Here is a 72,089-nt window from a genome sequence, read left to right on the forward strand (position 1 = left end):
AATGCATTTAAAATACCTTGTGCCCAGCAATTGGAAGTGCACTCATATTTTTCTTCAGCCAGCTTGTTTCATTGAAAACATCTCTTAAGAGTCATTTATCCTCTTTATATGACAAAACAGTTGCATGGGAAGAAATATCTTTGAGAAGCATCTTAGCAAGTGCCTTAATTGTTAAGTAAAAATAACTTTTTTTCTGACAAGGGAAGAAATACTTGCAAAACACCAATATGGGTTTTTTTTTAAGATTGTTGTTATATAAATATTACAAAATCATAAAGCAAACATTTTCAGTGAAAAGTATCTTTCATTTTTTCTCCTTTCTTTTTTTTTTTAGTTGATTAAAAAAGGGCAAAAAACCCCTTAGGAAGTCAAGGGTTAGCAAATATACTGGTACACTTACAGACTTCTTTTTTTTTTTAAAGTGACAAAGGCAAAGCAGAGGCTGTGCTGACCTTTATGAAAGAACAGGTCCATGGGGAAAGAAGGTTTCTTTCTGACAGACAGGAAGCTATCCAATTCAACCATTAAAGGTAGTGAAGGAAGATGTTTAAGTCATCTGTTATCCCAGTGAGTCAAATGCAACCTCAGGCTGTTGTTTCTCTAAGGCTAAAAGTGTGCTTACATAGATCATTTCGTTTACAAAAACTATAAAATACTCTAATACACTCAGTTTAATCAAATAAGCTACCTCTCTGTTAGTGTTTCAAGGTAATCTTTTAGTTTAAAATATTTATTGTTTTGCTTTCAGTATTTATTTTTCTCACTGTGCACATAATCCCAAATTTCACATTCTGATTATTACACTACGTAATTCTCCATGTCTTCTCTATATTACAAGGCTCTCTGTTAATCATTTGCTTATGTAAAATGCATAAGTTCCCAATGCATATCTGGATATCAAAAATAGTTACAGATAATCAATATTTACTAAAGCAAAGAGTGAAAATTAGAAGTCTCTAATAGGTATAGATGTAATCACAGTACAGACAATTGGACTAAAGCTCATTATGTAAACACAAATTATGGTTGACCTGTGAAATTAAGGAACCTCAGACTCAGCATGGTACATATTTATTTAGAGAAAAAGAAAATACATATCATGTAAAAAAGGCATCCTGACTTCAGTGATCAGAGAGGACATCCAGAGTAGTAGGTACCTGTTAGCAGCTTGTCTCTGTTGGTTTTCCTTAAAATAGATTGAATGGCTACACATTTTCTCTTTTGTTTCTTAAAACTTCTCTTATAAAGGCGGCCAAAACCATGGTTGAAAAATGTTATTATTAAAAAAGTATCATGGCTTCATTTGGGCAGTGCTCTCATTCAGTGGAATTTGAATGAAGCTCATGAAAAACTGTAGGGGGACAAAGAAGTATATAAGAAGATGCTAACTCCCAGTATGAGAGCTGAATCATTACAAAAATGAAATTGCAATGCCTCAAAACCCAGCACAGTGGATAATGAGCAGAATACAAAGGAGGGAACGTAGCCTGGCTCTCCCGTGCTGACCCTGTAACCTAGCTAAACAGTGCCTTCTGCTGTGAAACTGAAGTGAGAGTTAAAGTCCAGCTAAGCAATTTAAGTTAAAGCATTTTGGTACAGATTGTTCTGATGTCTGTATAACATCTCATGTGCCACACATCCTGGAACTGAGAGCTCATGTTGTGACTTCTCCATGCTGTCAGCCTTCCCCAGAAGTGAGGCTCCACAGAATGTGGATCTCCTGGCCGACCCCACGCTGCTCCTGGTCACCAGCAACTGGGGAGCTGCTACTGTGGGAGCCTTGGCACCAGCAGTCAGCCCCACAGCCAGAGAAAACAAATTAATCAGGTATCAAAGAGGAGCCAGAGGCTGAGAATGTGACAGCTGAATATTGCAGAGTGCTGTGAAGTGTTGGTGTTCTGATGGCTGGATACTGTCCCCAGGCAATGGCAACCCCAAAACAAGTTCTAAAATAAGACCTTTGTAGCCTTTGCCATGCACTTTGGGCTCCCTCCGGGAATTTTCACTGGAACAGGACAAACTTATTATGATCATTGTTATAACAAATGGGACTTCAGTATGTGCCAATGGTGCTGATACAACTGGAAGCTTTCCAAAATTATTGGGGTTTATCTGCATGGCGTGAAAGTATATCAAAACTGAATACAGGCAATAATGCTGAACACAAGTCAATTGAAAATTTGAAATGAACAATTAGATAAACTTGAAATTTTAAAATATCTCCATGGAATATGAAAAGAGTAAGGAAAACAAGCTTTTAACTAAAAGGATATAAGAAAATACAAGCTATTCTGGAATTTATAAACAATGCCTCGAGAGATTGCTTTAATATATTCAGGAATATGAGGACTAATAGGCAAAAAATATAAAAAATATAATTAAAACAGAAGCTGTCTTGAATTCATTGATGTACATATAATAAGTTTTATAAAAAAGCATGGTTTTAAATACATTTCGCAATAAATATTCCCTAGAAAACTCTAAAGTACACATGTATTGAATAACATCTTTGATAGGATGACATTTGTTAATGATTAGTGAAAACAATCTTAAGCTAAAAAGTCATCTTTATCAATGCACATAACAAAAGGAGATAGCTGGTAAAGATGTATAAAATTACTTCATCTCTTTGTTTGGAAATATGTTTCTCTGTTTTAGATGATTACTGCAAATGAAGAAAAATATTTCTCATGAAGTGAAAATAAATGATGGGTCAACTGAATCCTGATATAAAGCTCTCCTTTGAATTCTTGACTGTGGGACTGATGTCTGCAGGCTGAAATTATTGTTGCAGAGGTTTGAAAGTCAGGTGAATCCCAATTTTCCTGCAAAATTCAGCTCAGTTGTAATTACACTAAGTGCCAGATAACATATATATATACATGCATTTCTACATGCTTTTAAAAAATAATGTAGCATATCCTTTGTCTCAAGTGAACATTTACTTAACAAGAACACATAGTAATGTGAGCATGACACACTGATTTATCTGGCAGCATGAAATTGGTTTTATGCTACAGTATTTTATGTCTGTTGAATCAGAGAAAGTTGTAATAGCTCAAGGGATTTTCATTTTCCTGTTTTTATTCTTGAATATTAACTTCATATTTTAATTAAATTTTGTGCAAGATTTTTTTTACTTTTTTGAGAGTAGTTGAAAGGTGAAACTTGAAACATGAACAATAATTTTATGTTATTTTAGAGTATTTATTACTACTAATGTACTTATAAAAAAAAGAGAAATTATAAAAGTTAATTTGAATGAAAAACATTGGAAGAGGAAAGGAGAATAGTCTACAAACAGCATTTGTGGTAATAATTTGTTCAGAATGTGTTGTGCTTGCCTGAGAAAGGATTTGTCTATCTACTTAAAAATAACCTACTGAATCTGTTATTTTAACCTGAAAACTTTTGCATAATGAAAGGTAGTAGACCATGTAAAGGTCTGGTTTAGCAGAATTTTCATGTTCTTTTTCACAATTACATTTTGCATTTTGCTTACAACAAGTGGCTTAGGAACAAGGGCTTCTTTCACTTGTCAGAAGTGCATGTCCACAACTGTGTGCTGTTGATTTGGCATAAGTTTTAGCACATCTAAAACTTGCTAGAACACTACTGATTTAAAAAAAACCAAAAAAGCAAAAAAAAGTGTAAGTGGAAGTATGTAATTGCATCCCCAGACTAAAATTATGCCTCAGTGCCTTCTCCTTTCTGGAGCTTTTGTCCTGAAAGACAAAACAATTGCTGGCAACACCAGACATTGACCATTCCCTTTAGCACAGAGGATGTGAATGTGTATGCACACACACAGTTTTTCCCACCGGATCACGACTTCTGGCAGCAGCTAGGAAATTAAATGTAATCTCTTTCAGTTTCAATTTTGTCTTATCTCTTGTGCTTTGGAAAAGACTTTGGGTCACTGTCCCAACGGACTGTCCCAGTCCTTATCTCATGGGGAGATAGGAGGCAATTGCGCAGGATAAACCAGACTGTTTACTCAGCAGCACAGAGAGCTTTACCTGGAATTTCACCTTATGTGCGTGGAATAACTTTTCCCCCTTGCTCACCTCCTGAAGGTGATACTCTGCTAGATGCCCACAGCAAAGCATTTGAGAGTCTTACATAGCAGTGGGAGATGATGTGGAAGCGCAGTGGGAGATGATGTGGAAGCACAGTGGGAGCCTTGAGAGGGAAGCCAGCTGGGAGAGGCATCCTTGGGGAGATGAGGGTTTCCCAGGCCTCGCTGCCTCCCGAACTGTGCTAGCCTCTCCCTGCCATGAGTGTTCTTCTTGCCAGAGAGTGGAGGGAAAGGCAAGGGCTTACGGTGTTAGCATCCTTTGCAAAGCAGGAAAAGTCATGACTGGTACATAAACCCAGGCACCAGGAATCAGCCCATTGGAGTAGGGAAGGGCTTGTTTTCCTGTATCTCCAGATCTCTCCACAATTGAACATCCCATCAGCTTTGTTTGCTGTGATTTCCTTTTCCTTTTTATCTTTTTTTTTTTTGTCCAGCTGTTCCACTTTTTGAACCCATGATGTTTCTGAAGTCAAAATAACAAGTGTGAGATAAAATAGGTTTGTCTGTTCTAGAATATTCAAGGTGATGAAAGGTTTGGGATTTGTTTTCAAGTTGTTCATTATAGAAATTGGCTCTTGCGTTAGAGAACCATGTTGTTTCAGTGGTTTCAGTCTCCAGAGCCAGAGAAAACAGCTTGTTTTTCTTCTCTTCAAGCACAGTGGAACTCAATCACATCCTCCAAAACTGCAGATAACAGAAGGTGATATTTTGCAATGGAGTACTCATGTAAAAGACAAGTCCTAAAAATCTTTCAGCCCTCAGGAAAATTCATGTGTCATGTGAGGAGAATTTTTCAAATGTTAGGTTTTTATTGGCAAGTATTTGACATAGATGATCAGAATGGCACGGTTTTTTATAAATGTAAACATGAATTGTGAATAGTGGCCTGTCTGCCCTCCAGTGAGCTGGAAGGTGAAAAATTAAGGCCTTTTACTGTGACTATGGAAGATGCTTCTAGGTCCTGAATGGGAGAGAAAGCAAGTATGTGTCCCTTCTGAGCCTTTCAAAATGTATTAAATTTCCTAGATTTGTCTAGACTTTTGCTCTGTAAACCCCAAGATTCACACATTTTCAGGTTGGTCTGCTTGCAAGGAGCAAGCCTCATTTAGGGCACTCTTCTCTCCATACATTTAAAAATTACTCCCTGGTCAGAAGAGTGTTGGCAGCACAGGTCGCTTGCACAAAACTCAAGATGCCTTGTCCACACGCTGCTCACAGTCCTTTGTTTTGGTTCTATAAAAGAGGCTCCCACCAGCAGCACTGTTTAGCTACACAGCTACATTCTAAAGCAGCACAAGATACTGTTCCATGCTCTACAGCAGTTGTTTTATTCAATTGGGCTTCCAGTACATTTTCAGGCTCACAAGGTTGGGTATGAATACTTAACTGCTGCACACTGCAGAAAACGACAATGGATTTTTGCATGTTCATTTCTACAGTGTTGGTCTTCAGACCAGACAGTCTTTGCCTGAACATTCTCACCCTAATTCTAGCTCTCAGGAAAGAAAGGGCAGTTTCAGCACAAAATACACAGGGGTTATAGACCATGGCTGGCAGCACAGCCATTTCAGGAATGGGAACCATAGTTGTGAATATGTTACCTTTTATACTTCCCAGCAGCAAATTTGGTGATTGTTCTCAGAGACCTCCTGAGAAAGAAGTTGCTGTGTGACTTGCGATTTAGCTCCAATCTGCAGAAAGGCAGCTTTTAACTGCTTTTCTTTAGGCTTTTGTGCTTTTTGAAACTTTAACTGGAGGTGTTTCAGAAGTTGTCCTATATGGCATTCCTCTGACCTTGCCTCGGGTGCTGATTTTCCTTGAGTGTCTGTTGGAAATAAGGGGCTATGACTTCCAGCACATGCCTGTAGCTCTCTGAGGACTGGCCAGCTTTGTCATGGTACTTGACCGTGTAAGAGGCACTTGACTGTGCCTCTGATCAGCTCAGCTTCACCCATGTTGGCAGGCTGCTAGTGCCCTGGCTGGGCAAGGGGGGATTTTTTTTTCCCCCAGAGCTACCCCAGGAGGGGTGTGGCTGGACCCTGGGGTCAGGTCAGACAGTCTCGTGCTTCTGAAGCTGGAGTCCCACCTGTGTCTGGCCACAGGGCTTTGCTGTGCAAAGTGGGCCGTCAGACTGTAATTCCATACAGTCATACGATGGTTCAGGCTGGAAGGGACCTTAAAGTTCATCTGTTTCCAACCCTTCTGCCATGGGCACAGAACCCATGGAACCCATTTCCCAGATGGAGATGAGTTTGTTCTCATGATCAATCTTTTTCTGGTAACTGCTGCCAAAGAGTCTGTGATCTGGAGAATGCACTCATTTCTCTCAATCCATTTTCAGTAAAAAAACCCCAAACAGGATGGGAAACATATCCTGGCAAGGTTTCTGGCATATCTGGTTCCATGACTCAGCATTTCAGAAATAAATAGTCATTTAAGTCTTTTTTTTTTTTTTTTTCCCTTTGTAAGCAATACTGGTGTTTTTCTAGCAAATGGTTAACTGTCTTTTTTTTCTCTTGACTTTCAGTTGGGGCCAAGGAATTTGCATAAATATTACTATTTCTGGCATTTCTAGACTCATTTCAGTCTAGAGACTTTCGTGGTATTGTCAAGAACAAAGTGCTTTTAAAGAAATGCACAGCCAAAGACGATTGAAGGTCTGTGCACACAATGTGTAACAAATTTGCCAGCAATTAATTTATTAATAAAAGTCACAGTAAATAGAGGAATCCTCTTAGGATATACTACTGGAAATCCCATAGGTATTTCAATTTCTTGAACACTTTGCTATGTAAACAGAATTTTCATTAAAATGCATGTATTTTTGTGCTGGTAATTCAGTCTGAAAAGCAAACTGTTGGGTTTTTTCCTCCATTCCCACATGCCCTTGAAGTATTTTTGACAGAAATACCAGAAAGACAGTCATTCCACCAGTATCTGACTCTTAGTGCTGCAAGGCAGAGAATGGGGGTTGTTTATGATGACTTAATGGCAGCATTGGAGCAGATGCTCTCACACCTCCCAGCTAAGGGAGCAAGAAATTCCTGCCACTCACATGGTCCCTCTGATTAAGTGCTTCTTGCTGCTTTCCGGAAGCCATTTGCTGCCCTGCAGTGTTCTCTGATTCGCACACACTTGTGTGCATCTCCATTTAATTTGTCTCTCCCCCACTCAGCCTGCTGTGCACCATAATATGGAAGAGCAGACTTAACCTCACAGTCATCTGTTATGGCCCAGTATTTCATAGACAGAGGCCAAGACTGTTGCTGACTCTGATAATTTTAGTAACAATATACTATGGAAACATTACCTTATTTTTCAGCTTTAGATACATCTTGATTAGGAAAAAAACTTCCACATGTTGTGATTAGAATAGTCCTCAGCCTCTTTCAGCAGAAACAGGGTTAAATATTGAAGTGAAGGGACATACTTTTCATTTTCTATCATGGAAGTATGAGTGGTAACAGTGATGACTGTGTAGCTCAGGAGGTGAAAAATGACCAACCAGTGATGAGCAAACACTGGCAGAAAACATAAAAGCAGACACATAATTCACAGGCCAGACAGCAAGAGATAAGACACTGCATACGAATAAGAATATGTGGGTGTGAGAGCAAGCAAGTTCTGAAGAAGAGGATCTGACTGCTTCACTGCAAGTGCAATTATGCAGAAAGCTCTTCTGACTGCATTTCATCAGTAGATACTACCCAGTGGCATAAAACTGGTAAAAAATCCCCAAAAAGCTGTATAAAAATGACAGGCTTGCTTCCAGGCGAAATAAACAATCAGTTCAAAATACCAATATATAATATCTGCCTTACAAATAATTAGCTTTTTTCCTGTCTCTCAGAGTGTTTAATTTTGCCTCAGATTTAGACATTTTGTTCTGGTTTCAGCAGACCATTTGAACAAGACTATGCATACTGGATATCAATCACCTAGATATGTTGGCTGGCTGTACCCTAAACTAAGTAAAAATTGTGCTTCTTCCATTAATTAATATATTTTTTTATTAATATCTGTTTGAAAAAATCACTGAAAAACAAGCTACTGATATTTCTTGATTTTCATTTCCTTGTTAACGTATTGTTTTAAAGAACAGATTTTAAAATACATATTTATTATGGATTAAGAGTACCTGTTCTCTCAATGTCACAAACCCACAAACAAAGCATTTTATTTGCATGCCCCAAGCATTCAGTGAAGGACAATTCATGAGTAAAATGCATAAACATTTTTCATTGTTCATTGCTGAGCTCTGGATCACTTCACTAAGTTTGTGGAAGTGGCTGATTGCACTCTAGATTTTTAAAGCCAGACTGGATTTCCTGCTTATCTGTTTATTTAACTGCCTTTAATGATCCAGCACATATGGCCTGATGCAGTAATACTGGGTTACAAGCCATCTAGTTTTTTATGCTGGAGGAGGATTCAATTACTGTGACTGTTTCACTCAGCCATTATAAAACTTGGCTGGAGTTTTCCACTGTCTTTCAGAAGAAGGTGAACTCCTTCGGTGGAGGTTTCTCCGCGCTTTTGCAAGTTTCAGGATGACCCCATATGTATCTTTACTTCCACAGATTTCATTTGTGTATTTATGTACCAGTACAAATCAGTGCATACTCAAATGTACTTCTGTGAAGGTTTTAAAATTTTATTATTATTATTATTAATATTATTGTAATTATTATTATTACTATTATTGTAATTAATACTTCCCATCTGGTGGTACTTACATTGTCTGGATCTGATTTAACCAAATGACAAACAAACACATTCTTAAGTGACAAGCTCTCCATCCACAAGTCTCATGCTCAGTTTTCCAAATTATACATCTGAACTATTCAATTTTTAGTAGTGTGTCTAAATTTTGCTTTACAAAATTATTTGTAAAGCAGGCAAAAGTGACAGAATGAAATATAGTTTATAAAAATAGGAGTGTCCATCAGGATCTGCTATTCTTGCATTAAACAATAATGATCAAGCTCCTAACCTAATTTATTCTGATCATCTGGATTAATTTTAATATTGTAAAGCCTAAAATATTTGTCAAATTTTCACTTAGTTGTTTGTAATCTGTCCAATTTCCATTATGTTTTCAGGATGGGGCTTCATTAAATATCCTTAATATTTTGCTTTTGTATGATATTTCTGCAAAAAACAGATTGTCTCTTAAAGTAACAGAGTTGTAGTTCATATTCAAGTGGAAAACAGTGTGGGAAGTTAAATGGGAAGTGCATATCTGTTATGTGGCCAGACTACTGGGGTAAGGGACATTTATAGCTTCTTTTTCCTATGCTTGCATAGGCAATGTGAGAAGGTAAGCAATTTTATAAATAGACTTAGACTGATGTGATTAGGTGTAAGTAACTGCAGATGTATGTAGGAAGTGGACTTTGTGTGTGGGACCAGTTATCCAGTTAAATTTCTCTTTCTGACTGTGGAATATCCAGGCTGTAAGTGAGCAGGCATGCTTTGCATCTGCAGAAGGCTCTTTGAGAATCCAGGTCAGAATAAGTGAGTGAAATCCATAATGACACCAAACTATCAAGTAAGTGATATTGTATTCTCTGTCCTCTTTTTCTTCCTGAACATTTGGTTCAATCCACCCCAAAATAATTAAACACTGCCTTGGAAAGTATTATCAGCATTGGAATCATAATTCTATAATGAAATTACAGGATTCAGATTAGGAAACCTAGAAGTTTTTTAAAATTAAGAGGAAAGTTGATATGATGGAATAAACAAAAGCTGTTAAACTAATTGCGAACTGGAATATATGTTTGACAGTATGAAAATTACAAGTGAAGTACAATTAATGACTGGAATAGTAACAATCTGATTTTATTCACTATGCAAAGTTTAATTTCCTATCTTGTAAATAACAAACCTCATAAACAAGCCAGCAGCTAGATTGATAGAACTAATCAGTTTTTATAAATATGCTGGTGCTGGGTGACCAGTTTTAAACAACGAACATAGAAAATGAGTAGAATTGGAAATGAAAAGGATCCATCTTACTCATCCATAATATGGATGAAGAGTAAGTTTTTTTCTTTAGTAGGGTAAGAAAGCCTTGTGGAGGTCACTGTAGAGGAACTGCAATGCAATCAGCCTGGCAGTACTCCTGTGGCCAGTGCCATGATCTCTAATACTCCATCTGCAAAGCCTCTGATGCTGCTTCTTCAGCTGTGCACCGTTTTATCCAATGTGCCTCTGCACCCCATCAGCAGGGCTGCTGTGTCATAGTGTCCTTCTGGTGACTCACAATTGCCCTTGCAAAAATTGTTTCACAAGGAACAAATCCTAAGAGAAAAATGTTTGAGTTTTTATGCTGATTTGGGTTTTTTTTTACCCAAGCCAAATAGTCTCAGCTGTGGACTCCGGTCAGAGTGAAATTCCAGAAAGGAGCATTTGGAGTGGTTGCCTTTACAAGGCCATTATGGCAGTGGAATCATAGAATCATTAGGTTGAAAAAAGACCCTCAAGATCATGGAGTCTAACCATTAACCCAGCACTGCCAAATCCAGCACTAAACCATGTCCCTAAGTGCCACATCTACATGTCTTTTAAATACCTCCAGGGGTAATAATATCATTGCATGGCCAATTGAAATATCACCTGAAAAATTACCTCACAGACTGTTAACTCTACTAATCATTGATGTGTATTATAAAGAATATGGGTTTCTATGATTACGATTAAATTGATTTTTGCACATCAATATTCTGGTAGTCTCTGAAATCTCATATTTATTTCTAATTATATTTTTGATAAAGTGGTGGGGTATTTTTCTCTGCTTTGGAGTATTGATATGTTTTATGAGGAAATGCATCACCAGGATTTACCATGCTGGAGCCTTGAAGGACCAAGTATCATTTGTGGGACACACAATTATGTTATTACCAGAACAGATACCACTTACGTTTTCCACATACTCCTAAAAAGCTTTTCAACAAAACATATTGCCATTGAACAAGCAAGTGGCTCTAGCTTTTCTGACAGCTCTCCTTCTAGAATGCCATTATAAACTTAAGATATTATAGTACAAGCATTTAACCTAAAAACAACAAAGTGTTGCAAGAAAAGGGCTAAAAGCCCACCAAATACAACAAAAAAATCTCCATAGACTGATGCCATTCATTATCAAGGAAAGCTGTGAACTCTTAATCAATACTTCAAGTCATCTTACAGTATTTCATGGTGTTTCACCCATTCTATTTGGAACCCCTAATCCTGATCGTCACTATATATGAATTTCAGTCCAAGCCATCTTCACCAAAAGGCCATTTCATCATTTTACTCTATTAAATATAGTTTTTAAAAAGTGATACACTCCCTATAGCATATTTCCATGTAAACAAAGCCCTAACAAAGTGAGAGGGGGAGAACAAAAGCAGCTGGCAAGGTTCAGGATGCAGAGTTGATCTGCTTTCTGGTGCCTAAGGGCCTGACTGCACTCTTGAATAACTGATTTTGTGTATTCCTGAGCTAAATGTAGGGTCTGCCTACACTTAATGAACCTTAGAGTGCAATCAAAAAGACAAATATGATATGTCTGAAAATATGAAGATATTTTCTTCTTTGAAGACCTTTGGGGACTCTTGCAGTCTTTGGAGTCCTCTTCTCCATCTTGATAAAATCACTGTTTTATCCAGCTGTGTCTGCCACTGAAACTCTGTTCCAACCTAACACTGAAACCACAAAAGTCTGAGTAATCACCCTGTTTTGTTCTTTACATTGACCAGCATCTTTACTATGGCATCACTGAGAGAAAAGGCAACAATATTCCAAAGACACTAACATAGGTTGGTTTAACTTAATCTCTGGCTTCAGTCTACAATACTTTTCAGAAAAATATATTAATATGGGACTTTATTGTTCGGAGAGTAGCCTTGGTCAGGAGTTTGAAATGTCTGAAACAAGATAATTAAAGAATCCTTAAAAGTGTACTTCAGTGTTCTGAACTTCCTTCATATTTTAGAGCTTTTCTGAAAAAAATTCAGCATACCCTTCTGGAAAAGAGCTGAGAAACCAGTCACATTAAACTGTATTTTGTCTCTTGAAACTACTCCCCGGATGTAGCTGACACTGTACTCTGTTGGATTTTGCAACTTTGGCTCTGAAGCAGTGATCATCATCTATGGACCCATTTTCCAGAATTAATTTCAGCAAGGAAAAGAACAGTGTATTTGTATTGAAAAAGACCTATTACCTTCTTCCCTGTTCTACATCCTATAAATGCAAGTTCATTTCTACAGTACACTGTCTGCTTGCTCCATAAATTGTTGCTTAAAAATCTAGGGCTTTACATCTCAGAAAACTGCAGCAGAGCAACAATTTTTCCTCCCGCATTTGCCTGAGTCAAAAATTCTTCCTAACCAGCTGTGCACGTTGATATTCTGTTCTATTGCACTGTCTTCTGTTTCTGTTCTTTGCAAGGAGTGAGAGCTTTTGTACAAAACTTTTCCCATTAGTAACTATTTTCAGCTCTTACCTGTGTGGTCCCCAAAGACAGTGAAAATATGGACTCCATTTTTATCTACTTTTCGTACATATTTTTTTTAAGAAACACAGCACAAATGTGCTTTCATACTCAAAAAAAGTCTGTAATATGACACAAATATTATGACCTCAACTTTTTAAACAACTCACGTGTACATATTCCATTTTCTTCTGAATGCAGAAATACTTGCTTCTGCCAAACTACTCTTTCTTTGTGTAATGAGACACTGATGCTTTCATAGAGTAATTTATCCAGCTTTCTCTGATCATTCTCACGTGTTCATACATATATACTTGCCCGAAATGCTTTTAGTGGGGTTCATCATGTCTGGGGTCACACGTGTTGGCAATAAACTAAAATTTTACTGCTTCTGGAGACTTCCATCAGGTTTTGTAGTAATTTGCTGTGATCTTCCCCCTACAGGCATATAGAAGCACTATGAACATGGGTCTGCAAATGGTCTTTTTAATCAAATGGATTGATGGTTCACCAGTTTGAAGCTATAGATAGGTGTAAGTATGTTAATATAAGAACAACAGTAAAAATTGTGACATCTTTTGAAAATCTCTGAACAGCAATTTTTGTTAGACATATCTTTATTTACAAATAAAAATGATCTTTAAATCTTAAGGGATTAAACACCCGGAGTTTCTGCCTTTATTGATTTCAGCTTTAGTCATTCTGTCATATGCTTTGAAATACTGACCTGCAGCATTTGGAGAGTAGCTGTGTCACAGAAAGAACACTCACTGAGCCTGATTTCCCAGAATGGTTGTAGGCAAAACTCTTTCTTATTTGCAGAAATAGGTTTCATGACTGTGCGCACAAACTGTATCCTAATGTGGCCATAGAGGCAGCAATCATAGCAACAATCAGTACAGCACTACAGAAGCACTTGGAGAGCAAATGAATGTGTGCTAAGGTCTGACACTGACACCGTATGGACTTCAGGGGAAGTTTACTTGCAGCTTTACAGGCCGTGGACCAAATGTTTTAGACTTTGGAGGAGCATCCTTTGGGACCCCACTTCAGGTTTGATTTAATCTGAAAGAAATTTCACATGGTGTCAGAGACTGAAATATTATCATTTAAGACTTAAATATTTTCTTGAAGGACTTTTAAAACTGTATTACAAAAGCTGCAAAAAAGACTACTGCACCCTGAATGGGGCCCTGAGTGAGGCCTTACGCTGCTCGCTGATGAAGATAAGATAAAGTAACAACTCAGGGCTGGGGACATTCACAAAGCACAGGCTTAACACCTCCAAGATGAGGACCACAGCCCCAGGACTATCAACTGCCAGGCTCGAACAGACCCTCGAACCAAGGGGTGGAGGGAGGAGAGGCTCTGGGTATTTTGGAAAAGCCTCTGGTGAGAGGCGCAGTGACTCCCCATCCTCCATTGTGCAGAGCCCAGCTGAGGGGTCCTCACTGTGGTGAGGGGAAGCTTATCCACAGCACAGGGGCCCCCCAAAGGGGTCCCCAGACCGAGCACCAGAGCGCCAGAGATGATGCAACAGACCCTCAGTGTTGCAAGGGACGGTGTCAGGCTGGCCCCTGCAAAGGGAGACACGTGGGCATTCCCACTTGGCCCAAAGTGTGCATTAATCCATGGGATTCTGCACTCTCTGGCGTGTGGTGGTGTGTGGCGGCATGGTGTGGCGTGGTGTGTGGCCGCGTGGTGTGGCCTCATGGTGTGGCGCGTGGTGGCGTGGCCACGGCGGCGATGGGGGACCCTCACCACCAGCAGACCAGATGGAGGGGAGCAATGAGACGTCATTGGGACCCTTGGATGGGTGATATGCTTCCACCTAACCCCTGTCACCTCTCCCTGTTCCCCCACCCCTCACGCACACTTCTTTTTCTATTTTTTTCTTTCTTTCTTTTCTCTTCCCTTCTCTTTGCCTCTCTACTATTAAATAAAATACATCCATTTTTTGGCATCAACATCTAACCTCATTTGGTTTTAACCTTGTTTCTGGGAATATTTTGAACCTTCTAAGTTCTTTATGGTTTATGCACAGAGACTTAGCTTGCTTTGCTTTTCTGGGTTTAAACCGGATCGCAACACATGCGTATCCAGAGCCTGGTCCCCTGTGAATCTAACTGGTAAGTGAGGATGATCAGAAAATTCATCTCAGAGGTACACTACTGAATTGAAGTAAGGCCGAAATTCAGGACATCCAGAGCTAGTCAAGCATCCAAATGTTCTCTTTAGCATACTTGTCATACCCAATTCAGGAATATAATGAGTCACAAAAGCAAAATATTCCAATGCCTGTTTGCTTTACTTTGCCATATGTAGGGTTTGGAGGTTTTTTTGTTCCTGTTATTTGGTTGGCTTTTTTTTTTTTTTTAATTACATATTCTCCAGTGTCTTGTCTTATCTAGAAGAAAAGGGAAATACCCTAAGGGACCTAGACTGCTATTGTGATCAGCCAAATTTCTGGATGAGTGGTTTGAAAAATAGCTCCTCCTTTGCTGAAACAATGGGTATACTCCTCAGCAATATTGTGCAATCCATCAGTTCTGCATAGGTTTATGGATTGAAAGGAAGGCTAGAAAGAGGGAGAGGAGGACTCTAACTAGGCAATAAACATTATTAAATCCCTTTAGTTCTCGCAGTGTGAAATATGCAGTGTAACGTGTCATTTAGTCACACATGCACTGTCAGAGCACCCTCAGGGAGCATTAGTCTGGCATTGAAAGGTACCTTAGTGATTCTGCTCTGAGCTAGGAAGCAAAGGCTGAACCAGATGGGGAACTCAGAGCTTTTGCCAAATCATCACCAACTTCAGAGGATTTTTTTGGAAGCAGAAAGGAGACGGAAACAAGGGAGAACAAGATAACTCACAGAGGTTCTTTGCATGTTTTAGAATGGATTTTGTAGTGCAAGTTAAGCTTGTATTTTCATTTATGGTTTGTATGAACTGGGACAGTACTAGCTCCTACGTGGTTTCTCTTCCTTTTAGCTAAAGGAAATTAATTTTCATACCATGGTTCTTGAATTTGAAAATGAAAAAGCAGGCTATGTTTTTCCTCAAATTTAATGAAGTGCCAATCAGGAAAGCATTCAAGCTTAGTCCTAGTGAGTATATGCTTCAGTCTTATCGTAAATCAAGGCCAATAAATTGTGGTGTTCAAAACACTGCATATCATTACATGTGCTTTTTTTCATGATAATAATAGAACTGCCCAATGACACAGTGTCTTTTCTATCACTGAATATTTTGTGGGAAGTTCATAATATTATAATTTGATATTAATATTAACAGCATAAAACATTTTCAATTCCTTAGAATCTTTTTAAAGCCAGAAAAATATCTTTTGCACACAGAGTTATTATTTTTTCTGATCCTCAGAACTTCCTAGAAGTATAAGGAAGTCCAGCCAAAAAAGCCCTAAAAAAAAGAAAGTCTGGCTGTTGACACAATGAATTTGGGCTCAATCATGAGCTATCTTTTTGAGTGCTCACCTTTGCAAAGAAAGCACAGTGTCCAAGGGAATCACTTCTAAGTTTCTCAGTTCTTCTGTGGTTGGCCCCACAGGAGAAATAGAAGTTCTGAAAATGCCCTGATTTTTTCCCTAGAGATATCAGAGCATAAGATAGAAAGTTAGTTCTATGGAGGTATGTATCTGAGCCTTTGTATTCTGACTGGCAGACAATACTTGAACTTCAAAATCTACAGTGACTCATAAAAATGATTTTTTAAAAGTATGAATCTGTCTTAATTAAAACAAATGCAATAAAAATTGGAAAACCTCACTGCCTTCAATGGAACATGTTGATCAGGAATTTAGGTTAAGAAATAAAGACAATGTTCTGCTTTTCCTGTGGCCTGTCTCCCCTGGAGGACTCTGAGTCGTGTTTGTTTTGTATCTGTTTTGCTAGCATTTAGTCCAATTATAACACCTCTAATCAATTCTCCAAACACCATGAAGTGATGGCAGAAAAAAAAATGCAGATTACAGAGGATTGATAGAATTGTTCCTGGAGATTTATTTACACAGGCTTTGAGATTTCACCTGAAGTCCCTCTGACTTTAGGGTACTGTTTGATCTTGATCCAGTTCTGTCACACCTTGACCATAGACTCACTGTGTCTTGCTCAAGCTTTCAGCAGTAAATTGTACAGCAAATTAACAAACAGAAACCCAAAGCAACTCCACTGTCTTGTCTCTCCAGAATGACAGACCGTGTAAGATGGATGGCTCATTATATGTTGCATGAAGTAAATTATGTCTAGAAATCTATTATCTGGAGCTTTAATGATCTTTGTCATTCATCATTAAGAAAGTAGTACAGAATTCATATTTCTTTGTATATATTCTGCAGTTCTTCTTGAGATTATAATTTTACTTCTACCATACCCCTACCATTTTCACGAACATGGCTAGAAATTGTCTTATATAAACTTTAGAAATTATAATCTTGATGTTTTATGTCATTGCAATGCACAAACCTGCATGTTCAGTAAGATCAGAATTAGGACCTTTTTTCCAAAGCAAGTGAATTCTTGGTGCAAATAACACAAAGGTTTATTAAAAATATATAAATATAAATATAAATATAAATATAAATATATGTATATATACTTTGTCCTAAAATGTATATACTGCCATAGTGTCTTTCTTTTGTCAGTCCAGTTTAAAGCATGCTGTCTTCTTGCTTTCAAACTCAGCTACCATCAGGAATAAAGTCAGTTTCTGTGGCAACTTTATCATACTCATCACAAATGTTAGGAGTGAAGATGTGCACAGGAAAGAGAACTGAATTTAGAGTATGGGGCTGCCTCTATTATCAGCACACTTAGCACAGCCCATGCTTGGGTTTATGGACTACCCAGTGTCATTTACTGTGTTAAACTGTTAACATTTTAGGCCATAACCATATTGTAGTATACATTGAGATTACCCACTATGCTAGCTCCATCAGAATAGAGTTTAACTTACTTTTTCTTAAGACAAATTGATTTGCTGACATTTTTCAATGAGTTTGTGAATATGAAATAGCTTCTATGAAAAAGAAAAAAGAAATATAATTAATTTTGTATTATAAGACTCTGGGTTAGCTTGACCTTGTTAGCATACACTGTACTCATAAAATCATAGAATTGTTTGGGTTGGAAGGGACCTTTAAAGGTGAGCTAATCCGAACCCCCTGCAGTGAGCAGTATGTTCATCACTAACATACAGATCACTAGCATACCAGCTCTAACAACATGCTTTGGATCCTCCTAATTTTTGATAATTAGCAAGGTGTGTATGCTTTTGTCAGTAACCAAAAGACACAACTTATTTTCCCTGGTTAATTTCTCTGACAGTGATAATAAACACATTCGAAGAATATTCACTGTGCACATAGGTTTCATCAAAATATCTCTAAATATTTCCTAGCAGAACTCTTTGATTTGTGTTCTTGATCAAGATAAAAAATGTCTTTTGTTGTTTCCTTTCAAACTGTAAAACCCTGAACGCTATTAAAATATTTTCATATGACACCAAACAGCTGGGTTTTCTTCTCCCTACCTCATTCTCAGAAATATTCAGACAGAAACACTGGGGGGGGGGAGGGAGGGGGGGAGGTACCACTCAGGTAATAGGTAGAATAGACAACTTTCATTTAAAACTGCTAACAATTAGAAAAGTTCTAAGCAATTGGAAGTAAAGCCTTTGCACATTAAGTAGAGCTCAGTTCAAGTTTGTCATGGACAGCTTTGCCTATAGATAGTGACTCATGAGACATTTTTATTTTAGTCAAATATCTCATACTGAATACTTGTTGAATTATTTGTATAATTCCCATCAGCAAGTTGTTTAGAAACTGCCTAGTGCTATTTGTTCTCTTGGGTTATGTGACTAATTTTATTATGCATTACTTATAATAAAAACAATTAAGCCCCAAGCCAGGGTCCTGTAGGTATGGCCAAGTACACACATACTTTGCTCATAGCAACTTGCAGTCCAATATGAAACAGGTCCCAGCAAGCCATGGGAACAAAAGTAGTCAGTGAAGAGCAAACTGCACGTGTCAATGAACATAACAGCACTAGGAATATGCTTTCATGCTGCCCTGGCTCTGTTCCTCTGCCAGTAGTTGATCTCAGTGACACAAGTCCAGGCTAAGTGCACGTAACTTGAGAGTACTAAATCATTAAAGATTGTTTTAGAGGCAAATAAATCCAGTGTGTGTGTTCACCAATAGATACAGAGGCATATGTATGTCTTAGTCACTTTCCATGCTCCCCTTTGGCATCACACTGCTGGCAGCAGGCAGGGCAGCAGCCCCAGCTCCTCGGCTGCAAGCGCAGGAGGGCGAGGCTGCAAATGCTCTGCCATCAGCAGCTCCCAAGGTTTGGATATATCTCAATAAAAGAGACTTGTTTATCTTTCAGACTTAAAAGCATTTATACAGGCTGTCTGGAGTTGCTGAGGATTCATAAACTGTCCTGCAATAGCAGCTGTCACAGTGACTGCAAGTAAAATTGTCCCACGGGTAATAGCCAGATCCTCATCCTTGAAAACATTTGTATCTATGTATTCAGCTACCTTAAAATAATTTCTGCAATGAGTAAACTATAAACTTCTATATGGAGAAATTAATGGCCCATATGTATTCCTTTAGTTATGTTGCAATCTACTTGCCCTGTAATTAAGATTCAGCACAGCAGGGATTACTCTTAAGAGAAATAAGTTTCCTGAGGAGTAAAGACAAAATTGTTCTTTTGGCTTGTGGCCCTCATGTTACACATGAACTTTGTCCTCTTAGAAGGCTTATACTCTTCCTGACAATACCCACACTGCTTGATCAAAGGTAACTCTTGAATTCAGTGAATAACATCTGCTATGCAGGCTCATGATTTGTCATGTTGGGCATGGTCTTGCTCTGATAAGATCAGAATTCTTGGAAGAAAAATACCAATACAGATTTGAAACAACATTTGTCAAGTTTTCCAAATGAAGCAAGCTTGGGGTGGATCAGAATACTGAATAGAATATCTTCCAAACTTACTTAAGTAAGTACTTAAGTACTTAATTAAGTACCTAATTACTTACTTAAGTAAGTAATACCTGCAGTGAGAGGCAGGAGTCATTCCTATGTGGTTTGTTTACTGTGATTCCTAGATAATTGTGATTGTATGCAGTCATGGTGACTGACCTAAGTCCTTTCAGTATCAGAACTGAAGTTAGTGAAGATCTGTAGATCAGCACAAGGCTAAGGGAAATACTGCCAGAGATTCCTTACTCAGTGAGAATAAAACAGAGCCATTTCTGCTCATTGCCACAATTGTAACACAGAGTGCCCCAATTTACAGGTTCTGAAACTGTCTTATGTCACTTTCTGCAGATGTATTTTCTTCCCCAGGTCTATAAGAAAATCTAAGTAGTGGGTTACTTATTTGCTTTTGTTGCCTGTGGACCAACAAGTTTGGGGAAAACCATCATAGAAACAGAGTATGTTTTAGGACCAGTTACAGATATTGAATAGTTCTTATGGAGGCAAGCATACTGAGCACTAGAGGTTGCCAAATACTAGATCAGTCAGTAACATGATTTTCCATAAAATCCCAGAAGGTTGTAAGGGACCTGGTTCATGTGATCCAACCTTCCTGTTCAATCAGAGTCTTCCTAGAGCAAGTTGTACAGGACTGTGTCCATATTGGTCTTGGATATCTCTAGCAAGGGAGACTCCACAACCTCTCTGGGCAGCCTGTTCCAGTGCTTAGTCACCTGCACAGTAAAGTTCTTCCTCATGTTTAGGTGGAACTTCCTGTGCCTCAGTTTCTGCCTGTTGCCTCTTGTCCTGTGGCTTGGCACCACTGAGCAGAGCCTGGCTCCATCCACCTGACACCCTCCCTTCAGCCACTGATAGACATTGATGAGTTTACCTCTCAGTTTCTTCTTCTCAAGTCTGAACAGGCCCAACTCTCAAACTATTCTCTCATAGCAGAGATGCTCCAGTCCCCCAGTCATCTTTGTAGCCCTCTGCTGGACCTGCTCCAGGAGTTCCATGTCACTCTTGTACTGGGGAGCCCAGAACTGGACACAGGGCTGAGTAGAGGGGCAGGATCACCTCCCTCGACCTGCTGGCAATGCTCTTCCTAATGCGTTAGGATACCATCGGCCTTCTTGGCCACAAGGGCACTGCAGGCTCATGGACAGCTTGTTGTCTGCCAATACCCCCAGGTCTTTTTCTGCATAATTGCTTCCCAGCAGTTCAGCCCACAGCCTGTACTGGTGAGCGGGATTATTCCTGTCCAGGGGCAGGACCCTACATTTGCCTTTGTTGAACTTCATTAGGTTCTTCTCTGACAATCTCTGCAGCTTGTTGTCCAGGTCTTGCTGCGTGGCTGCACAGCACTTGCGTATTTGTCTCTCCTCCCAGCTTTGTATCATCAGCAAACTTGTTGAGGAGGCACTCCATCCCATTGTTCAAGTCATTGATGAACAAGTTAAGCTATTTTGCCTACTTTCTGTGTCTCAATCAGTTACCATATTCCTATCTTCAAGCCCAAAATATCACAAATTATCATTATTTGTAAATTATCATATCTATGATCCCCATTTTTATACCTATAATTCACATATAATACATATGATTTGCATGTTACTTTGGGTTTGTGAACCATGAAAGGTCTTACAAAGTATTAATTGTTATTGTAGCAGGTGGCTCTGGGTCTCCCAGGTGTGTTGAGACACTGTGCTTCATTTGGTGAAAAACTAGGAATGCTAACTGAGCCACAGAAGATGAGAGGGCAATGAGATTTATAAGAGCACCTGATTTTTATTGATCCATAAATAAATCAGTCTCTGCTTTGGCCCTGGTTTGAAGATGTAGTACTACTGTGAAATTGAACAAGAAAATCATATTTTTTTCTAAATAAAAGCTGTAATACTTTATATAGCACTCTTAAGAGGAGCAAACTGAGATTTCCCATCCAACTTCTTTGATTTTTTTTCGTGTTTTTTTTTTTTTAAATACAAAAAACCCTGTGATTATTTGATGAACACATAATGCACCAGTTTTTCTGCTGCCCCTGTGTGAAAAGAAGTACTTATCTTGTATCTTGACAGTTTGTCAGTCTGGAACATGGTGTTGGCTATGATCTCACAGGCACGTGATGAATGAAGGTATCACTGTCCTGCCACTTTGCAAGGAATGTTGTTTGTGTGTTTTGGCAGCGTCCGCTTTTTTCTCTGTCTGATTTACTGGGAAATAGTCTCACATATGTAAAATTTTTTTTAATGAGATGAGAGAATTTCTTCCCTCTCAGATTTTTTTTCTCTCCATTTCCCTCTGCTATATAAGGTCACTGGAGAGAACAAGCAGATCTTGTCTTGTCCATGACAGTATTTCTGTAACTCATGCTGCAAGGTACCCTTCATCAGCTTTTACATCCAGGGGAAGCAAACACACCACTGCTTGACTTTACTGCAAAAAGAAATAGAGCTTTGAGCGTCATGAGCAGTTCACACCACCACCTCAGTATATACCAGTACTATTAGAAGAAAATAATACTCAGGATTTAAATGTCCCATTGCCTTAAAGAGGTTTTTAGACTTGGGTGAAGGACCCTCAGGAACAGGTCGGTAGAGGCTGGCTGTAGCAGGAGACAGAATTAGTACTTTGCCACAGCCAGGCATGTGTTCCTTTCCCTTTCTCATGACCTTTTCTAGCTATTGCTTTGTTATTCATCACAGTTCCCAGTTATGACTCAAACTTCTCATTGAAATACATCAAAGAATATTTTATCCCAGCCATGAGAACACATCTCATTCATGTGGTGTGTTTTAAACTATTCCACAACCTCTTCCTATGGAGGGCTTTGTTCCTTTGTCAGAGAAATTGTTCATCTCCCTAGGTCTTGGGACAGTAAAAAAAACCTCTTAAAAATGGACTTATCTGTTTCCAGTCCCAGTTTTGGCTGTATTGGATACATCAGTTTTGTACTTAAAGAAGGAATATGACATTTTCAGAAGGAATTCATTCTCAGTTAAATAAGGCTAGAAAATGGAACAGCCTTGCATCTCTCATCTTGTTCTCACAGTGTGTGGTGGCAAAATGCTTTTGCAGTCTGTGCAGGTGTCTTGCTTAGTTTGGCTGTCCAGGTATTGCTTATGGGATATATGTTAGCAAAAAAAAAGCAAAACAAGTATAATTTGGGTTTGCAATTGTCTATGAAAAGCTTTACAAATATTTAATAACCAAACTCATATGAGTGCCAGAAAGAATTATTACTACTGGATCTAGATAAGAAAGTCTGGAATATTTCTATGCAAATGCATGCTGCTGTCACGTGGTCAAAATTACCAAGACAGAGTGATGAAAGCATAGTCAAAACACAGACGGGTGTGGGCTTTATTTCAAACGTTAATTTCTAGTATCCTGTGACTTTTTTTATTCTTGTTAAAGTAAAATAAACAAAAATTCCAAGAAGCAGCAAAAAGAATTATTTATTTTCCCCATGTTTTTCTAGTGAATTTTTGTTATGATTTAAAATGTGTCTTTGTAATCATTAGTGATCTCTGCATTGATCTGACTTACACCTAATCACAAATACTGGGTATCAATTATCTCAAGAAGAATTCCTCTTTCTGTGTTTAAGTAGAAGTCCCCTGTGGATGATAGCCTAGATGAACCATAGAGGAATTACAGGTATCTGTAGGGGAAAATACCATTATATTACAATGAAAAACTGAAAATAAATTGCCAATATTATATTCAGCCTGAAGCAAAGAAGAATTTGGGAGCACTTGCCTGAGATACTGTAAGTGATGAAAGTCTCAGAGAAATTATTTTCTTTTCACTTTGCCATATTTTAGTGAAACTCAGTAATATATTATGTTAAAGGGTGTTAAATTGAAGACCAATAAAAAGAATTTTATAAGCCATGCATGGCCGTGGGTGTGGTTGGGTGTTTGTGTGTATGGGGAGAGAGGGAGAGAGAGACCTAAGTCCTGCCACATTTTCTACAACACAAGTAAACAAACAGGTTGTGAGTGGATTAAGGATCAAATATTTCATGAGTGTGTACTATGTTCTGATGTGTTTTCTCCTTTTCACTGGCATTTAGTTTCTAAAAATCTTAGTGTATCAAATTACGTGGTGTTACAGCAGCCCTTCTCTTTGTAGTACAGAAGTGCAGTATAACTACAGATCTCCTTAGTAAACCCTAACGCCCAGTATTAGTTTGTAATTTAAGACATGTGAATTCACTGCAAATGAAGAGGGAACAAGAGGCTTCACTTTAATGCACACTACTAATGTATCTCATGGCAGCTATAAATCATGTAACTGCTAATTTGGCATCCAGACATATAGAAGGAAAAGTTTTCACAGTCAAATATTTTTCTTTGATTTTCTTTTGTAAGCAGAAGATGAAAAGAAACACTTGGACTCTTAAGAAAAACTACTCTTAATTGAGCTATTCGTTACTTAAGAATTTGGGTTCAGATCTTCAGAGAAATCTGCCATTTTGGGTTTTGTTGCAATATCTGTGTCTTAAAATGGTTTTAGTAATTTTTTTAACCACTAAAGTGTTCCCTGCTTCTGAAAATCACTTAAATATTGACACAAATGTACTTTGATCTGGAAAAGATTATGTTTCAATAACAGTTAGGTAGCAGCTGCCTTAAAGTTTCTAATTTTTTTCTTTACACCAAAAGCATAGAATACTTCAACCATTTTATGTGTCTTAAATATAAAGCCTGCAATAGCTTTAGGTGCTTAATATGGGTAGGAGAAGCATGCTTTCAAGTAATGGAAAAAGAATAGGAAAAGCCAAAATGAATGTGCGGAGCTCTATAATAAATCTCTTTTTCCCCAGTGTGATTTGGAAGTTCATTTCAGAGGGAGAGCTGAAAATAATTTCATTCATACCGCAGCATCTCAAGAACATGCTTTACAATGTTGGACATTGTCATGTAAAAGGGAGGTTTAAACTCATTCTACTCAAGGGTGAGAATTCAGAGCAGGCAGTGAGCTACAAGGCAGCATGAGCACCTTTCTCAGTTTGGCACTGCTGACAAAAGGAAGGCAGTTATAAGAGCATCAGTAATGCTCAGATCATGACAGTGAGTATCTTAGGACTTTTCATAGAATCGTAGAATTGTTTAAGTTGAAAAGGATATTTAAAATCATTGAGTCCAATATTAAGTCAGCACTGTTATCTTAACCACTAAGCCATGCTACAACCACATTTTTTTTTGAGCACTTTCAGGAATGGTGGCTCAACCACTTCCAGTAACCCTTCCTTTGTAATTCTTTTAATGAAGATTTTTTTCCTAATACCAAATACAAACTTCCCTTGGCACAAATTGAGGCCATTTCCTCTCATCCTGTCACTTGTTACTTGGGAGAAGAGACTGACCCCGACCTCACTACAACATCCTTTCAGGTAGTCATAGAGAGTGATAAGGTCCCTTCTGACCCTCTTCCCTCCAGGAAAAACAACCCTAGATCTCTCATCCACTCCTCATATGACTTGTGCTCCAGACCCTTCACCAGCTCCATTTCCCTTTTCTGGACATGCTCGAGCACCTTAGTGTCTTTATGGTAGTGAGTGGTCCAGAACTGAACAAAGGCTTTGAGGTGCAACCTCACCAGTGATCAAGCAGGACCTGCCTTTCCTAAACCCAGGCTCTCTGGGCCTGATTCCCTGGCGGTCCTGCATGTGCTGTGGGATGGCTCTCAAGATGATCTGCTCCATGACCCTTCCTGGCCCCAAGGTCAACTGACAAGCCTGTAGATCCTCTTCTTCCTGTAGACCCTTCTTCCAGCTCTTCTTGTAGATGGGCTTTACATTTGCCAACTCCTTGTCAACTGGGACCTCCCCAGATAACCAGAACTGCTGGTAAATGGTTGAAAATGCTTGAGTGAGCACTTCCAACAGCTCTGTCAGTCCCCTTGGGTGGATCCCATCCATCCCCATAGGCTTGCAATTGTCTAAGTGGTGTAGCAGGTACCTGACCATTTTCTTTTGGATTACGGGAGCTTCATTCTGCTTCCCATCCCTGTATTCCAGCTCAGGGGTCCGGGGACACAGAGAACAACTGGTCTTGATATTAAAAGATTGAGGCAAAGAAGGCATTGAGTACCTCTGCCTTTTCCTCTTCCTTCATCACTACCTCTCCCCCCACTTCCAGTAATTCTCCTTAGCCCTCCTTTTCTTGCTGATTTATTTCTAGCACAATTATTTGCTGGCTTTTACAGCAGTAGCCAGATTAAGTTCTAGTTGCATTTTGGCCCTTCTAGTTTTCTCCAAGCATAACCTCACAACATCCTTGTAGTCCTCCCACATTGTCTACTCCCTCTTCCAAATGTCATACAAAGTTCCCTGTTCAGCCAGACCAATCTTCTTCCTCACTGGCTCATTTTTCAGCACGTGGGAACAGCCTGCTCCTGGACCTTCAGTATTTCTTTCTTGAAGAAGGTCCAGACTTCCCGGACTCCTTTGCCCTTCAGGACTGCGTCCCAAGGAGCTCTGTCAAACAGTCACCTAAACAGGCCAAAGTCTGCCCTCTGGAAGTCCAAGGCGGCAATTCTGCTGACCAGAAAAGAAAACTCTATAATTTTGTGGCCACTGGGCATCACATCACCCACCAGTCTGTCTCTGTTCACAAGAACTGGCTCTCTCTATAGGTTCACTCACCACTTGCACCAGGAAGTTACCTTTCACACACTCCAGGAACCTCCTAGGCTGTTTCCTCCCTGCTGTATTTTATTCCCAACAGATATCTCGTAAGCCAAAGTCCTCCAAAGAACAAGAGCTAGAGATTCTGACTTCTCCTGGCAGGAAATAGAAATATTAATTTCTAATGGAAATAAAATATCTCCTCTTCCTCTTCATCCTGTTTGGTTGGTCTGTGACAGCCTCCCACTGTGATATCTGCCTTGTTAGTCTTTCCTCTGATTTTTAAGCATAAACACTCAACCCTATTTTGCCATCACTAAGCTCTATACAACTGAAACCCTCCCTAAAATACAGGGCCACTCTACCGCCTCTCCTTCCTTGCCTTTCCTTCCACTCCATATGTATCAGTCATCTTACCATGTCTCTGTGATGGCAACTATGTCATAGTTTTTCTGCTGCACAAAAAAAACAGAGTATCCCTAATTCTCTAGTTAGGCCTGCTATTTTGCTGTTTTCTTCCTTCTGTTGTTTTTGCTGGTCTCACTCTGGGCATTTGGTATTCATTAGCTGTGAATGTGCTGAGGACCTAAATGCCGTATGGAGGCAGTAAACTGGCACACCAGTTCAGTGATTCAGCTAAAAATCTTGTGTTGAAACCTAAGGCCAAATAGTCTTGCTAACCTACTCAGTAATTTCAAACATGTCTCATATAAACTGCTATTCATGGAACATTTACAGCTACAGATGGCTTGCAGTCAGGAATAGTTTTCCTGTGAATTTACTTATTCCAAGGGATTTATTTCATCTTGTCCTGTGCCAGCTGGGTGCAGTAAAGAACAGTTAGTTACCCACTGCTCTTTATCCTTCTAACCACTGTGTGTGGGACTCTCCTGCTTTTGTTAGCAATGATGAAGAGTAAACAGTGTTCCTTTGGACCCCATCCCCATGCCCATCCTTTTATACTGGATAATGGATTGGGCTAGTGCCTGTTTGTTAATGTAGCTCTTTGCACCAGCTCTCGCTCTGCCAGTTTTGTGGTGCCTGTAGCCAAGCAGTTATGACCCCATATTATGCAAGACAGCTCTAGCTTGCACTGGCCATAAATCCCACTACTCTGGCACTTTGCAGCATTGGGCAGTTCCAGAAAAGCTTACAGGACCAAATGGCTGTTCATCATCAACAACAAAACAAGAGCAGAGGAGATTAATAATGCAAATCTTGCCCCTCAACTATATACGTGTGCATGCATTGAGTAGCAAGGGTGACATTTTCTCCCTAGTTATTGCTAATTATCATCTAAAGAGTCCATCAGGGAGTATGAGAGACACATTTGGCTTCAAGAACAGGCTGATGGTTGCTTAAATCACAGCCTAGATGTACTTGCTTGAGAGTTTTACCTTACTTCCTGCCATTGTCTCTGTCCAGTAATGAGTTACATGCTACACAACTGTCTACACCTGCCTTATCTGGTGCAGGATATCCTCCTAATCATGTGCAGTCCATCTGCACTCTGTTGTCTTCAGCTGTGATTCTGTGGCCTGCAAACAGGTTGGAAACACAACTTTAAAGCTTAAGATCTGAAAAAGTGCATTAGCTGTATTTCTCATGTTTAATGTAGGATAAAGTAACATATTTCTAAGTTTAATATCAAAGTTGGTTTTGGTTTTTTTTGTTTTGTTTTAAAGTTACACTTGGTGCAGAGCTGGGTGCTGAGCTGGGTGCTGTTGATGATGATGACATTTCATGCAACCCGCATTGGGACTTACAGTGGAAGGAAGCACAACAGTCCAAGAGTCTCCATCTTAGTTCTAACTCAGGTAATTTCATAGAGAAAAAAGGACTTGAGAGGTCTTGTCAAGAACAAGCAGTGTGCCTGTGATGGTTGCTAGGAATTTTTAGGTGCTCTTTGCCCCCTTTTCCTTCCTGAATAGCACATGCAATGAAAACTGAAATTGAGAGAACCTTGTCAAAAATAAACTATTTTTGAATGCTTTTCTGAACCTGGGCTTGAACAGTCTTTCTGTTGAACAGCAGAGGTACCAGTTTTCCTTTCATTTCACGCCTTTAAATACTGTAGAGATATTTTTGTGAGAGCTCTGGTTTTGCTGAGAAATGTTGTGCAGTGCAAAATTCTTCATTGCACTTGTAATGTCCTTCTGTCTTGGGCTACCTGTAAAGTCCCCCGACAGCTAAGGATCAGAAGGAAATTATGAGTTTCAGCTGTTAACAGCTGTCATTTTTTGTGTATGTAAATGCTAATAACATTCTACCCCAGGGGTGGATGAATCTCTCCTCCCAAATTTGTCACAGGTTTTCATTCACCTAGCACAGAAACAGAACATTCTTTTTTTTCCCCATTTCACAAGGGTGATTTTTCATGTGGATCAACTATGTGTTATTTTCACTGAGACAGTTGGGATATTTTTATCTCTAAATAACTTTTTACATCTCCAGTTTTTCCAGTATGATTTTCTTTGCTTATTCATAGTTTTTGAAAGGGCTGGTTCTCATTACTGATGGATAAGTGTGCATTCCAGCTCAATACGAAATAGTTGGGTGGAGAGAACAGCTGTTGATACTTTCATAATAATTTAGAAAGTCAGTGGGTTGTAGCTACAAAACAAATGAGCCAGATTGTGCACCTTAACCACGCTGAGGTTGAATTTACGTTTAACCAGTTTTGTTCCCTTACACAAAGAACATTACTGCATGAATAGTTCCACAGATCAGTGGAAGTACTTGTAGAACACAGTGCTGTCAATAGGAAGCTGGCAGAACCTCATTCTTTTCTCTGAAATTTCCACCTGCCTCTACTGAGCTAGTTTTTCTCCCTTCAGTAAAGGTACTCTGAACTATTGGAGCTGTGCTCCAGTTCAGCTGATAACAGTAGGCACTTTTTTGTAAGTGGTGTGTTATATGGCAGAGATTACTGTTCTTGGTCTGTAGGCAGCTATGTTAACCCATAGTTTAGAACCACACACTATCTCCTTCTCTTTCCCCCCCTGCCAGTACTAAATACAGCAGAGAATTCCTGGTGCCCTAAGACCATAATTAGCAGGGCGTGTGTGTCTTTTGTGTCCAGGTTCTCTTTTTTCCCTTGTTAAATGTGGCTGCATTTCTCCCTGAACTGCAAGGAAACATAACTTCTGTGTTGAAGAGCTAATCCCTGCTCTTCCCTAAATAGCTACATTTACTGATCCATGGAAACAAAATAAGAGCAGAAAGGAAGCATTATAGAATCCTATTTTTTTTTTGGGCAGAGCATCCCACAGAGCAACACTCCTCAGTGTTCATGACAAGTGGCCTTCATTGCCACACAAAAGTTTATGCCATTGGTAAACCTTTCTGCAGCTCATTTGATTGCTATTGAATTTTCCTTTCTTACCTGTCTGTGCATTCCTATATTTCTAAAGAGTGTGACAGAAATAAATGAAATTAACTAAACAAAAGAAATAGTTTTGACAGAAACACGAGATTCGCATTGCTAATCTAAACTGATTGATTTCTTTGAATTTATGTTTTGGTAAGACTCTTGTTTTTATAGAAACAGATTTACTAGAACAGGGATTCATGGCATTTAAGAACATTTTCTAAACTGGCAGCTACTGGAGCAGCAGAACTTTCCAGAATTGTGTGTATTTACAGGCCTGATTGCCTGAGAACAAGAGACCTCTCTTGATGAAATGTCATGACCTTTCCACATCAATTTGTCATTGTTAACTTTCTGACGTGCTGAAACTAGCCTTTAAGAACAAGAGGTGACATTGCCTTGTAGTTTTAAAACATTTAGTTTTGCCTACAAAAGCTTAAATGGTCAAAAGGATACTTTGATTACAAATAATAGAAAAAAAAAATCCTTAATGCTTAATCTCTGCTCTTTAATTACAAACCATTGTCTATAAAGTAGTAGAAAAGATCAAGATTAAAACTTCCAGAAATTTTATTTTACTGCCTTCAACTCCTGGTCACTGTTTTATGTGGAGTTACCTCTGTCAAAAATCCCCTTTCTGTCAGATCTTTCTCTCTAGCCTGAGATGATTTATGATACTGTCCAACTTGGTGCCTGAATGGTTGTGGAAGTGTAAATGATAATATGCTAACTTTATTCCATTACTTTCATTGCTATTGATTCAGTTAGTTTTTCTTCTGTGTTGGCATAAAGATGGTCTGTTTCAATATGTGAAAACCATAGGAATTGATTTCTTGCATTTTTCTTTTGATTAAAAGTTTGTAACATTTTCAGAAGCAATAGCCTTTAATAAAACAAAAAGCTTCCCAACTAGTTGTACAGGGAAATACAATTCAGATTAGTTTAATCCTTTATAAACTAGTGTATGGCCACTTCTTAAATGTAAGTTTCTGCAGTTTTTATCATGTTTGATTCATACATGTATTACTTCACATTAGGCTACAGTGAATTACCATCAGCACATTTTACTTGTCTAGATTATAGCCTCTTAAATATAATTTATGTCCTGATAATGAACGTATGGATTTATAGAACCCTGAAGCACTACCCCTTAATCCAGATTTTTGTTGTCTTAGTTGAACCTTTTGCTCTATGCACATCTGTAGCTCTCTTCTCCTATCCTATTTGTCACTTTGGTAGATTCACCTTTTGGCAGGGCAGAGCTCTACAAAGGCAGATGCAGCATCCTGCACCTGGGGAAGCATAACTAGTACAGGCTAGGGGCTGACCTGCTGGAAAGCAGCTCTGTGGAGAAGGACCTGGGGTCCTGCTGGACAACAAGCTGTCCATGAGCCAGCAGTGTGTCCTTGTGGCCAGGAAGGCCAGTGGTATCCTGGGGTGCATTAGGAAGAGCATTGCCAGCAGGTCAAAGGAGGTGATCCTGCCCCTCTACTCAGTCCTGGTGAGGCCTCAGGTGGAGTGCTGTGTGCAGTTCTGGGCTCCTCAGTTCAAGAAAGATGAGGAACTGCTGGAGAGGATCCAGTGGAGGGCTACGATGATGATTAGAAGCATGTCTGTGATGAGAAAAGGCTGAATGAACTGGTTCTGTCTAGCCTGTAAAAGACAGAGGGCAAGCAATACATCATTTATCAATACATGCACATATCCTAAGGGTAGATGTCAAAAGGATGGTGTCAGACTCTTTTCCAAGTGGACGTGGGCACAAACTGAAACACAGGAAGTGCCTTCTGAATATGAGAAAAAACTTTTTTAATGTGAGGGTGACAGAGCACTGGAACAGGCTACCCAGAGAAGTTCCAGAAATTCTCTGGAAGAATTCAAAACCTGCCTGGACATGATTCTCTGCAACCTGCTCCAGTGCTTGACCTGTGGCATTGAACTTGATGATCCCCAGAGGTCCCTTTCAACCCCAACTCTTTTGCTATTCGGTGGTTCTGCGAATATATTCAGAACCTGAAATTGATCAAACACTGGCAGATTGTTTATTGTCACTAAAATATCTGTAAAAGTTGTTTAACCACTGTAGTTGTCACAACAGAGGATTGACTTTTCATCCCAATGCACTGCGTATTGTCAGCAATGCTGGTATGTTCATATCTCTGTGTGGAGATATCTTTGCTTCCTGAGAAATCAGGGTGTTGGAGATGGATGCATATTAAAACACTTGCTAATATATGCTATCAAGAGCAAAATAATTAAAAGGTGAACAGAGAGGCACACTCTTCTCATAGCAGGAGGATATTATCTAGGCATGTTCTGGTGATGACATCGTCTGTTACATGATATGGAAATGACCAGGAGAAATTCTCTGCTCAGGAGCACTGGCATGGAGCTGTGACTTCCACAGCATGACAGCAGGAGCTTTGTTCTGTAAAGATTTCAGGGAATCTTGTGCGAGCATTAAGTGCTTACAGGAAGAAATGGTATTAGCAAATGTTAAAACACGTCAGGACTTGCAGGAAGATTATAAAAGATGCCAAAACAAAATGGGAACAAAGAAATTACCTGCTTTGCAAAATTTTGTGTCTTATTTGTGTGAACAAAGTACCTTCTTATTTTTCCCTCCCCCACCCCACAGAAAATGTGTCATTGGTAATTTCGTATGTCTACAAGCACACAGACTTTTAAAATAGAAATGATACCTGGAGTACATATAGCAGAAGAAAACATACAGAGAAATTAACCCTACTAGAGGAAGAGAGTAGTATATACAAATAAAAGTCAATAAATATAAAAAAGATTGAGTGCATTACAATGTGATTTACTTTGCATTCCATAATCAAAGCCAATAATTCCTACTTCCACTATATTTATAGTAGATATTTCTTCTTCTGTAGATTTTTGTTGCACTGGAAGTGAATTAATCTCAAACTCTATTTTTTTTAGCTTCCCCATATCTACATTTTAAGCATGAGGGTATTTTATATCATTTTACACAGGTCTTATCACAGTTATAGGTTTGAGAGGTTACAAAGATCATTGAAACCTATGGGGTACCCTCAGTGAAAATGTAATGGTAAAGCCTGTGCCTTTTTCTTTGCCCTCTTTGGGAGAACTATTATACTGAGTGATAATCTTACAACTGCATCTCATGTGTTGTTTACAATATAAACGACACTGAAATTCAGGCAATTAAAACTAACTCTTTACAGAGCCAGAGATGCAAACAGCAAGTTGAAGCAGCACAAAATCCATCAGTGCTAGACATTTTTTTTTTCTGCCTTTCTGAGTGAAGTTGATTCTCACTTTCAACAGGCTGTGAAAACATTCCAATTAAATATTTTTTTAAATTGTGAAGCCTTCAGGAGTACAGCACTGAAAGGTGCCATTTGAATCTTTGCATTCAATTCCCCACAGTCACAAGTACTTTAAAAACAGAAGGCATATGAGAAGCCACCAAACACTTTTCTGGGTATCTCCTAAGAAATATCTGATCTTCAGCGTACAAGGCTGAAAAATGGTGCATTGTGAGTCCACTCTGCACTTTAGACACAAATCAATTCCTCTTAGTCCTCTTAGAACTCAGGGCTCTGCTCTACAAGACTGTTGTATTATTTTTCTTATGTCAGATGAAAACTGTAGGGAAAATAGTATTTTCTTTGGTTATTTTTATTATAAGGTTGCAATAATAATTGTAAGCATTGTAGACAGTGGTGGAATCCTGTATTATGGAGCTGTGGGAAGCTGTGTCCTTTAGTTTTTCTGTTTTATAGCAGTATCATGTGTCAAAAAATACTGAGCCAAAAATATGTAAGACCAAGAATTTTGCAGCCTGATACATAGCCTTGTCCTAGCGGAATATTGACCCAGTAAATACATAAGCTTTAGGAAGAGCAACTGAATATGGTCCAGGACATGACAGGACACTCCACTAGCCCAGAGCTTAGCACTTTTCTCTGACAGGTAGGAGATTTTAGCTTAGTTTGCTGCTATCTTAGCAAAAGTAGGAGAAAAGTTGAACATCTACTTTTAGATGAACATTTGGGTTGCTGAACTGCTGGTATAAAGACTGGCATTCTTCTTTCTTGGGAGCTGTAGTCAAAAAGAGGAAGTGATTATCTCAGTGAGGAGGTTCATGCTTTCAAATCCTCAGCAGGAGATGACTCCTTCCTGTACAGAGATTTGTATTCAAAACCTGTAGAAAAGCAAGGGTCTCCAGATCCCCATCTCCTACAGTGAACATCTATGTACAGTGCACTAGCCTTGTGGATCCCATGCTAAGACTCCAGATTGATGTTAACATTTTCCAAGTGTTAATACCAGTTTAAAAAAAATCATCTCTGCTTACTTCCAGCTAGTCATTCTTTTCACTTTACTCATTCACCTGGCATCCCTCTTCAGCTCTATCTATGTCACTCTCTGTGTGAAAGTGTAAATGGTTAAACGAATGGGAACTTCTTAGATGAGTTTTGCCTCTAACAAAATTACCATGAACAGGAGCCATAGGCACCTTGTTCTTCCTCTGTAACAGAGAAAGCCATGAATGATGTGAGAAGATGGGGCTGGAACTGTGAAGCTGAGCCTGATTCCTGCGTGAAGAACAAGAACTATCAGTAACAATAAATATACTGGGAATGGGAATTTTTACCCCTCTACTTGCTTTTGCAGCAGTGACATGATCTAACTTAGCACATTTTGTAGTGAATATGTAGAGAAGCCTGGAATATTTTCTGTTGTAAAAAAAAGCAAAATTATTCAATATGAAGAACTTGTGTCTGCATGTAGTTCCTTGCAAACGGAATTTTCTACTGCATCCCATTGTCTTCATATGAATGTGAATCATGTAAGTAGGACTCGTGACTTTGTGTCTGAGTGCATGTTACCATCTAAGGTCTTATTCTATACCATTACATTAATTTACATAGGAGAAAAGAATGCTGTTGTTCAAGCTGAATAAGAAAATTTGCTTTTTAATTTGTATAGAACTATAAATAAGCAAAATAAAGCTACATGCCTTGTGTGGTATCTTTTTGATGCAGGATCCATGTATTTTTAATGAATATGACTAAAGAAAAAGCAAGCATGGTCTTGCACATCTTATGAGTCATGATTTAAACAGTTATAATTTCTAACTTATTTTGGGACTTGACATCTAAACACTGGATTTAGCAATGCAAATTCTGTCGTCCAGTGTTTTAAATTCCTACTAACTGGAGCAAGGAAAGAAATTTGTTTTACCTTGCTTTTAAGTTTGTTTCCTTTACTAGTTATTTGCTTTACAGATTAAATTTTTTAAGGTTTCAGTTATTTCATTTTAGATTTCAAGTTCTAACTGCTGTTATGGATAAGATAATTATACTAGAACCTGACTGTAATGAAAAAGATGTAGGGTGATAGTCCCACATGATAAATGAATATTTTGGTTTCAATGTTTAGTTCTCAGTAAAGAAAAGGTCCTCCATTATGTCTGTCACTCTGAATGCCAGCCTGCAGTATCTCATGTACATGTCAAATTATGCTGCATGGATGAACTCTGGGGATTAGAGACACAGAAGAGCTTCTTTACAGATTCTGTTTTGCAATCCCTAATCTGAAACATTTGATCTCCTCTCTTACTGTTTGTGCTCATCTTTAAAACTATTAGAATTTGCATATCCTTTTCATGGAAAAATTACCTGCATCAGGTAAGCAAGGCATTTATCCTTTGTGGGTGGAATAATGTTTTCATATGTATTATATGGGCCTTAGTAAGTTTAACAATATTCCGTACTACTAGAGACTTGAATTGAGCCTTGCAAAACTGGATTAAGTTCTATGTACGCTTTGTGTTTACACTTTCAGCAACATAATTAGTTTCCTTCTGTTATTACCTCTTTATCCTATATTTATGCTGTGTTTTACATTTTTTTTATTGTTAGGAAGAAAAAGGAGGAGGAGAGAGTGAGACAGACTACAGTTGTTTGCCCATGCTCTTAACAATGTGGGACTAGGGTTACATCAGAGTAATGTATCATTGTGGGAACAAATGCTAAACTAGTTGAACAGTGAGGTGAAAATCAAAGTTTACAATTAGAAAAGCCTCCAGGCTTTTTTTCTTGATTTCTAAAATGAAGACAGAAAAAAACCCTACAAAAACGACCTTTCATGCCACTGTTGTAATGCCAGGTGTTGATGGCTTAGTTTGCAAAGATATCAAAGACCAGAATGCCTTGCCGCAAGACTCTGCTTAGTGAAATTCATAGCAGATTTCTGGCATGGGATCCAGGTTGAATACATTTCTGCAAAGCAGGAACATGTGATTCTGCAAAGCAGGAACATGTGATTCTGCAGCCTGAGCTTCACAGCACTTCACTGGGCAGCAGAATGTTGTGAAGAGCCTGACCATCTGTGGGGAAAAGGGATAACACTGTGCCCTCTGTAAGCAGTAGGATGAGCTGTGACCTCACAGTGTCCACTTCCATTCTCAAAAAGGGGTGAGGGAGCTCTTCTAATAAGCAGTCAGCACCAGACCACTGTCCAGCTGCGTAGGCTTGGAGCAGACTTTGTGTTACCAGATTTCCCTAAGTTCAGTGACTGTCAGCGTTTTTGAAGAGCAAACGGGACAGGGAGCCCAGGCAGATGTTTCAGGAGCCTTTTTATTATTTTATTCCAGCATCAGTCTCACATACAGTGTTGAGACACAAGAGATGGTACAAGGCTCACGTCGTCACAGGCAGCCAAAGATTTCCCTGTTACAGGCATTCTCAAAGGCTTTTTAGCCAATAGTATGCTTCTAAAGTTTACAGACAACTGTTTTAACCAAACTTCAGTAACACACGTATATCTGTTGCACACAATAGTTGCTTGTTATGCCTTATATAATAATGCACAATATTCCATTGTTAAGATTGAACTTATCTATCTTGCTAAGCATATTTTCTGCAACTTCAAGACCCATCTCAGCCAAACCTATAAACTCTAACCATTGCTTTAGTGTCCTTGCTTGCTATATCATTGTATCTTCTTCTATCTTCAAGTTTTCTCAGCCAGAGCTGATTCCTAAGTTCTTTGGCTTTGTTTCTGAAGCCTGCTTTTTTCTCACACCTAAGACCCTTTCCATTTTTTGTGTTTCCCACAAGTGACCACTGCCCAACATTTTTGGGTTGTTACTTTTTTTTAATGGGACATTCAAAAATCTCCAGAGAGAAATACTGCTGTCATTCATGAAATGTGGAAATAAAAAGTTGGAACAGGCTATAAAATTCTGGCTTGACTCTGAGAAAATATGCATATTAAGGGAATGCATTATTGAAGATATATTTACTTTGAAAGAGTTTTACTTAGGTAAACCATAAGCTTAAAATAAATCAAAGAAAGATTATAATAGCAGCTGAGGATAATTCAGTTAGAACTGTATAAAAACCCTAATTCTTGACAGTCTTGTTATTTGACATTATTTTCTTCCCTGGAGTTTTCTCTTCCAAGAAAATCCTCTAAAAACCTGAAAAAATAGTAAGATGAAGTAACAGCAGCCAACTATGTCCCCAGCAAAAATTTTTCCTTCACTGTCATCTCGATATTGAGAAAATTATTCTTCATTTATGATTATACTATTTGCCTTCTGTTGTTTGCAGTCACTCATTATTCCTTGTGGTAGAGACAGACAAGTAGCCGATGTTTCTGCCTTTGATATTATGCCATTACTAATGTTAATCACAACATTTTCTAATATCGTTGGGCTTATTTTAATATGAAATTGCAAACACTGAATATTATCTCTCCATCTAGCTTGTGTGGAGTGACGCTACCCACTCTGAAGGATATACTCTAACTGGAGTTTAAGCACACAAATTTGGATGGAGAAATGGCCACTCTGAGTCCAGGATGAAATACAGATTGCATGGAATTATCAAATGCCTTTCCTAATTTTTATTCATAAGCTTCTACAAAATCAGTACCAGAAATTTAAAGGTTTCATGAAAGAGCTCAACCTCCACCCCTTGCCCTGAAACTTCTGCTGGCAGTGGATTAAGTGCAACAGAAACAAATACCAGAATCTTCATCCAAAAGTCTGCATGTGTGACAGGGAAATTGGAGTTCTTGTGCGAGGAAGAATAATGACATCCTTTGATATTTGTAAAAAAGAGTAGAACTATAGTCTGATAAAGAGACATTAGATCTTTTTTTTAAAACGTGTGTGTTGGGAATGGTTATCTGGAAAAACACCTACTTACGACAAAGACTTATATTTCCAAGAAGAAGAACTCTGACTCTAAAAGGATCCAGAAAATAGGGTATGTATACCCAGATAAGCTCTATTTCAAACAAAACTGAGAACTATTGACCAAAGAAAACTGTTAATATCAAGGTCCTAGAATTGCTTTGAGAATGCTCTAAGATGTTGCCAGAAGAGACTCAGTATATACACTATTATTAAAGTCACCATTACAACAAAGAAAAATGTATAGAGTATATTGGTCTAAACAAGTCAGTGCAGGACTAGGTGACCTCACAGCATTGCAGATGTTAAGAAGTCATGCTTTCTTACAGAGAAAACAGTGCATTTTTCAACATACAATAAAAACAGTATTACTAAAAGTTATATTTGTTTAGTAAAGAACAAAATGTGTCTCTCAAAATACTTAGGACCTGCTTTCACAATGGCTTGACTTTCTCAGGAGCTGCATCATATAGGTCCTTTGAAAATAAGCCTCTGAGTTATCCATTTAAAGTAAAAAAGAGAAATGTATTACCAGATGTTTTTATGTTCATGATTATTCCCCATTCTCACTCTTTTGAGACATAGCATATTCTGAAACCAAAATCTCTATGATAAAAAGAATTCCTCTCTGATAGAATGTAAACAGATAAAGTGAATTTGGTATACCCATAAAAAGCATGGAAAAGGAATTCATAGGAAATCTTAAGGAAGGAATCTATCACTACACCAGCACGACTCAATTTGTTGTTGCTATTCTATCCTAATTTTTAGTTAATTTAAAAATGAGTGATTAGAACATAATCTGTAGGAGTGAAAACACTAATATCTATTTGCTGCTTCTAACCAACAAAACTTCCAGCACTTGTCTAGCTGGTAAAGTTAAAATCCTGAGAACTCAAGATATTTGTAAGCTGGCTTCAATGTTAATATGAATAAAGATGGGGCATGATTATCATAAATATTTCTTGCTAAGATACAAAGCATAAAAGGAATAGATAAACTGTGGTTAGTGTTGGCAACTTTGAACTAGTATTTATAGCAAATACATTTGTTATTTTACCTAGTCTGTCCAAATCCAGGAAAAAATACCTGAAAAAACCCTGCTTGGTTTCTGCTTCTAAAGCTTGAAGGAAACAAACAAGGGGCAATCTTGGCTTCTAGTTTTATTAGTAGTTGAACATATGAGAAACATAACTCTAGGTGACAGAAAGTATTTAGGTGTTCCAAAAAGACAATGTAGTCAAATTAATGAGTTGAAATAACATGTGAACAGAGTCATGTGAATAAATACAGACTGTATTTAAACTAAGATAAATATTCCATCCACAAGGCTGCAATAGAAAAAAAAAAAAAAGAGACATTGTTACCTTCCATAGCTGTGAGTTCTGACCTGCAAAGGCTTTCTGACTCTGAAGTCAATGCAAGTGCTTGTTTATAGGCAATGCAATTAAGCTATGATTTGCCCCATGGCAACTGCCTGACTGTATGGGAAGGATCCATCCTCCATTGCTGGATTTTAAAGAATTGAAGGACACTAATAAATATTCTTCAGGAGAACAAGCACCGTTGCTGGTCACACTCCAACAAAATTTGGTGAGGACTCTGCTGTGTATACAAAGAGCTTCTACCTCCCACTGCACTTGATGCAAATGGAACCAGAACCTTCTTTTGCCAAAGATGCTCATGGCTGGAATGAGCGAGTGTTTCACTGGATAAAAAACTGGCTGGTTGACAGCAGCTGAACATGATCCAGCTGTGCCCAGGTGGCCAAGAATGCCAATGGCATCCTGGCCTGTGTCTGCAATAGTATGGGCTTGATGATCTCAGAGGTCTTTTCCAACCTAATTGATTCTGTGATTCTGTGGCCAGCAGGAGGAATTGGCTTCAAGTTGTACCAGGAGAGGTTTAGACTGGATATTAGGAAAAATTCTTTCAACTGACAGGGTTTTTGAGCATTGGAATAGGCTGCCCAACAAAGTCTCCATCTCTGAAGCTGTTCAAAATACTCATAGATGTAGCACTTAGGGACATGATTTAGTGGTGGGCTTGGCAGTATTAGGTTAATAGTTGTACTCAGTGATATTAGAAACCTTTTCCAACCTAAATGCATCTGTGATTCTATATGATGGTCATTGCTGCCATCCAGCACCTCCTCACAAGACAGACAGGTCATGATCTCAAGGGGTGTGAGCTTTTGTAGTTGCTTTGGAAACAGCAGCAAAAGTGAAGATTCCCCTTAGATATTTATTTTCCACCAGTGCAGGTATAATTTACATACATGTTTAAACAAATATAGCTATGGGCAAGAGTAAATGTGTAACAGGAAGACAACCAAAAAGTAATGTCATTATTGCAAAAGATAAAAGTAACACGTCACCCAGCTGCTTAGTGAAACCTAGCCTTGCTAGACTACTCTGGTTACATTTAACAACTCCTAAGTGATTATGAATTGAGCGGTTAAAAAAAAAGTAAAAATAATGTGTCCTTAGATTTCTTAATAATTGCATTATTATTGCTAAAATTTAACAGTGAAAGATATTCCTAGACAGCTCAAAAATTGATGAGGAATTAAGAGATATGGTACCTTTCTACAGGTCAGAGTAAACATCATTGTCAGCATGAAAACCTTTAGAAGGGTGGAAATGCATCGATACATAACTTCTGCCCTGTGGGGATAGCGTGAGAGAAAAATTCAAATGTAGCTTCAAAAGTCAGGGATGAAAAGTTTAAAATACCTTAACCTTCTAGTGTTAATTGTGGGGTTGTTCATAATACACTGTTCTGGGCACTCCACTTAAAGTTGTTTTGCAACTGACTCATTGGAGAAAGCTTATTCATTCATCAGAGAATAATTCAGCATGAAAACATCTCGTACTGATCATACTTTTGCTGAAGCTATGGTGTTGGGGTTCCTCCCCCCTGGCGTGGGGTCCGGGGAGAGGGGGACCCTGGGGTGGAGGCACAGGGTTTCCCTACTCCCTGGTCAGCCTCGTTCCCCATTGGTTGTTTTGTGTTCCCCTGCCCAGCAAGGACCCTTGGGTCCCATGATTGCAGCAGTTCCTCGGCAGATCCCGGCCATGCGGCTGAAAAATAAACATCCCTCTGAAAACATCTATCAAGAATCGGTCCTTATATTTCTTTTCCACAGGCCTCGCTGTATATACGTGTTGTAGGAATCCCCACTACAACACTATGGCATGCCCTGAGGGAACTTTCAGTGGTTTCCTTCCCCAGGACAGAGGCTGTAATTTTGATGGTGCTGGCAGCCCTGTAAAGAGCTGTGTGTGGATGATCTCCTCATGGTCATAAAAAGAAAAACATCTGAATTTCCAACTGATGGGAACTGAAATTCAGTTATATAGATCCAAAGGACTCCTGTTTCTTCTTCCATGTGCAAATGAGCAAAGAAGGAGAGTTGGTGGGTGGATCACATGATACTTGTCCTAGAAAGGAAAGAAATGGAAGCCAGCACAGGGTTTCTGCAGATTAAGTGAAAAGCTGTCAACTTCACAATGAATTTATGAATCAAAATGTGTATTTCTTGGCCCATTATTTTACTGAAGTTGTAAAATCATGTACTTCCCCTTTCCAGGATTACATGCAAAATACAGCTGATTCAAAATCTAGCGTACTATTTCTTTTTTGTGAAGGAATATGGATAAAAATTAAGCAAATTACCTGGATATTCCCATTAGGTAGAAACAGATATATTTACTGCCAGCTGGAGATATTTTAGGGAACACAGAGAGTTTCAAAACTAAGTTTTCATTTGTATGTACATATTGTTATTTGTGTAACTAAAAGCCTAATTATGTTGCTAGAAATTCATTTGCTGGAACACAGACAGGATGTGTTGTACTCATACTGAACATGCCTGGTTTTGAAGTCTTCTGCTGGCTTACACAACTGCAGAATTTTATAGGTCTTGGACCAATATTAGAAAAATTGCCTTGAAATCCTCTTCTCCACTCCCTCATCTCTCTTCCTCAAATCAGCAACAGATTTTCCGTTTTTTATGTCTAGAAAGTAGATGTTGTGAAGTATTCCCACATTCACAATCTGATGCCATTTAAGACTGAAATCCCTTAAAAGAGTTCTGCCTCTGCTAAACCAATTTTTTTTATAATTGGCTCAAAGGCTGAGCCAAGTGATTTGCTCCATGCTCCCCATCTTCCACATAACCAAGGGAATAAATTCAGAAACATTACTGAAATATGATAGTTGCACATTTTATTAGAAAGCAATATACTCCAGAATCCTGAATTACTCTAATGTTTGTCATTCAGGAAACTATTCTTCCTTGTATTCCATCACAGTTAACTGAAGAATACAAAAAACTGGCCAGACTTTCTTACAACAAAAAAATTTAATACAGTAAAAAGCAGGTAGAATTTAAATTGCACTGTGGATTTGAGAGAAACATTTAGAATTTAGCATACTGCATCAGCTTTTAAGACTTAGGTAACCTTATTTTAGCATTTATTTATATTAAGATTCTTAACTATTTCTTCTCTGCTTGGCTCTGAAAGTGGAAGCCCAATGCTAACAGACCATCAAAATACTGTGACAGAGATGCTGGAAACTTAATCTCAAATGATGCATAAGGACAGGGACTAGAAAGATATTTTTCATAATTTACTATTGTAAATCACATTGGTCCAAACTCTTAAAACAAAATACACAAATATTTGACAGTCCCAAAAGCTACCTTAAATAAAAGAAAGCTATTCCTAGGGTAGGCTGCAATACAGTTATATTTTTCTGCTTCAAAATCTTGAACTGCTCTCTTAGTAACCTTTTTGCTGCTGTGCCACTAGGCCATAAAAAAGAAAGATAGTTTTATATAGAAAGGTTCTTGCTCAACTTCTGGGACAATAAAAAAGGAGGTCATAGGTGATAATTCTATTCATGTTGCCTTGTTTATGTCATGAATCTTTTTTTTTTTTTTTAATTTCATATAAACCCACTGATTAAAAACATCAAACCCATGCAATTTAGCTTGCATTCAAGTGACTGTAATAAAATCCAGACTTCTGCTTTCTCTAGGATTGATCAGCTCTAACCTGAACTGAGCAAAACATTTAAATACTTTTCTTACAAGGTCTATTTATTTCAGAGGACGCTAAAGTACACATTTGCTCAGTTCTTTTGATCTTCTTTGCACAGATGGAAACAAACCTAGATATGTATGTAGGAACATGCACAAGCTGTTCTGCTGGAGAAGGTTTTGTGTGCCTTGGGGTCTTTGAGAACCCTTTGTCCTGTTCTCAGGGGAGCAGCTGTAATACCTGGCACAGCATTCTAACCATACTCAAATTCACCAGTCTTTTTTTACTTCAGGAGGGGAGCAAGAAAAAATACTGAATACTGATTCCTAAAGCAATGATATCTTTCATTTCCAGAATAAAGGGACAATGTGGGTATGTATGAGATGGTTTCTTAACTGTTACGATAGCAAAAATGCCTTCTCTGTGGTGAAAGTTTTAACACTGATCTAAAAAATCAAATACCTCGGAGACTAAAATGCCAGCTTGTTTGTTAATTTTACAAGGAAACAGCTCTGTTTTTCTTTAATAAAAATTGATACATGCCTGTAGTTCTTTTGCCTATAAATAAAAATTTTATAAGCTACAATAAGAGTTTTGATGAGAATCATGGTTAGATTTAGGCAGTTCTTCAATACAGTTTTCTAGCCTGCATATCCAGGACAAGACAGATCTTGTCAAACAACATCTGGATGACTGCGGCATCCAGAGGAGATATACTGTTATCTGTGATCCTTAGACATCATCCCATGAATTATTACTTATTTTATCAGAAGCAGTTCCCTCATCCTTGGATATAATATAAATAAAAGCTTTAATAAGGCCAATGGAACAATCAGAGGCTGCTGTTTCTGAGATGACAATATTGTCCTGTAACACTTCCATGACCTCTTTCCCTTGCTATGCTCTCCTGGTACAAGAGTAATGCTCACACTGGTCAAGTGCCACACTCAGCTTCTGAAAAGTAAGAAGAAACCTTTTCCTGGCAGCAAAGTAAAAATGCCAAATGCCATGAAAATAGTTAAAAAAAGAGATATTTCTGACACTTTTTACACTGGGTACCTGCTCTACTCTTTTAAGTAGCATTCACATTTGACAAAACCCCCAACTTATATGTGAGAGGTAATGAAGCAGAAAAATGAGGTAACCTAAAACCCTATAGAAGTAATCCCTTCCTTGGCCCAAACTGATAGTGCTGGAGGTGTCTCTGTTTTTCAGTGTGGACTGATGAGACCTCTGTAACATGATAGAAAATGCTGCATAGCATCACAGTCACAAATTTGGCATAGCAGGATTTAAACTGAGGGGCTATGGGGAAACTTGACTCCTCAGAACAAAATTGCTGCGGAGAAGTATTTCTCACCATGGTGAGTCTGGTGGCAGAGCTTAAGGAAGAAGTGGAAAGGCTAAGGAGTATTAGGGAGAAGAAAAGAGAAATAGACTGTTTGAGTTACACCCTTCCAACCCTGAGAGAAGCTCAGCAGGAGTCAAAGGAGCCCCTCTCCTCTTGCCATCTGGCAGAAGGAGGAGACCCAATAGATGGAAGGGAATGTAAATGGGTCCCTAGCAGGGGAGGTAAAATAATCCCCTCCCAACCCCCATCAGCTTCCCAGGTGCCCTTAAGAATAGGTACAAGGCCCTGGATCCAGAGGGTTGGACAGATGACACTAGAGAAAAAAAATCTGTCTGGAAGTTCTCCCAGTTGCACTCTGTCTGTCAGACAGATCACAGCCTCAGGTATTAAGAGGAAAAGAAGGGCAGTCGTAGTAGGTGACTCCCTTCTGAGGGGAACTGAGGACCCCGTATGTTGACCAGACCCTTCCACAGGAAGTCTGCTGGCTCCCTGGGGCCCTGGTATGGGATATTACCAGGACACTCCCTGAACTATTTCAGCCTTCTGATTATTACCCAGGATGCTGACTCAGAGAGTACCTTGGGAAACAGCCCTTAAAAACCAAGGAGTGCAGGAAGGATGGACATACTTAAAGAAAGAAAGCTTGGGGGCTCAGGAACAGGCTGTCCCTATGGGGCAAAAGATGAGTGAGTTCGAGCATAAGGGAAACCAACTTCTCACCTTTACTGTAGGCAATTAGAGCTGCCACAAATCTGGTACCTTCTCATTACACTGAAGTCCAAAGTGGGGGGTGGAAAGGCAGAGGAGGATTTTTAAAAATGTTTTTCAGGTTAGGATATCACATAAACAAGGACTGGAATATAAATGAGAATTTCCAATCTGGGAGTAGTGAAAAGCCCTATGGATCCTGTGCAGGCCTGACTGGCCCTCTTTCTGGTTTTGATACTGTGCTGCCAGGTTTTTGGCAGCTACTCTACACAGCAAAAATAACAATAAAACCAGAACCCAAAACTCATAAACGACAGAGTCTCCTGTATAAGAACAAGGACAAAGTGACCTTAGATGACACTCTAGGTGTCAACAGTCAGGCAGAGGGATTGGATTTATTTTTTAATTTGGATTGAAAAAGATCTAAACCAGACAAAAATATAATATATTACAGTAATTTTTATTTTCTAAAGTGCCCTTCACTCATGGTATCTCAAATGGCTCAGGGAAAAAGATTCAGAAATAAACTAATTAACTAAGTAAATAGATAAATTTGTTCCAGCAGAGACTTCTGGAGATCTAGATTTTCCCTGTAAAACAGTGATCCTGGGAATGGTACAAATTCTTGTTAGCCAGCTGCTTTCAGCAAACAGAGATGAATCCTCCCTTGCAGCACTCAGAACAACACTGGGCTTTTCCCTGGCCAGGCCACCGTTGCAGCTTCCAATTTTTGGAAATCTTTGGAATAGATTCAAATTTCCAAAATTCTCTGGAATACTGTCACTTTCATGATAAGAAATGGTCTGCATGAGCACAGCCTTAAAAACTGTCTGCCTTTGGGGAACACTCTTGCTACTCTTGCTTGCAAATAAAATTGATGCATTAAGATATGAGGTCTAATCTGGTGATATTTTGTGAGGGGCTTTGCTTTTGTATGGCTCATTCTACATCTGTTTGCCTGGAATGAATGGCACATCTGACCTTTTTACTTTCAACTGTAAACCAAAATCCATTTGCTGTGTTCCCATGTGTTCCCATTTGCATTTAATTTGCAATTTCTGATGAAATTTTGTGAGGCCTGGTCTGCAGAAATCAGCACCTGGGTCACTGAGCCATAACACTGAAGGGTCATCAGCCGCAGTAAGGAGCATCAAAATTAAAATAGCTTCTTTGTGCCCACTTCCCACACCTACAGCCTCTCAGGAATAAGCAGGATGATGAGAAGGACTTGAGAATGTTGGTGGATGAGAGACTGGACATGACCCAACAATGAGCACTCACTGTCCTGGCTGCATTCAAAACAGCATGGGTAGAAGGGTGAGCAAGGGGATCCTGGCCCTCTGCTCTGCTCTGGTGAGTTCCTACATGGAGTGCTGCACCCAGCTCTGGGGTTCTCAACATAAGAAGAACATTAACCTTTTGGAGTCAGGAGAGTCCAGAGGAGGGGCACCATGATGATTAGAGGGATGAAGCGCCTCTCCTATGAGGAAAAGGTTGTTCAGCCTGAAGAAGAGAAGGCTTCAGGGTGACCTAATTGAGGCCTTTCAGTACCTGAAGGGAGCCTTCAAGAAAGATGAAGAGAGACTTTTTACAAGGGCCTGTAGTGACAGGAAAGGCTTTAAACTGAGAGTAGGTTTAGATCAGATACTAGGGAGAAACTCTCTTCTGTGAGGGTGGTGAGGCATCGGAACAGGCTGCCCAGAGAAATTATGGGTGCCCCAACTCTGGGAGTGTTCAAGGTCAGGCTGGATGGGGCTTTGAGAAACCTGGTCTAGTGGAAGGTGTCCCTGCCCATGGCTGGGGGTTGGAACTAAGTGATCTTTAATGACTCTTCCAGCTAAAGTCATTCTATGATTCTATGATTCAATTGTATGATAAGGTAACCAACGGAAGTGGCTTTGACAAAAGTTATAGGTAGAGATTAAAAGGTGGACTAGATTTTTTCTGCAAAATATCTGGATTTTTTTCTGTTTTGTCCAGCAGAATATTGTGAATGGGCCTCAAAATGGAAGAAAAAGCTACTATATATTGAGGAAGAGGGATGAAAAGGTTTCATATAGAAAAGAATGTGACCTACCAGGAACATGTATAATGCTCTATGACAGGAAGACACACGTTCTTTGAAGTCACTGATGTTGCATCCACTTGCCTGGTGACTGTGTTTCCAGAAATTCACTTTTACAGCTAAATCAAATGTTTGGTAAATGTGTCCAGACTGTAAACATATTGTGCTGACAAAGATAACAGAAATTTGCATCAAAGCAGCTCAGTCACAAGCTGTGTGTAAAACCAGATAGCCTAAAGCCAACCCTTTTCCAAATTTTTAGTGTCTGGACAAAGTTTGCAGCCTTCAACAGCTGCTCCAGCTGCTCTTTGTTGGTTTAAAATTTTGAAGTATACCATAGTACATGGGGTAAAACACTATAATCACATTTTTTTCTCAGAGTTTTCTCATGGGTTGCCTTCAGATGCTCCTATAAATGAACAGTGTTTTTCAAGTCTTGTTCCTCTAGACAATCCCATTCTATACCTATGTTTATTGATGCATTCATGTACTGGAAGGGAAATGGCTTATCACCACAATTGTGCACCATCTGGGAAGTGTACAGCCTGGGTAAACCAGCAGCAGATTTCTTCTGCTTGCAGCTGCACAACCCAGTGAAATTTGGGCTCTCTCCTTGAAGCCCAGCTCCTCCCAGTGTTTGCCAGAGACTTGACATGCTCAAAAGGGACAAAAGAAGGTCGAGGGAAGGCAGCCTACCCGCAGAGATGTGGGCATGTCTGACCTCTTTCAGAAAGCCTTCAAGCCTGTGTGGTCTCACCGTGTGTTAAAAATTACCAGTGGAGCAGCCTAGTAAAATACAGGTGTGCCAAATACTCCTCATAGCAGGTAATATGATGAAAAAGTTTGGACTTCCAAAGACATAAATATGCATCAGGTCCCTAAACACAAAGTCATAAGAAACCAAAATACAATAGCTTCTTTTTAAGACAATTATAAGGCAGAAGGCCATATTCAGAGGATGTAAACATCAGGAGAACCTAGTCCAAGTTGTCATGGGACCTCACAGAAATTCAGGCTTTGTCTGGGGGGAAGCAGGGATCCTGGACTGCCCCACAAACCTGTCCAAGGGGCTCCCTGAGGGCTGAATGAAGGATGGGGAGCAGCACAGGGCTTGTCACTGCAGCCTCAACTGCACCTTATGCTTTTTTCTTGCCTGGTACTCTTTTGCTAAGTCCACATGCTAATAACTGTCTGAGCCTCTGCTGGGTCACCAGGAAATGAATCTCACCTTTCCTGGAAATTAAAAAGCTTGTCTATTGTCACGGATCTGTGTTTTGTGGGACAGAGCAGAGCCGCAGACACTCCCAGTGGAGACTTGCCTTGGGAGATTGGCATCGTGGTGTGGACAGGGAAGCCAAATACCATCTTCAGATGTTCCCCAGGTTGCCAAAGATGTGTTTTCATCACACAGCGAGCAGACTTTATTCCTCTGCTGAAATATTCCCAGATGTATTATCATGTCTAATGTTCCCTTTTTGACCTCAAGATCTTCTATCTCTGACTTCTACGGAAGTAAAAGATTGCAATACCTGCATTTACAATGATCCTAACCAAGTCTTGGAGAGCAAAACTGACAGTCTGTTTGCATTGCCTGCACGCAAATTGCTGGGCAAACAGGCTTGTGTTGTCAGTAGCAAACCTCATCTCAAGTAACATGGAAAAAAGATAATTCTAGCATCAATCAGCTATCCCAACTGCCCTGGGAAAAGGTAGCTGGAGCCTTGCATTTCCTAAAAGACAAAATTAAATAATGTTCTGTGAAGCCAGAGTTTGTAAGCAACTTTGCAAGACATCTGAGACACAGGTCTCAGTCAGTCCTGTCCCCCAGTCCTGGCAACATCTTTGTTAATCTTCATCTGTAGGAGTTACAGACTGTACAAGTTTGAAAACAAGCCAGTGAGAGGCACCAGGTCAGAATAACAATTTAATAGGGAAATTCAAAAAATAAGGCAGAAAACACTGGTTCAAACTGACAGTCAGGATACAACCTGACACCCTGTTAGTCAGGGTGGTGGTAACAGTCCGATAAGATGGTGGCTGCAGTCCTCCTGAAGTGGTAGATGTGGCTCTGTGGAAGCAGTGATCTTGTAGAAAGGGTCTGCTCTTCCTCAGAAGGTTCAGTGGTGGCTGTGTAGCTCCTGTCCTCTGGGAATCCAATGGAAAGGGTGTCTGTGGTGTTCCGAATCTCGGATTATATCCAAGATGGAATGCTTGGTTCCTCCCTCTGGGTGGAGCATCTCACAACAGGATGATGAGTCATGAGGCCAAGTGTTGATTAGGCTCATTAACAGAAGATAGTCCAGAGGGAGAAGGCAAGGAAACACTGCTCCACCTGGTTTCAACAGCTCATGAGGATGGTAATAGAATACACTGCAACCCAGGGCACAGACCAATAGCTCATGAGGGTGCAGGGACTTCTTTTAATAATAACAAACCCCCGAGGAGTTGAGGAAAACAGAAGATATTTAATCAATGAGACTAGCTGCTTGTTACTTGTAGTCAGGTGTTGTGTGCAGGTTACTTGTTGTGTGGTCAGGGAGGAGGTGGAAGGTGCTTATTCTTCCTGTGGGCTTACTCCAAGGAGTACCTTCAGAGCTTCTGACAGAAAGCTTCATTCACTGCAAATTCTATTAAACAAAACATTGCTGCCTTTCAGCTGGGAAGGGCTGGACATCATTCAGTGAACTCTGACAATAGCCCTGATATTTTCATGTCTGTCTCTTTCCGAGAGCAGCCTGCCTGTCCATGATGAGTGGTGCCACAGAACTTGTTGCAGTATTACAAAGAGCACACTTTCCCCTGGTCAACTGAGGAATCCACCCAGCTGTATGAGGCTAGAGAACTTCTTTAAGACTTCCCATTAGGGTTTCAGTTTCTCCTTTCAACCTCCCCACCCTGTGTCTAATGCTTCTCCCCACCAGTCTGGTCTCAGGAACTGCCCTTGGTGATGCCCCTGGGCTCCACAGTGAAGGCTGCACTAGGAAGGGCTTCAGCAGTGCACTGACAGCACCTGCCCAGGTAATGCCACATGACTTTCTCTTTTGCATGTGTAGAGCCTCGTTTATCCCCACACTTTGAGCAGCTGTGCCCTGCTCCAGCACTTCAAAGAAGAGAGCAAGCAGAATTACCACTGGCTGCAGTGAAGAGGGAAGGGCATGTAGCCCACTTCCAGCCTTTCTGTGTCTGCCCTGCTGGGACAGGGCCAAGAAAGCAGCAAAGACTGGGAGATCACAGTTGGTAATGTTGTCATCGGTGGGTGTTGGGGACACTTGCATAAATATACTCTTGATACTATTGGTACTAACAAGATACTACTGGAGTAGAAATATGTTGCCCATCTCTACTTAGTCTTGAACAAGTGACAGATGCCAGGAATGAAGGAAGGAACAACTGACTGTGGACAGTGCTGTTAATGCTTTATCTGAACTGGGAGCTATTTTCCTTTAGAGTAACACTGCACTCACATGCCTCTTGAAAATAGCATGAGAGAATAGCCTAAACAGTGCAGTTCACTTCATAATTTTTTATGAAGACAGACAACACAGTTGATTTATAATTTACTGATCTGATTTTGAGTTCACCTATATCACCCCAGAACCCAGATCACTGAAACAAAAAAGCTTGAACTCCCATCCTCTGGACATAATTTTCTCTAGAGGTGTAGTCCCAGTGGAAACAATCCAGTTATTTTGTTGTATTTGACAGTTTTACAGCCATCATAAACAACATGAAATGACCATACTTTGAAAGATTCTGGCACCTTGTCCTCTACTGCCTCAGGTCAGACTGAAAATAGGATGGAGTTCAGCACAGCTGAAGAAAACACTCATGTGAACATGCCACAGCTTAAAAGCAGTCAGGATTAAGAGCCATTTGTTTGTTTGTTGGGGATTCTTTAAAAATGCATTCTCCAGCAAAAAATAGGTCCCTCTAGTCCAAACCCTTTGCTCAAAGCAGGGTCAATTCAAGCAAGTTGCTCTGGTATTTTTTCTTATCTATGGTACATAACTTTACTTAGATCATCTCTTATATATATATATATATACACAAAGGTAATTGAGGGGGAAAAGATAAAGCCAGAATAGATTCACATCACAGTGAAGTAGAAAGCCAATCAATATCCAGCTTTCCTACATTTTTTTCCTTCAAGCAAAAGTCAACAGAACATTGCATTTTGCCTTGTATGGCGCTGTTACAGTTAGAGAAAGACTTCTTTTATTTGGACTGAAGACTTAAATATCCAATAAAAACAGTGTTCACTGATCAGCACCTTTATATATGGGCTGCAACTTCAGTAGATCTCTGTTCTCCTTGTGCTGGATAAAAAGTGATACTAGGCCATGTACTGCATACACATGGCATGTTAAAGGGCTGATTCCAGTCAGGTATGAAGGGAACAAAAGAGTGGATTTCCACAATCTCTTTGGGCAATACAGCATTCTACAGCCCCCTTAAACTGTGACTTCATACGGTCTCTGTGACTTGAGGCAGCCCAGATACTGAAGAACATGCCAAAAGGGAGGAATAGCAAGGCAATGAAGTCTGATTTAAGTTCTGTGGTGTAACATAGAACCAGAAGTTTCAAAATATCAAGGTTCTGGATTTAAATAAATCTGCTGAGACCTGCTATGCTTATATTGCATTTCAACATGTCCTGACAGCACTGAAGTTCTGCCACCAACTCCACTAGGAACAGAAAGTGTCGCTGTTAGAGCCTATTTGTCTCTCTAATGCCACTATGAATATTGGAGGGAGGTCATTTCTATAAAATCCATTGAAAATTTCATTAAAGGAGAGAGAGGGATTGTTTGGATATCTATGAGGATTTTAATTTGTCCAAACTGTAATGCAGGGGGAATCCAAAATGTCAACTTGCAATGCTTCAGATCTATCCTTGAAATCCAAGCTTCTGAGGCCATACTGGCAATTCTTTTTATTAGGACAATTCTACATTATAAAATAGTATTCATTCTTTGCTAATGGCATATCTCTTGAGATTCTTGAACTTCCTTCATTTGTGTCGAAGGTGTTCCAAAAATACTGAACTAATACAAAATAAAATGTCTCAATGTTATTCACTTTCACATTATCTATTTTATTATTTACTCTAATACCATTATTCTAACATAGCACACTTTATAATAAAAAGCTTTAAGAGAAGTTGAATTTTTAGAATATTTTCAACAGCATTTGTCTGTGGAAATAGCTGGAAAGAATTTGTGATTGTGAAGCTTTTCCTTTCTTCGTTCATATGGACTTTACCATCTGTATCACTGGTTTTGTGAAATTTTTCATAGCATATTTATCTTCAGGACGGCAAGAAATGGGTTTCTGAAGTAATCCTAATATAGCAACAGAGGGCAGGGGCACATTGATATAGCATGTTGTAAATGTAAAATAAATACATCTCCCATGCTCAGAACCTAGGAAGGAGACCTAAAGGGAAATAACTCTGCAGAAGTTAAAAGTTTTATTTCAATAACGAGTTTAGAAGGATGGGTTTGGCAGTACCCTAGTCCCCAAAGAAAAGGGCAACCTGACTTTCTCTCCTGGTCCCAAATCTGCCTTCAGCCCACAGAAGAGAGAACCTGAGCCTAGCTGATGGAGTGCCCTTGAACTCCACTAGGACTGTAGGTCTGAAGGATCACCTCTGGGAGGGAGTTGTATCCACCTGCTGTCAAGCAAAAGATGCTCATACCAAAGGGCAATCAATCAGGCATAAAACACACAGGGGAAAATTAAGAAGGTGAGGTGACAGGTGAGGAAATCTTTGGGGTCCAGGTCACTGGTAAAAAGCCAAGATGAAAAAGCTATACATAGATTAAGAGAGGGAAAGAACACTGTTCTTGTGAGTGAGATCAGTGAACAAATTGTGTACCATCTGCAATGCTGAGATACAAATAACTCACAGAAAGATATCCTGGTCTAAGGAATAAGCTTCTGAACATATTCTGCAAGTACAGTTTTACCAACTGTAAACAGGAATTTGCAAGGCTGAAATAGTGATCTTCCATCTAGCATGAAGAGGAATAACAGCTAGGGAGGGTGGCAGTGGTGGTGCTGTCTGTGGTCTGGCTGGCTACAGAAAAACTGCTGGACAGTGTTGAACAAACAGCCACATCTGCCCCCCTCAGCAGGAGGAAAGCCATTGCTGTGTGGATCCCTGCAGCATTTAGTTAGAAGTGGCAAAATGAAAAGCTTCAGGCTGAATCTCTGAAATGTTACAGGAAAGTCACCATGTACTACAGTTCAGAATCAAATAAAAAGTCACACAGGCAAGCGAAGAAAGTGTTCTGTTGAAGCAAATGTTAAAGCACAGAAATACATTTCACCCGGCAGTTTGTCACATTTCACTGAAGTAGCTGAGTGGGCAAGTGAGTTCACAGCAAAACTGTAAGGATGCCTACCCTGATATCTGACTTGATGGCAATAGTAGAGGCTGGATGAGGTTGCAGATCCTTGCAGAGAGACTGTAGGCACACTTATTCCTCACTCTTTCATGCTAGAGAGAAAAAGGAAAGCAAATATTCAGGAAACTGAGTGACAGATAAAAGACATTGCAGATAAAGACTTGAGGTAGCAGATCAGCCTCTGAACAAGCATTAAACAGCTGCACATATGCTTAACACAGAGCCACATCTAGAGTGAGAAATAAAATTAGGAGAAACAGCCCATATTTTTTAGTGGAAGTTTGTTGGACTGCAAATAGCATTTGAGGATAATGCGTAACAGATGGTAACTTAATGGGAAGGGAGACAGAAAGCAATTTACGGTGTATAAACTCTTCTATGAGATAGCAGGGCAAAAGAAAGTGCTGAAGGGGTTACGGGTACAGAAAGAAAAGGAGCCGTGTACAGAAAATGGTACAGAAAGAGAAGGAGCCGTGGCCTGCTTGAGGTAAATGAGGGCCTGCATCTGTTGGCTATCTTCTGGGCAAAAGATAAGAGACATAGATACACACAGAAAATAGCAAGAAAAGAGGCAAAAGGGACAGAGGACATTAGCACAAGTGCAAAGTCAATGTACAGAAGGCCAGTAAAACCTTAACTGAAGGAGTGTTTGTAGGAGTGCTCTGGTGTCCTGTATCTGAATTCCTGCAAAGGGAAGATTAGAAATCAGAAGAATTACATGGGATGCACCTATGAATTAAAGAAAAGGAATGAAATCTTATTTCTCTTATTTTGAAAGTGTGAAGGAGGTAAGGAGAAAAGGATGGTACTATACTTTCTTGTGTAGCCCCATGTCATGGGTTAGCAAGCATAGTCCCGGAAGTGATGTTCTTGCAAAGGGGTGCTTACAGCTTCCTCTATGACCTGACAGAACCCATCAGCTGGCCAGTTTGGATATGGACAATTCTTTAAGCCACTTAAAGTTGTGACCGCCTCTGTGATGCACACTTAAGAATAGAAACTCCAAGGCAGAGCCTCTCTGTCTCGTTTCCGGTGCTGGCACAGGTGGCTGTGAGCCCCGTGTGGGGGCCAGCGGGCCCAGCCCAGGCCCTGCTTGGGCCAGGCCGGGCCGGGCCACGGCCATCCTGGAGCCAATGGGCCTGTTCCACCTGCGGAACCTCCCGCACAGCCCTGCTGCGGGAAGACGGAGCTGCTCAGCCCCCCCCCCTCCACTGAGATAAGCCAAATTCCAGCTGCAAGGCTGAGGTGAGATTAACCCTTTTATTGCTGTGAAGAGCTGAAAACCTGAGGGAAGAGAAAGAGGAGATGCTTAAAGCTGAAATTCTGTTGTGAAGCTATGATATATCAGAGTATCCCATTGTAATTTCATGAAGATATGGGGGGTGGAGTGTTCAGCTCGTAAGCAAAAGCCCCTGCGCTGAGATAGGCAGATGCTGACGCAGCTGTAATTTGTTGAGACGTTCGAACAGGGAGAGATTGAAGCGATGAGGACTTTTGCTCCAAATGGGAAAGGAGAAAACCTCAGTTCCTAGAGATGCTCCCAAAGATTTGTTAGAGATGAAATGCTCCCAGAGATGGGTGAGGAGAACTTTTGTTTCTGAACGGCTCAACCTTAAAATTGTACCCCAAAAAACTTCAAGAGTGGACCCTCGAAAGCAGTTGCGGGAAAAGCTGCAAGTTGGGGGAAGGGACTCAACACGCAGGCAGAGAGACTCCTCTTCCTGAATGGACTGAACAATATTTGGAAGTGGGCGGCTGTCTCGTTGTGATAATGTTTTCATAGCATGGGCAAGAGAGACTCCTCTTCCTAAATGGACTGAACAAGGTTATTATGGAAGTGGTAAACAGACTGAACATCTTAAGGGTTGTCTTTTTACATTGTCAGTGGGAGAAGGGGGAAAGGTGGGGGGAGGAGGAGAGTTCTAAAGGTGTGGTATAATTTTTTCTTCTTCTTTTAGGTCTATTAATAAACTTCTTTATATTCTTTCAAGATTAGTGCCTGCTTTGCGTTTCTCCTAATTCTTATCTCACAGAAAGTAAACAGTAATGAGCATCTTGGACCAAACCACTACACTAAATTGGTGTTTCCACCCGGTTACAACAGCAACCCGCTACACCCCACTTCGTCTGCCCCTTGATACTATGATCTTTTAACTGTTGGGCACCAGCAGAACATGAAGCCATGACATTACTATGGTGCTTGGAGCCTTAGGCCATACTTGACTCTTGATAGGATCAACAGACCAGGAACTTCACTAATCTTACTTGTATATCCAGTGTCTTGAGGGAAAGGAAGAAAGACCTCAAATCATGGTCTCTTATTTCCCAGCAAGGTGCTCTTAGCACACAGGTATAAGTTGGGCTTAGGTAGGGACTCGGGCTATTAGGGCTTCTCTGTTTATATGAATACTTGAATTCATGTTTACCTGGACCAGGGAGAGCAATCACTTGTTAAAGCATTAAGTTAGGAGTGAGCACTAGCAAGTGAACATTTGAATATTAAAAACCCCAGAAATACTTCTGGGGTAGCCTAGCTGAAGAATTGAGCTCTAATAAGTGAAAGTGTAACTAGGAGTTTTGAGAGGAAGTGAGCAGCACTGTAATGCTAATGCCTGAAGACTGCAAAGGAAACCTAAGTACCAGTAACTAGAGGGACAGTATCCAACCATGAGCATCCCTGTCCCCAAAATCCCTGACTGAGCAACATCTATGCTCTATATGCAATACACGAGGAGAATGTGTTGGGACACAAATCTGGGAAGAGTGGCCGATACCCCAGAGTGCTGTGCTGTCCTTCAGAAGGACCTGGACAGGTTGGAGAGATGGGCAGAGAAGAAGCAGCTGAAATTCAACAAAGGCAAATGCAGGGTCCTGCACCTGGGGAGGAATAACACCACGCACCAGCACAGGCTGGGGGCTGACCTTCTGTGGAGAAGGACCAAGAGTTCTGGTGGACAACAAGCTGTTCATGAGCCAGCAGTGTGTCCTTGTGGCCTGGAAGGCCAATGGTATCCTGGGGTGCATTAGGAAGAGCATTGCCAGCAAGTCAAGGGAGGTGATCCTGCCCCTCTACTCAGTCCTGGTGAGGCCTCAGGTGGAGTGCTGTGTGCAGTTCTGGGCTCCTCAGGACAAGAGTGACATGGAGCTCCTGGAGCAGGTCCAGTAGAGAGTGACAAAGATGAATAGGGGACTGGAGCATCTCTCTTGTGAGGCTTAGTGAGCTGTGCCTGCTCAGTCTTGAGCAGAGATGATTGAGAGGGGACCTCATCAATGTCTATCAGTGGCTGAAGGGAGGGTGCCAAGAGGACGAAGCCAGACTCTGCTCAGTGGTGCCAAGCAACAGGACAAGAGGCGATAAGCAGAAACTGAGGCACGGGAAATTCCACGTGAATATGAGGAAGAGCTTCTTTAGTGTGCAGGTGACTGAGCACTGGAACAGGCTGCCCAGAGAGGCTGTGGAGTCTCCCTCACTGGAGAGATTCAAGAACCGTCTGGACACAATCCTGTGCTGTGTGGTCTAGGATGAGCCTGCTTGCACAGAGAGGTCGGACCTGTGTGGTCCCTTCCAACCTGACCCATTCTGTGGTTCTGTGAATTACGTTGCATCTACAGAACCCATCCTGTGGAGACAATAGACAGTGTGTCTGATAGACTATACCAAGGGAAATACAGTTTTTAGATATTGCATCTTGATGTGTATCTTGTCCACGCTGAGATAGCAGCAACTTGAATCCAGAGCTTACATCTCTGATTCTTCCCTGAAGTACTGTTTTTGTCATGCCACAGGTGAAGGAGAACAAGAAACTCACTTTTTAATTGACAGTCTAGAGATTAAGATTGTTAATTATGATGTGGTAGCCTGCCTCACCTTCCTTTCTGCAAGACAGCATATCAGAGCCTGGAGAAGAATGGCTACTATGGAAAAGGAAATGGATAAAACACAAAATTCTCATGGAAAAGAGGCCAGTTTTATTTAACATTTAAAAATGGAAATAAATATACGAGAGGCTATTTATTGGCAAAGTAAAACATGACATTAATTAAGATCACTTTAAAAGTAGCAAGAATCATGAATTTGTAGTCAAGCTGAAAGCACAAAAAAATAGAAAAAAAGCATTTCATAAAATTAATTTCTATGTCTGTAGTTAAGAATATCTTCCTGCATCTGTTGTATTCTTTTCAGCAGATATTTAGCTGAATGTAGAAGGAAACTAGTAAGCCTCAGCATGTGTTAATGTTCAACTCATATATTTTAATGGGCCTGCATCTGCAAAACTCCTGCTGATAGCAAGTAACATGTTAATGAGGTAGTGCAAATGCATTAAAGGCCATACAGACCTGTAACAACAAAGCCTTGAGAATGACACAATTGAGATTAACGGTGTCCTATGGATTCCCTTAAAATCTAGAACTAGCTTGTCCCTATTAAAGCACTAAACACTATTACTACAGCAGTTTGAGTTACAGTGACAGTCTAAAAGTAACCAAAAAAGTGGTTTCTATTAAAAGATCTAATTCTCAATACTGACTTATAACTATTCACCTGGATACTGAAAACCTTTTACTAAGATTTTTTCTCCTTTGACTCTGCAATTGGCAGCCACGAAGATTAAGATGATCCCACTTGTCACAGAATCACAGAATCACAAATTACACTGAGTTGGAAGGGATCCTCAAGGGTCATCAAGCCCAACTCCTGGCCCTGCCCAGGACATCGCCAAGAGTCACACCATGTGCCTGACACCATTGTCCAAATATTTATTGAACTCTGTCAGGCTTGGTGCTGTGACCACTTCCCTGGAGAGCCTGTTTTGGTGCCCAGCCACCCTCTGGGTCAAGAATCTTCTTCTAATATTCAACCTAAACCTCCCCTGACACAACTTCAGGCCACTCCTTCAGGTCCTGTCACTGGACACCAGAGAGATGAGATCAGCATTTGTCCCTCCCCCTCATGAGCATTTTCAGTAGAATTGTTGAGAGCCATGGATGCACAGTTGCCATTAATATCCTAATCCAGCCTGCTGAAACTTTGTAAGTACTGGAGATGAGCTGAAACAATGTATGAAAATAAAGTACAGTTTATAACTGACAATAAGCTAAAAAACGTATTTAAGCAGTTTGCTTCTGTATGTCAACAGTAAAACTAGCTCAGCTGTTGAAATGCAATGCTTCCATAGAGAGGTTAGACTTCACGGTGAGAAACCCATCTCAATTCACTAACAAAAGTCAAGACTTATTATTAAATGCCATCATATGCTTGATGTCATTTGATAACCTGAAGCAGGCCTCCCATGCTGTAGCATGGCAATTTAGCTATAGGATTGTGGACCCATTGTAGAAAAAGTCTTTTAGCTTTATAATAGAAGACAAGGTGCTGGCAAGTTATGATCAAAGTCTACAGAGTGTCTGAGATATGTTAGGCAATTTATGTATCAAAACTGTGGCATTTTCTGAAAATGGATAAAAAGGATAAACAAGATAAAGGCTTACAGACTGGTTTTTATCTGGTGATATTTAAAGTTAACTGAAAATTGTTCTAATAACAAGTGACAACTTACACCTCCTTTGAAAATAAAAATGTGCCTACTGTTCCTCTCTCCACAAGATGTAAGAGAGCAGAAGTGCTGGTGGAGGCTGTACTTACCACAGGCCAACTGAAGGCTGGACAGCCTGGCATAAACAAGCTGAGGAAGGGCCACTTTCTGGGAGTGGAGCCTCCACTTGTCCTTGCTTATTGTGCCATGCACACCTGAGGACTCAGAGACTAACATCTAACCCCATAGCATGTTTCTCTTTCAGGTAATTTTTCCCATTCTTCTTCAATCACTATGTTATGTTTTGCTGTATTTCGTTTTACTCAATGTCAGATAATGCTTTAGGTCTTTGGACCTAAAACTCTTTGCATAGAAAGAAGGGATCATGGTTGCCTTGCATGATCTTCTTGGATAAATAATTAGTTGATCTATTTTATGTTTCAGAATAGCAGAATACTTGAGAAAAAAATGACCATGACACAAAAATTGAATAATGAGGTATTCATGTTAATCTTCTTTTATATTTTGCAGAGGCAAATAAATCAATATCTTATAGACCTGCATAAAAATCAGCAAATAAAACTGGCAGATAGTGAATGCAGAAAGACTTCCCATTCATGCCTTAAGTGGTTTATGACAGTAATATATTATCGATGCTCTGTCTCCGTAAGATTCAGGTACTCTCAAAAACAGCTGAGCCCAAATGTCCCATAAATAATTTTCCTACTGTACACAGTGTCCTTGTCAGGCTTTCTGAAATACTGGCTGACCAGCAAAAAGGTAGAATAAAACTATGTGTAGAGTGTAAATCAATCACATTCCTCCGCAGTTGCATGAAAGAGTTAAAGTTTTAAATTTCTTAGCTATGCCACTAAACCAGTCCTTTCCTATCACTTTCTCCAGCCTGTGTGTACCTTCTTCTGAGGTTTTCTGGGATTTGTCCAATTGCTTAGATGTCCCCATATGCTGATTTTACTGCACAAACCCTGCACGCATCTAGTATTCTCTCTGCTTCTTTCATTCCCTTCCACTGAGCCTCATCATAGCCTTTTCTAATTTGTTGCCTTGGGCTGCTGACAGTTACCACTTAATAAATGATGTCCTGATGTACATATTTCAATGCAGAGCAGATTGCTGAAGCACTGGTGTGAGACTGCTGCTCTGAATTCCCTACCACTCAAGCACACTTGCTGCCCTGTGTGTTACATGCAGACTTGGTGAGCAAGAAGGGCACAGTGGTGTGGAGGAGAGGGATGGGAGCACTGGCAGCAGATAGGAAGAGGGGTCTCTCTCTGCCCCTGTTCCTCTGCCTGTCCCACAGGGCACAGGTGCTGCCCCAGCCTTGCTGATTCAGCTGCATTGCAGCAGCAGCCTTCTCCTAGGTGAAGAGGAGGCACTCTGCACACTGTCCCAGATGGCCACAGAAATCAGCAGTAAGAAATGGGGAAATTCACTCAGGAAATTTCTTCCCATCTCAGCATCCAAAGCATCACAGGTGAAACTTCCCATAGAGGATACCTGAGATGTCAGATACAAACTCAGATATAGTGTTTGGCCTGTCCTGTTCCTGCATTAAAAGGCTTTTACCACCTCAAATTGTAACTTTAAGACAAATAAGTCACACAAGAGTTGTATTGTTTTTGTAGTACGCAATGTTTTCAATTTGAAGTTATGTAACCAGAAATAAACAGGTTTTACGAGTTATAAATTGTAGATTACATAGATTTCAGTAGGCTTGGGAAAGATGGTTGTGTTGTATTACACCAAAGAAATTTCTGATTGTGTAATTCTTCATCAATGAAAAAGAGCTACTTTGAATCCAATCTGATTCAATGCACAAATTCAGTAAGAAATTGGGGAGTATTTTAAGAGCCAAGGCTCACTAGCACTAACACATCAAACATAAGCTCAGCCCAGCTGGATATTTTAAGGAGGGTGAATGTGTACCTTTATTATGGGAATAAAGTATAAAAAAGTAGTGGTGAACAACAGTAACTGTTAGAAAGAAACGATAGATGACTGCATGGGTGTTAGCAGCAAACAGCAAAAACGACAAAAAACCTTAAGAAGCAACCAAGCAAATCTGGTTTGAGTTAGGTATGATTTAACACAGCTTAAATGTACCTAAAAGTAACAAATAGGCATTCCTCATTAAAGGGTGATGAATCGAATTACTTTTTCAGGGAGCCAGAACACCCTCCATAGCATTCAACAAGTGGCTGCCTGGCTTAAGTGGACAGCTGGTCCTGTGGCAATCAAGGAAAACAGAACTGTTTTCCAGTGTTTTCTTGTGACCTTGAAAGCTTCTAGTGTCAGTAAGATCTTGAAATACATACCTGAAACCCCAGGTTGAAACTCCCCAGTAACAGAACTTCCTAAAAAATCAGTCATAAACTATTTATCAAGAGGTACTTTTAAAATTTTGCTGTGCTTACGTTTATTTTTCACATGCTTTTGAGTTTTTAAAATTCTTCTTAAAAAAAAAAATCAGTCTTGAAATAAATCTGTCATGACTGAATTCAGAAATCAAAAATGGAATAAATAAATTTTTACCCTTCTGAGTCTGTCAGTGGGACTATTTTCCTTGCAGAACTTCTCAATGCTTATATATCCACTTGAGATTTGTTTGAAGAATAACTCCTATAATGTTTTTTCTCTTTCTATATGAAATTGTTGTGAGAAGTTAGACTGGATCTAAATCAGAATCACAGAATCAGTTTAATTGTTTTACCGGTTTCAGCCAAAATAATAGTTTTTGTGTATGACTTTCTTTTGTTGTTCTTAGCAATATTTTGAAGAAAATTGTGTGAAAGGATTGTCTAAGGACTTTTCCCATAGTTAACGTGAAAGGAAATTTAAAAGTTATTACACAGTTATGCAAAAACTGTAAAACTGTAAACTTTTATTGCCTGTAGCATTGAACATGAAATGATATGGTTCACCATGTAAGCAGTAAGAAGTAAATTCTCTGTAAGTAAGAATTTAATGCATTCTGTAGAAGAATTTACATAGGTATTTTGGGTTCAACTGGTGCATTTTTAAGCAAATTGGCTTACAGCACGCAACAGTATTTGACAGCAAAAGCTGTATTCCTCTTGGCAGAAAATTAATTCAAAAAATGTACCGCAGGTACCTAATTGACTCCAGATGCTAATTTAGTTCCTCTAAAATAAAACCCCTAAAACATGTTTTAAGTGGATATATGCAGAAACCAAAATTTGCACATTACAGAACCTCTCCTACTGTCCTGGACAAATAATTAATATAGCCTTAGCAAAAGCAGGAGTCATTTGTTTTGTTAACTTAAAAGAAATTGTTGTCCTTCACTATCTGAAAATCAAATTATTTCTGAGGTTAGTTTTTCAATTTGGCAGTTGCTACAGTGCCCACACTCATGTCACACCTCTCTCTTTCCAGATTGACAGCTTTCAGTTATTCATTGAAGAGGTGTGTGCTGGTGAAGCCTGGCAGCCAGGCAGAGGAGGGAACACCTGGGGCACCAGGACGTGCAGCCTGCAGTTTGTTCTCTGCTGCTGGGATTGGTTCTGCTCTCAGGCAGTCATTTCAAGAGGCCTGGAAGGTCTGCAATGGAGAAATGGGATGAATCTGGTACAGAAGCAGCACAATGATTCTTGCTGTCATTATGTTAGATTCCATAAGGAATTCTCTCCTTGACTTTTAAGGGGAGAAATAGGGGATGAGTGTGCCTGTATGGGAGGTTCCTATACTCTCCCAAGAGATCTGAGCAAAAAAGGATCCCATCTTAAGTAGCTATAAATTAATGTGTGCTTCCTGGGAAAGAGATAGGGAAGGAGATAAAAAATCCTGAGAAAACATAGAACATGACACTTAGGATTACGAAGTTTGGTAGGTAGCTCACAACTGGACCACTGCAATAGTTAAGCAGAAGCTCTTTGGGGAAGACAGGCTGTGAAGACAAGACCTGGGGGATTGCTCCAGATTGCACAAGTAATAAGGGGAGAAGGTGGGAAAACCTTTAATAACTTGAAGGATCCCCTCAGTTGAAAGCTCTGGTTATCACTGGGGACATTCATCACTCCAATATCTGCTAGGAGTGCAACAAAGCAGGGCATAAGCGATGATTATTTTGTGTAGCTGTGAGACAGACTGACGGAGAAGGATATTCTGTGGATCCTGTTACTCATAAACAATGAAAAACTCATTCTCCAACCAATGACAGACATTGGGAGCTCTGACTGCAGTGAACATAAGCTGAATTTAAGCACCTAAGGGAAATAAAGAAGACAAACAGCAAAACCAACTGGTTTTCAGGGGAACAATCTTGGTTACTTCAGAACCTTGGTAGGCAGGATCCCTTAAGAGGCTGTCTGAAAGGGCAAAGGAAGCAAGAGATAGATTCTCAAGGACAATCTCCTCAAGGTATAACAGTCTGAATAAATGAATTAGCAGGCAGGCAGGTTTTGCAAGAGGTAAGCTTGGCTCAACAGATTACCCTTGAGCTCAAAAGCAGAAAGGAAGCTTATGGAAATGGAAAAGACAGCCAAGGATGAATATAAAAACGTGGTCTGGGCATGCATGGGAGGAACAAAGAACACAGAAAAGGCTAAGGTGCTAGTGTCTCCTTTGCCCTAGTCCTTACTGGCATAGTATGTTCTTCCTGGAGAAAGAAGTACTATCCACTTCAAGGAGCAAGCAAATTGGTGACCACTTTGACCAGCTGGATACACACAAGTCCATGGGATCAAATGCTGAGGTATCTCTGAGATGACGCAGCAAAGCTGTGGTCTATTAGGCTTAGAAAAGGTGCGATGACTTGGTAGGTTTCCAGTAACTGGGAAAACAAAGAAAACACCATTCCCATCTTTGACAAATGCAAGGAAAATCTAGGAAAATACAGGCTGGTCAGCCTCACATCTACGCCTAGAAAGACTGTGGAGGATGCCTGTGTGTCCTAAGTCACATAAATAAAAGTAAAAATGGTGACCTAGCACATTCACTGAGGGCAAATCATGACTGAACACCCTGATTGACTTGTGTCTTGGCTGATTCACTGCAAGAGAGGACAGGAATAGGTTTTGTGGTACCTCAAAAATGTCAGGGTTTTAAGCTCGAACTCTCTTGCTACTAGTCAGTGTGAGGCATGATGGCCTGACTGGGTAGTTTATAAGGTATGTGGAAGACATGGCTGGACTGCTGGACTCAGAGAGCCATGGCCAATGGCAGTCAGTTACAAGTGCCTCTCTTCGTGTATCAGTATCTTCAGGAGCAATCCTGTTGAATATCTTCATCATCTCCCCTGCACATTCCCCAGGTTTATAGATGTCACAGAACTGGGATGGATGAGAAAATTGTTGGTTTTGATATATTTGAAGAGAAAGGCTGTCATTCATAGAGAGCTTGACAGGAGCATCCTGAACTTCAGCAAAGATGAACACAAAGTCCTGCACTGTTAACACAGCCTCAGCTGCCTAGGGATAGTACTGCAAGTCCTGATGGGCAACAGATTGAACATGTTCCAGTGTACCCCTTTGGCATCAATGGCTACTTGCACATTTGTGTAGCAAAAGCATAACTGAGAGCTTGAGGGATGTGTTTATTTCCCTATGCTCAGCAGTGAAGAGATCTCACCTGAAATTTCATGTCCAGGTTTGGGCTACCCCAGACAGACAAGACTATAAGATCAACATGCTGAAAGGGGTCCAGCAGAGGACCAGGAGGCTGAGTAGGGGTTGGAGAGCACAAAATGCAGGGAGAGGCCGAGGGAACAGAGGTTGTTCAGTCCAGAGCAGAGAAGACTTCCTCTTGCTCTATTCTGCTGTCCAAACAGTACAGAATAGAAGATGAACTTATTTTCAGATATGTACAAGGAGTCAAGAAGAGGAAATGGCTGCACCCTGTAAGCATGGGATATTCCAGTAGGCTTATGTTGTGATGTGAGAGACGGGGGAGAAATTGCCCAGAGAGGTTTATGAACCTCCATCCTTGCAAATTTCAAAATGTGACTCAGTGAGGCCCTATGTACCCTTGAACCAACTCTGAAGTTTTCCTTGCATTGAGTGGGGAGTCGGAGTGGATGAGCTCTAGAGGTCCCTTCCAACAAACATTTCTTATGATGCTGTGCTTCTTCTGAATCAGTCTGGTCCTGTTTTCTAGCTGATTGTTGTAACACTTTGAAAGTGTGACATATTTTGACTGTAGAGGGTCTTAAAGTTGTTCTTACCTTTTTTCTTAAATAGATATTGGATTATTATTGTGTGAAGTAGGAATATTTTTGTATATGTAGAACTTAACGTGGACCATAAAATTGCTACATCTCCACATCTTTAAAATACATACAACATGTTATGCATCTCCAGCAAACCATGTGATCGTTATGACAAAAAGTCATCCCTAATGAACCTGACCTATGTTGTAAATATTTGGAGTTTCTAAACATTTTTTTCCCTGAAATTAGATTTTTACTTCATGGAACACTTAGACATTATTTTCCTGTGTAGATAGCTACTGCCTCTCTTTGATATTCTAGAATCTAAAATCTTCCTCTTTATACAAGAAAATGGCACAGTAAACTGGTACTGTGCTGAAGCTGGATACATTCTTGTTTATTAAGAGTTTTTCTGTGAACTGGCTACTCCGTATCCAAACAGCTGTAACACATGAAATTCAGCTTCCAACTTTGACCTTGAGAAATGTTTGTCTTGACTTTAAATTTGTGAAATCTCTACTTCTATTGAATTTGTACCACAGAAGACATTTCGGGGATTACAGGGGTTTCTTGGTAAACCTTTTAAATATTCTACCTCAGATGTATGGGAAACATTTTTGATTTTTAAGTTCAGGCAGCCTATCTTGTACTTGAGAAATCATTCTTTGCTACAACCAAAAGGTAGAATAGCTGCAGCTTCCTTCACATTACTAAAAGCTTGTATGATTTTAAATGAATCACTGGTCACTTTTTCTACAGTCACAGAAAGCGGCGTTGTGAAACAGTCACATGTTCTCTCCTGCCTGTGTTTCATGCTGCTAATGTTTGGCAAAGGATATTGTATTTGTGTAGTGTGGGTTTAAAGTGTGCTTTTAAAATTGTAGTGTTATTGCCTTTTGCCCTCTATGGTGAACATTTATGGAAAAAACCCACCACAGCAGGTTCTTCAGAGAGCTGATGAGTAAAGAGATGTAGTTCCAGGTGCACACTGGGAGTAGGGCTGATGGTGAACCACCACCCTGTTGGATGGAATGATGCTGCTACCTTTGTATGTTACCATGTATACCCCCTATATGCATGACAATTTGTCACAAATTCCAGAAGATATTTATGGACTATAAATCCATTAATGAAATATTTAGACTTCAAGCGTGATTCCACAGTCAGTTTGGGGACATACATGCAATTGATGGGATGAAGAGAATAACTGATGGGGTTCTGCATCTTATTTTCAGATGCAGAGATAGGATATTTGCCAGGTGTTCCTTGGCTGTGTGACAAGCTGACAATAATTCTCAGTATCCCGCTAACAGCTCTTTTCCATCTGATGCCAACAGATGCCCCGCCTAACTTTTTACTAACTGAAGATTCATCTTGGGAAAAGTTCTTGCTAAAAAAAGCCCAAACATGTAAATCTTGTGAGGAAAGAAGGTGGGGGAAGCAGAGAGGAGTACCAGAGGCCAAAGTTGAGTAGCAGCTGTTGGATGGAGGATGCTGAGTAATGGATCTCTGCACCAGGAGTCAATGTTGAGATTGCTCAGATTTCAACAGTGGCAATGGAGATAAAGTGTGCTGGCAGCATCACTGGAAGCATTTGCTGTAGAATGGAGGAATTTCTTCACAGAAAGGGTGTTAAGCATTGGAACAGACTGCCGAGGGAGGTGGTGGAATCACCAGCCTTGGAGGTGTTTAAGGAAAGACTGGATGTGGCACCTAGTCTTGTTGACAAGGTGGTGTTTGGTCAAAGGTTGGCCTTGGTGACCTCAGAGGTCTTTTTCAACCGAATTGATTTTATGATTCTGTGAAAGACTTTACATTGCTCACTGCAGAAGGAAAACTCAGAGAAAGCTTACAGCCTTTCATGGAAACACATGCTTTTTTCACAACAGGTAGACACTACTTCTTATCTAGAGCTAAAACATTTCTTCTCTTTGCGGCACTGAAAATTTACACAGTGATTTACTCATTATCTCTATGAGTAAGATGCTTTTTATGTTTAGAGTGTGTTTTCCTTCCAATTAAATCTGAATTTTGTTGTCAGAAAAATTACCCTTAATAGTCATTAAATACTAAACTGAGTGGAATCAAAATCTTGCAGACATTCCAGCTGATATTTTATCCATTTTATATTTCAAGAAAAGAGAAGTAACCAGCATAATTTGAGAAATCATTCCTCTTGCTTGATCAATAGCTTATGTAAAAAACTTTCCAACAGACAGAAAATTCCTGGAGTATAATTCTTCAACACTGCTAATCGCTCAAATTAAACTCCACCTAGGCGCGGATGTCTCTTCCCCTGGAGCACTATTTATCATAATAAAACTTAAATATAGGCTTGGCTTACAACTGGCCCATAAATTTAGGTACTTTATGTCCCATTGGTTATGAACCTGTTCACAATCTTGCCTGCAATTACTAAAATGTATCACTTGAAATTTTTGCTGAATTTGTGTGTTTAAACTATTAAGTGCTTGATGCACATGTAACTCAGAGAAGAATTTAACTGCATCTTAACTTGAGAGAATCCATAATAAATTGTTTCTATTTATTTCAAAGAAAATCAGAATGTCTTCTGCTGCCTAACATCTGATAAAAACACCCATGTATCACTATTATGGAAGACTGGAATTTCCACCAGTCATTTCAGCCAGTCACATATTTTGAGTTCTATACCATGCCTCCATTAGACATTTTCTCTGAAAATAACAGGAGGGTAGCAGGCTTTTAAAAACCTTGGGCTGAAATGAAATGTTCTGTCTGATATATTTGTACTGTCATTTTAGCTTGGGTTTGAGCTCACCCTTGAAACTGAACTCTCTAAATAATCCTCCTTCAGATTTTATCCATGCAGCCATTCAGCTGGAATGCCATATGGGGAGACGCAAATGCATGATGGGTGCTGGCTGCAACCTCACTCTTGTCCATACAGGCATGGGGAGCAAGCAGCCCAGGGCATGGTGAGTAAGAACCCACACTCACAAATCTAAAAAAATCAATATTAAAATAAAACCTTTGAGACTTGTTGTTGTCAGTGTGCCTGTGATCCCATGCCCCTCATTGTAATGACCTTTAACCCAGTACTTGCTAGATTGCCAGTTGTTATGTGAAATATCAAAATGACAAATGTCAGCCCATGAGTGTCCAGGAACACTGCATTGATATGAACATTTATTGTGATGTTGCTACTTTAAAGACGAAAATATTATAGAACTTAAATTTGTGAGGAAGGTGTCGTTTTCCATTGCGAATACTAACCCAATACGTTGTAATTTTTGTAATGAACCATGTGGACCATGGCTTTTCGTCTTTCCAAAGAAGCTTTGAAGAATACAGCCTAACCTGTAAAGCAAGTTAGATGCCCCAAGATGCATAGCCCCAAGCTCCTTTGTTTTTTGAGTGAATCCCACAGCATTCCTATCCAGCCATCTAGATATCTGTATGTCAGAAATCCATTATGAGTCTGCCTGTGAGTCTCTGAAATTCAATGACATCTGGAAATTTGATTGCAGTGCGATCTAGTGGATGAAATTCAGAGCCAGGAGTTTCTGACTCCTCAATGCTTATCTGATTTTGCTGCAAACATATTGCCTATCATTAGGCAAGCTATTTAAATGCCATGCCCGGGTTTGTCATGCTGCACTAATAGGAGCAATAAATACCATGGAACCCTGCTAATTAGATCACCACATACTCCTGCTGCTGGTCAGGCTGGTGAAAAATTGCTGTACTATAGCTAGAAGCAAATACATATTCTTCAACTATGCTACAGATATTTCCAATCAACATTAGCTTTTACAGGAAAATAAGCCATTGTTTTCAAGTTCTTGTAATAAATATATTTCTTAGGATAATCACACGGAAGTTAATGTTGAGAGAAGTCAATTATTTACATTAGTAAATGTCCAGAACAGTAAGGTTTCTCTGTGCCTGTACTGCTGGGTGTTTTGAAATTTAGCATGTGAATACACTCTGCAAAAGTAAATTGCATATAATTTTTTATCCAGCATCTACTTTTATGCATATACCACAATTAGTAGTAGGTCCAGTGAACATGAACACTTCTAATTAATTCCATATTGTCATGTGATTTAAAATGAAGTCTTCTGCTTAGTACTAAAGCATTTTTCAAATTATAGCACAGACTGTTTAGCTATTTTGGCAGCTTTAATATAGTTTACAAAGGAAGCAGGAATTATAAAGGTGTCATATGCTGGATATTTGCAACCTAGTTGTAAGTGTCAGGAAGGGCTCTGGTTAGGAGATATATCTCTCACTCTCATCCTCAGCATGACATTTTCAGCCTTTTTTCTCTAGCAAGTTCAATGTCCTTCAGATCTAAGACTGCTGCTGCTGCCGTTCACAGTCATTAGCTCACCTTTACCCTTTTTTATTTCATCCATCACCTCAGGTGTTTTGTCTTTTTGTACTTGGTTTATTAGATTTGCAGGGCAGAGATCATCTCTTGCATTTTGCATTCTCTAAGTGCAGTGAAGGCTGATATATTTTATATTCATAAGTCACGTTCACCACTTAAACTGGTGAATGTTGCTTCTTACCATTCATATGTCATAAATTTCCATATTGGTTAAGTAATGACATCAATCAGAGCATACTAATCTAGATTAAATCACAATTAAGGAGAGGGTTGTTACATCCTAATGTTACAATTTCCTGTTTGAATACAAAACGTCTCATGATTTTTGTGTGAAAGGATGGACAAAAACATTTCTGTTTTGCAACCAGGACTCCCAGTATGTGTCAGCATGGAGTGACAGCAAGGGGCAAAGGCAGAGTGCTCTGTCCCATTGCTCCTGCTGGGAGGTTGCAGAGTGATACTGGCTGGTATGTGTGGGATGCAGAGCCCAGGAACAGCTGTCAGGAGCTGCACCATCCCTCAGCTTTCTCAAGGGTGTTGTCAGGGGACTTCCAGATGATGTAGTTTATCCCCACAGTTTTTTCAGAGTAGGAGGTAGGGGGGGGATCCTAGGCCTTAAGTCACTTACGATTAATAGATTTTAAAAAAGAAGACAAAAATTACTTTTTTCTCCAAAGCAATGATCACGATCATTTCTAGAGCATCAGAGTGCTATTATCATGTAAAATCTCTTTTCCAGCCATCCCAAAGTGTGGGTATTCTTGCCGCATTTCCCCATGGTTAATGGCTACACAAGGAAAACACTACAGAAGTTGGCACCAGGCTGTCAGCACATTAAGAGGAGGACAGGGACTTCCAGCCCTGTCTCAGAAGGCCAGCTGTCCATTTAAGCCTGTTTGTGTCTCCTGAAGTGGCACTGCAAGCTCCTCAGCTGCACTAGTGCCTGTGCGTGGAGATGGGATCACTGTCTTCTGCTCCATCATTCTAGCGCCTCCCATAACCACCAGCATGGAGACATGGGTGTTCTGCTCGGTGTATCTTTCACAAAGAGCTCAGCTAGAAAGAGGATTGCAGGTTGAGGCTGGCTTAAAGCTGATGCCAAGATGTCTTAGTTAAATATGTTCCAAGGCTTCTGCTGGAGGTTCCATCCTCACCACAGCCTGATGTCCAACGTCCCCTCTTAAGCCATTGCCACCCCACTGCAGAACACAGACATGCCACAAAGGTAAGGCACTCTGAAATCAGCATTCCTGTGAAATTCCGGGTCCAAATTGTGAGTTAAACCATCTATAGTCCTGTTGAATTTATGGTATTTGAGCCTCTGCATGCAAAAACATCTAATTTTAAATATATCCATTTAATTATTCAAGATAGTGCACTATTATTATGTTAATACTTTAACTTACATGTTTTTATGGTTCTGTGCTGTCATCATTTCTCATATGCATCGCTTTAGATAACTTTTTTGGATGAATTGTGTGTAATATGGCTAATAGTCACTGTAAAGATGAGGAAACGCAACTAATGAAAAAGTAGATGAAATGACTATGTAGGGTTATGCGGGCTATATTTGGAGGCAGTTTAATTCTCATGTACTAATGTATTATATATGTAAAATATAAACATTCCTTAGTTTGCACTAAGTTTTTAAATCAGCGATTTGAATACAGAGGACTAAAATTATCTGTCATTAAAAGACATACACATACATAAAAAATAATTTACAGAGGCTTTATACTATACCAATTTTCAGGTGGTGAAATTTTCAAAAACTCTTACCTCTGGCCAAGTTAGGTTGTGATTGCAATACAATCTGAGTTAAATTCACAGTAATATTACACAGCATTTGCATTCAGTAGGTCCTAAATGTGCTCTACAAGATACCAGCATATATTTTGTTCTTTTACAGATAATGAGGAGATATATATGTTCTCCAGGCTGTAGCACGCATCACTAACAAAACAATATGTACAGGCATTTGACCAGTCACTGTTCTCACTCACGCAATAAAACAAACAGGTATGAATTAAAAAAGTGCTCCCAGGGAAGTACATCCACTGTCTTGGTGAAGTCAGAGGAATGGTTTCTGGAACAGATTTGACTCAAACCGCCAGCAGTTCCCAGCAATCCCAAGCACAGCTTGGGAAATAAAACCAGTGAGTCCCAATAGGGAATTTGGCTATGACCATCCTCTTTTAGATGATTCTACAGTACATACAAAGCCCTTTCCTTGCCAGTTCACCTCCACTCAAGCAATGGCATGATTGCAGCCCAACATAGATGGAGCCATACAGTTCATTGTGAAACTCAAGGGAAAATAATCTCATAAACAGAAATTTCAGGAAAAAAATCCTGTTCTGTCAACTCTGATTTTATTGTAAGCACCTATGATATTTTATTTAAAACCCTAATTTCGGGAAATAAGTGATTTCATTACTACCTTCCTTTTAAGAAGCGTCTTCTTGATATTCTTGAGATGCACAGTTCTTTTTTAGTTTTATTTTCTCTTTATTTTAATTTTTAATCTTGATTTTTATTATACTAGAAGGGAGGAGCTGCAGAGAGCAGCTTCATACTGCAACCTGAAGTAATTCTAGCGCCACCTTTTTTGGGAGTCAGTACCAT

At 39.7% G+C, this 72,089-nt stretch overlaps 1 long non-coding RNA gene across 1 annotated transcript; it reads left to right on the plus strand.

The window, feature by feature from the left end:
- The first annotated feature begins 27,905 nt into the window (after positions 1-27,905).
- Positions 27,906-37,843, plus strand: LOC121668409. The gene is made up of 2 exons (XR_006017365.1): positions 27,906-28,033; positions 37,354-37,843. It is a non-coding gene; the product is annotated as an uncharacterized LOC121668409 (long non-coding RNA).
- The last annotated feature ends 34,246 nt before the right edge of the window (positions 37,844-72,089 follow it).

This window comes from Corvus kubaryi, unplaced genomic scaffold (genome assembly GCF_017639235.1).
Source record: "Corvus kubaryi isolate FWS band 111438036 unplaced genomic scaffold, C.kubaryi_AGA036_p1.0 37385, whole genome shotgun sequence".
NCBI classification, from domain to species: Eukaryota; Metazoa; Chordata; class Aves; order Passeriformes; family Corvidae; genus Corvus; species Corvus kubaryi.